This window comes from Uranotaenia lowii, chromosome 1 (genome assembly GCF_029784155.1).
Source record: "Uranotaenia lowii strain MFRU-FL chromosome 1, ASM2978415v1, whole genome shotgun sequence".
NCBI classification, from domain to species: Eukaryota; Metazoa; Arthropoda; class Insecta; order Diptera; family Culicidae; genus Uranotaenia; species Uranotaenia lowii.
The window spans coordinates 139,604,205-139,676,293 of record NC_073691.1 but is presented as its reverse complement, the minus strand read 5'-3'; the positions used below and the strand labels follow the sequence as shown (position 1 = coordinate 139,676,293).

The window sequence follows — 72,089 nt, the reverse complement described above, 5'->3', positions numbered from 1 at the left end:
CAGCATCATGACTGGCTGGCGGTTCGCCGAAAAGGGAACACCTTTGTACGAACTGCGCTATCCCTTGGAGAGCCTTGAAGATAGATTTTTTGGCTACACGAAAACTTTTCTACCAAAAGCAATAATTTTTTGAAATGACGTACCTATTAAAAATACAGTTAACAACGTCCATAAATTTATCTATAAGTGCTGCGTTTTGTCAGTGCTATCAGGTCTCTATTTGTTTTGCATTTGGTCTTTTACCATCAATAAAGTGCCTGGGTTTGTTGATCGACAACCTATCAACAGATATCAGGCCGTCTCCATTCTTTTAGGTCTATAGGGGAAACATTTTTAATATTTTGGCCTATTAGGCAATGAGTTTTTGAGGGTAAAAGTTCAAGACTAAAAACCCTCTTTAAATAAATGTACTACAACAACAACAACAACAACAGGCAAAGAGTTCTGAACAGGGAGGTGGCAATCTAGTTCTTCTTTCGAACAAGAATCTTTTTCTTTTTTCCTATCCATCGGGAGAGACGTTTATGGTGTTTTCCCCTCAAAGCAGTACGAAGTCTCAAAAGTCAAAATTTCAACCAATGAGGAATCAGAATGATTGATGTGTTAGTGTGCTATCAACCATACTTCTCTAGCATTTGACATTTAGTTCGGGTCCTTGACAGCAAAATGTCAGGTTTGTTATGGGCCCACAAAATCGTGGGCCCGTAATTTTGATGGTTGTCAAATTCAATGACAAAGGATAAGGATGCCATCTCCCTGGTTCTGAACGTTCAAAAACGCAATTCACTGCGATCATGAACTTCCGTTGTGAGCAATACTCCTTATTTAGAAAACTACAAATCAGACTCTACTCCAATTATGAACTTCCTTAGAAATTGAATTAACGATATAATATTTTATGCCGGACTGGCATTAACAATCTCAACTGGCACTGTCCTCCTAGCGCAACTGCATTGCATATTTCTGAAAGAAAATATACCGGAAAATGGCAGACGGCCATTGCAGTATGTTTTTGGCGATCAATGGTGACAGAAGAACTACGACAATAAACTTGTGATTGCTAACCGGCTCCATGCCCCAAGCGACTCGAAGCCCGACCTCTTATCTTCGAGGTTTGCCAACTTTCCCGTCGTGTGCCTGATCGAAAGCAGCTTATCCTAGACTCGCGCCTGTCACGGCACACGCGCGGGACATAACGCAACGACTCGGATGATTCGCGACGAAGACGTCTTCCTACTCCGACTCGAATGACTCACCCGGCGTCGAGAGCCATTCTACCCGTGAGTATCGTGAATAACCCTTTCCCATCACTTTTCACTGCGTCAAGTCTTATCCCCGCAGCTTCCGTCGTTGAGAACCACTCTACTCAGATATTCCCCGAAGGTGGAGCATCCTACACACGAACGCGGCGCACCCACGGCAGAAGGTGTTGCCTTATCTTTATAGCTTCAAACCGTGGAGCGCACTACGCACACTTCTCGACAGCCCCCCGTCGATGAGCAATACCTTCATAGGTTTAAGCTTATCAGCTCGCCTTATTGCCCGGAATGCGTAGATACGGAAAAATCGGCAGAACATGCTATCTTTGTCTGACCCATGATCATTTCAAGGCGTCAACAATATCGAAATTTGAACGCTGAAAATATTGTGAGTGAAATGTGTCGCGACGAACACTCGTCGCGTGCTATAGTCGACGAAATCTCGCAAATCATGCGAGATCTAGTAAGAATCAGGAAAGATGATGAACGGAGAGAGCGAGATAGTCAACCAAATTTGACAAGCTACCGGAAGGTCTTGGGGATCGTATGACACTACAATTCAAAAGCAACGCGATCTTAGGGCGTGGTATAACCCTAATCTGGACTCATACGTGTGGTGGGACTTAAAAGGTCTCACGTACTCAGCTACGATCTTTCCTGCAGCAAAGGGAAGCGGAGATACCATTCGGGGTGGTCGTGACGGGATTCTAGCTTGGTAGTTTCTCAAACGGCCATGCCTTGGTGGTAAGAAATCCTGCGGGAGTGGATGCTGTGACGGGCGCGAGTTACTATGAAAGCGTTACCTAACCGGCACACGTCTCGGGGTCATCCGTACCAGTCTGAAGTTGGCGATAGAGGAAAAGGAGAAGGAGAAAAGGAGTAAGAGGATATAGGAGAAAGACCAAAATTGAGAAAGAGGAAAAGGGTGAGATGTATAAGTGCATGAGCACAGCCTACCCCTTGATGTAGTATCATAGGGTTAAACCATGGGGCCCATCTGGCACACGAAGCCCAAGGTAGTTTTAGTGGTACGAACCCACTGGGCAACCCTAGGGTTTTCGGCCCTCGACTTTTTCTGCCCATCGTGTGCCAGATCGAGAGCAGCTTGTCTTGGACTCGTGCCTGTCACGGCACACATTCGGGACTTTGAACGCTTCGACTCCGATGTTTCCCAACGGTGACGACATCCTACACCGACTCGAAAGGCTCGCCCGGCAACGAGACCCTCTCTACCTGTGGATATCCCCCGACAGTGGACTACCCCCTTCCTGCGAGGGTCTTTATGAGGAAAGTATAGTCTTATCCCCGCAGTTTCCCCATTAGGATGCGGCACTACTCCCCCAGGCGTTGGGATTTCCTAAACACGTTCGCGGCGCACCCCTGACCTCCGCTACGTAGAAGATGATGCCTTATCTTTGTAGCTTCGATCAAGGCATCGGACGCATACTACTCAGATGCTCCCCGTCGATGGAGTCATCCTACACCGTTCGTGGACTACCGTTGGTTTCACCCAGCTAACATGAAATCGTAATAGAAATGATAATCCAAATCGAATATTAAGACATTTTTAATAAGCATCGTAAATACGTTGGTATTGAGTGATTTTCCATAATTCATTTACGACAAGCTTTGCTCAAAAAAGTTGAATCGGATAGTAGTTTAGTCAACTCGTAAATATGTCTCCAAAAAGTTGAGAATATGCTAATTCAAAATTTACGATTTGAGTGAACTGATCAACGATAAATGGGCGGTCTTTCATTTGACACTCTTTCAGGTCTCCTCTTTTGACCGGTTCGTGAAAAGAGAATCTCACCCATAGAGCTATAGCGTGGATCATATCAGTTGATGAGTTGGCATCGTGGTAAGATATCGGACAGCAAACTCGGAGGACTGGAGTTCAAATCTCCGTCGGTGAAACTTTTTTTTCGTTTATTTTGCTTTTTGCGGGAAAATCGAATCGTTGGAATCTTGTCATTGTAGATATATCGCCTCCACTTTTCTAGCTATATGCTATTTTGGTAAGTTTAATACAACCTTTTCATCTGGTATATATGTTTGAATAATTCTGTTGTTCCTGTGTTATACCTTCATAAATGTTTGCTGGGCAGCTCCTATGCAGGGCAGTCATGATCCGGGTGAACCCATCGCTGACCGTGGCCATTGCCAGAGATGCCATTCTCTACCGAGAAAAACGGAGAACGGAGAAAAAAAACACCCCCGTGCGATAGTTGCAAATCACCCGGGTGAGATTTTTCGATCCTCTCCACACATTATTCGCACCCCGGTTTCGAAAGCCACACACACCTAAGTTCAATAGCTCCGGCGTGCGAGGATTTGTCACTGTAGAGCACCCCGGTGAAAATACAGAACCGACTAGTTGAAGCCACCAAAAAGCAAAGACAAAAACAAACACGACGGTGTGCATAATAATAGCATCAACAAACGATGAATGTTTCGGGCGAGTGGTTCAGCTTCGTATGTGTTGGTAAACGTAACAAGCCAAGCCAGCTGCCGGCGCTGTCGCTCTCCTTGGTGAAAACATTTTTTCACTGTAGTGTGTGTTAGCTCTGTCGTGTTGATTTACAGATTCTCTACAGAGGTTTGGCTAAAAATCTCTGCGGTGCGTTTCAGAGAATCTCTACCGAGAATCGAAAACCGAGCACATCGGTGATTCTCGTTAGAGAAATTGCAAGCCTGGCCATTGCCAGTCTCTTGTACACGTAGTCGACATGACTTGTAAAGCTGAGTCTGTAATCTATCATCATCCCTAGGTACTTAATTGCGCGTTTGGACACGATGTTGCACGGGCTAACGGCAATGGTGCCCGTTTGAGATGAGATCAGGTTGGTAATCAGCACCATCTCGGTTTTGTGGTGGCCTAGAAGCAGGTACTGGGAGTTCATTCAGCTTTCCACTACCTGGATAGCTACTGTGGCAAGTAGCTAGCTCTACCTCCACTGTTGAGGAGCCTCTTGCCAAGAGGACTATAACATCATCCGCAAATCCTACGAGTTCAGCTCCCGATGGGAGGCTCGTTCGTAGGAGCTCATCGTAAGTGATGTTCCACAGGACCAGGCCGAGTATTTATTGACCCCTGTGGAACACCCGCCGAAACAAGAGGTTTCGTAATCCCTCGCCCTCACCGGTCATGTACTGCAGTTGGCGATTGTGGAAGTAACTTTCCATAAGCATATACAGATATGCCGGGATCCTCATTTGGATGAGCGACGACGCAATCGCTGTCCAACTGGCACTTTTGAAGGCGTTCTTCACATCCAGGGTGACCACCGCACAAAAGTGGAGCCCTCTCCTCTTTGTTCACCTAGCGTTGTCCACTACCTCGATGACCGAGCGGATGGCATCTACGGTACTGCGTCCTCTACGGGCACCAAATTGTTTTTCCTAGAGTCCACCCTCACTTTTAGTGTATCTCTGAAGTCGGTTCTGAATCACCTTCTCCAAGACCTTTCCGGCTGTGTCCAGTAGACAGATCGGCCGATATGCCGATGGGTCTCCAGGAGGCTTACCCGGTTTTGGCAGAAGGACGAGTTTCTGCCGCTTCCACGTGTCAGAGAACACCCTTTCCGTCATGTATAGTTGCAGCGATGTCCGAAACATTTCGGGGAACTCCCTGATCGCGGCTTTCACTGCGACGTTCAGAATGCCGTCCGGTCCGGGGGCCTTCCTTGGTTGGAGAGACTTGGCGCCTAAAGCCTAAAAAGAGTAATCTTGTACAAACCCTTCGCGACCTACTATCTAAACTTACCGATTTTACTTTACGTTCAGTCGCATGATGGTTTTACTTCGTTATTCTCGAACTTTGCCAGCAGAAATTCCATTGAAAACGCTTTAAAGGGGCTCAAAACACTATGTAGGGGGCGTCAGGCAGGTTGAATGCCTCTATCAAGAAAAAATAGATCAGCAGTTTATTCACATTATTGCTTTTTATCATTTGAAACATTAAAATCTACGTTCCAATTACAATCTTACAGTCGCATGGCATCCCTTAGTATATTTTATGAAAAGAACTTGTGGTATCGTAAATTTCCCCAAAATTTCAGCAGTGACGTATGCTTAACATCAGTTTCTACCATTTTCAATTTAGTTATATGAAAATTTTGCAAGTGGAACCGAAGCATATCTAAAAAAATAAATATGCGCATGCAGAAATCGGCTATTTTGACTACTTCTATTATAAAATCATTTCACAAAAATTGTAAGAGACTTCAACAGAAAAATTGCTCTAAAGCATATAAAACAACTGTCTGCTCATTGGCATATGATTTTCAGGCTCCTTTTTATTGGGATATGGAAGAAAATGAGTATTGTCCTTAGTTTGCACATTGAGCCCGCCTCTCCTTTATGATTACAGTATTTTTTGTTAAATCAACTTTCCACGAATTTCACAAAAGTCTCTAAAACATTTTCTTATCGGAAAGCAATAAGATGAATCAAGTGGCTGATTACATCATAAACAGGCTAGTCACATTCGCCCGTTGAATGCGACTCCCTTTAAAGAGTTGATAAAACCCATACACGGCCACGGATGCAGCTCGATTCCATGCATCCGAGATGACGTGAAGCAAATTTTTAATCAAGTATCGTTTGTATGCATTCGCCAGCCCGAGAACCATCCGGGGTTGGACGGATGGATGAATGTTTTCCCAGCTTCCACACAACCGACACAACTAGGCAGGCATATTCACTCGACTCACTCACTCGCTAGGACGACATCTAGGATCTGAATGTTGGTCCTATATGCGGAAAACCCAACGAAGTCCGGTGGGAAAAACAAAACTTCCCCACGAGAAGGAAACTGTTGGGGTTGTGAATGAGTCCGGGCTAGTACTACTGGTTTCAAGCCATTGCTTTGCCTGGTCAGACCAGCTTCCGGGTGGGGGAGCAAAATGTAGGGAAAATTAGACACAACCACGTGTTTTGAAAAGCATGTACAGAAAAGCTGACATTGCATCACAAACGAAAACTCCTCCATTCACAGTAAAGAGGAAAAAAAGAGTTGATGGTTGAATCCATGGGGCATTCTAAAATGGGGAACGGGCATGCAAAGACGATTCCCTTCGGGGCGGTAAAACAGGAAGGAATCCAGAGAGAGACAGACAGAAAGCTAGAGGGAATTGAGAAAAAAAACTATAAAATGCAATCCGAACGATGCGGAAATAGAACTGCACCACTGCACTGGACTGGACTTTGGATGGATGGTTTGATGTGTAATGGTCATGAATACAGATCGGTTTTAATTTGTAGGCTTCGGTTGGTTTTATGTTTGCTTTTTTCTGGACATTTTGAACGACGACAAGGATCTAGAACGGCTTCGATTGAAATAAAACGTTCAATAGAAAACTGGCTGTATAGGCTTCCTACTAGTTTGCTGTTTCACTTGTGGTTGATTAATGATTCGAGTAATTTAAATTGGCAGTCCTTCATTTAGATCAGCATTCCTCTATCCCTTTGAATATTTTGAATGTTCTGCAAATTTGGATCCTTTAATGAAAACCGTGTACGTACATAATACGTGTACATGCAAACGAAATGTATAAAAAAAACTATCACAAGGTTGACATTCAATTACAACATCCTGTATTTAGTCAATAGTTTCTGGATTCTGGATTCCGAACTTGGATTTTCACATTTTCTGGAAACTAGGTATGAAATCCTGATCCCATGAACTAAGCCTTTTCATTATCCCCTATACTCAGCCCAAGTCCTGGACATTGGTCAAATGCTGATCATATACTTTGATCCAAGCCCCTGTTTGCGTATTCCGATAAATATCCTAAATCCTGTTCCTGAATCCAGGATCCCGAAACTAGATAGCGATCACACCGATGCTGATTGCCTCTCCAGATCCTGGACTTTTTTGTACTTGTAAAAACGAATGCACACATATTCCCAGCAAACATGAAATCGTATCAGAAATGATAACTTAAGTCGTTTACAATGGCGTAGAGAATCGCAGTTCCATCTGCATTGTGAAATGATCGTATAAAATGCAGTCTGAAGTCAGTTTCAATCGAATATGATAGAAAGTCCGCCATTTTTGTAAAATTTAAAATGATTGCTTAAAATCAGATAAAAATTGAGTAATATTGACCAATGGAAGAACTGGAAAATATTGTCGCTGGCAACGATTTGAAGGCTATGAGAGCTAAATCTGGCACTCGTTTGCATTCTTCCTATAGATACGAATAAGTTGTCGGATAACGCTTAATTCGTGTAGTTTTTGTCTCTTTAGAAAAAAATATATATACATGTACGTATATTGCTGTCACTTTGGAAGGTTAATACTGTTTTTTCAACTTTCATACGATTATTCTATAATGTATATATGTTGAGATTTTTCTCATCGTAGCAATCGATGGGACGAATGACAATATACACATAATTAATAAACAATTAGTAAAGTAACCAATGAGATGGTTTTTGTATGAAGGACAGTGAGATGAAGTAAAAAAAAGTATTCAAAGTTTAACCTCCCAGCAGAACAAGTCTCTCCTTTCCACTGCTAAAAGTGCTCCCCACAACAATATAGAACGTATATCAAAACTGTTGAAACTTACGCTTACCTAACGACAGCAACCGATTTCTGCTGCCACGTGTCGAACCAAAACATAGTTTGTTTTGGTTCCTCTTGCTATGTCCAATTCACAATCGAGAACAATAGATTATAGATTGCTGATAATGATAAACGCGGTACAAATGTTTACATCGTCACACGGTTTGGCGAGACTACTCAAATTCGTGGTAACACAAGAGTGTTGCCAGATATTCTGGGTAAGAGTATCAAAGTCCTCATTAAGAAATGAGTACTTTTCCGGTTAGGGAATATGAGAAGTAGAGATCGACAATAGCAATCGCTAATGAATTGTGTAGTTATGTAATGACTAAATAGAGTCTATTTAATAGACTGACAAAACATGAATAAAGGTAACCCTATTCCAACAAAGCGTTTTCAACAGGTTATGGGCCCAGATACGTCTGGATTGGAAAATTATGAGTTGGTAAGAGGGGTACTCTCAAGCAAATCAGACTTGCGGTTAGCAAATTCTGCAGCAGCCAGCGCAGAGAGACAAACCAGCCCTGAAAAGAGCCAGAGGACCACCGGAGAGACCCAACTAGCAGCCAGAGGATTGCCAGCGCAGAAACCAGCGAGCAAGATGTCCCAGGCCAGCCAGAAGATTCCACCAGAGGTCGAGTCTGGGGAGGTTCGTGGACCGAGAGGGTTACTCTTGATGTCGTCACGAGCCACGCTGCGGTTAGCAAGCGTGAGCTCACTGACGAAGGCCGGAAGGAGAGGATTACTCTCGTGATTTAGCTATGCGCTGAGGTCAGCATAAAGGAGCTGATCCTAGCCAAATGACCACGAGCGCAGAGGGTAGCCAGCACAAAGGCCACGAGATGCTCCTGGCCAGCCAGAAGGTACAATTGGAGATCTTGACAGGAAAGCTGGGTTCCGAGAGGGTTACTCTCGATGCCGACACTAGCCGCGCTGTGGTTAGCAGCATGGTTTTATTTCCGACGGCCGGGTGGAGGACTCTCGGGAACTGCAACCGAGATTGGTCAGGTACTATTGCTCCAGATGGAGGATTAGCCCGTATTGGAGATTGGAAGAAGCTGTTTGCCAAAAGGGTTACTCTTTTGATTTGGAACCACGCAACGATCAGTACGCGTGAGCTCATCCAAGCCCATAGTACGACTTTTCTGTGGCTTTGGAGGAGATAATTTGGGCGACGATTAGTTGCCAGATACTTCGGCACTGCATTGGATCCAGATGGGTCGCATGCAGCAGAACGTTGCCCTCCGGTTTTATGGAGTGCTCGAAGCGTTGAAGCAACGAAGCGAAAAGACATGAAGCTGCAAATCGAGAGAATTATTCTCGTGCTTTGTAGCTGCGCTACGGTTAGCATGCGCAAGCTTGTATTCGATGTTTGAAAGCTGTTCCGGGTGCTGCGGATGAGTTGGTAAAGGCGACGGTTAGTTGCCAGCGATGCCAGCCATTCCTTGATTTCCAAGGTATTACGGGCGAGTGCCCCTCACGAACCCTCCCCACTGCTAATTCTTGAAGCCATCGAGTGATGCTGTTAGCTACAAGAAGTTGATTTCTGGGGTTACCAGAAAGCAACATACGAGAAATTCTGTTCGGTCGCGTGTCAAGGTTATCAGCCACCGGAATCAACGAGTCATCGATTCCGATGCCAGTCAGCGTATGGTGCGAGACGAGAACGACTACGAGAGTAGCGATGACGAAGGTGACGATGATGACCAAGATTCCGTCAATCACAAACCGGCCCAGAGACGCAGAAAGCGAACAGGAGAAGCTACTGAACGCTACGTGGCTAACGTAGCCGCTGATGATGAGGAAGAGCAACTTCGAATCGTCAACAAGCTTAAGGCCAGGGGGACTGCTTTTTCCGGAAGACCACCGCAGCCATTGCAGAAAACGAGGCTCGGGCTGGACAAAGTGAGGTTATCATTGGGCAGCCGTTCAACGATTTGATCGGTTGTTTGCAGTTTTTTCGATGCCGAACATCAGTGCTGCGGTTAGCGTACTGTTAAGCAGTACTGGATGAGAGAGAGAGATTTGGGAAGCGGTTAACTTAACCTAGGTTACGGGAAACCTATTCTGTTTCTGACATGAATGTTCGATGGACGCAGCTAAACGATGGTGAGGTTATCACCGAGCAGCCGTTCAACGATTCGATCGGTTGTTTTCAGTCATCTTCGAGATTGGACATCAGTGCTGCGGTGCACCAGGCCAGCAAATACCAGGCCAGCCTGTCGGATAGGCATTGGTCAGGCTTGAAGCGTGTTTTGCGATACCTTCGACGTATGATATGGCGTTGGCGCAGAAATCTGGAGTACCTGGAAGAGGCGCGGACCCATCAGCGGATGAAGCATCTGGACATGAAGTGTTTGCTGGGTAGGATCTCAGTGAAACTTCATGTTTCTTTGAAGAGGTCTAGTTTACTTAACTCTAAGGCGTACATCTTTCAAGGATAGGATGGCTAGAATCTTGCAAATGCTACAACCACCGACCCATAAGAAGTTTACCATACATGCCGGGGTTGGAATTCGATCTCATGACCTCTGGCTTGGAAGACTTGAACGCTTTCCTCTAGGCCACGTTCGGCGGCAAGTTATTCATAGAGGGATTAACCCAAAGTTTACTCCCTCATCCTGCACTTTGATTCAGATCCATGGCCTTATACCACTCCAGGACACTTTTAGAATAATGAGTTTAACTTGAGGATAGTTTCTAGTTTTAAGTTTAAAATATTTTTGACATTAAAGGATGTTCTCCTACATTAAAATACTTGATTGTGCTCAGCAAATTGAAGTCTAATTAATAAAATTTGAGTATCGACTTAACTATAAGGCTCTGAACAGTTCACTATTAAACTGAGCACCTAATTCAATACAAAAGTGTAATATAAATGTAATGATGAATTGGTTCAAATAAAGACATATTAAAAAAACACTCTTTCTTTGGTACTAAGATTATTTAGGCGGCATCCATAAATTACGTAACGCAAAAAATGCACTTTTGTGACCCCCTCCCCCCCGTATGTCACAAATCGTCACGCTTGGACACACCCCCCTATGAAAATTACGTAACGCTGATAATTATACTCCCCCCCCGCACATTTTCATGTTTTTGAATAATGGTTTTCGATGGTAAGAAAATATTTTAATATAAAATTTATTGACGTTCTTCGAAACGGAATTAATATCTATCCAAATCGCTTCTTAGTACTCATTGATGATAACTATCTGATAAAATAAAATGATTGCCTTATTACTAGTTGGTCTGTGCTTGTTAACTGTAATCTACCTTGTTTAATTTATTATTAAAAAACAAAATAAATTAAACAATTATGTGAAATATACCCCACAAAGTAATATTAATTGAGAAAAAATAGTAAAATTTCCGTCTTAAAGTTGAATAGAGTTCTTGGGGGTAAATGTACATATCTAATTTTCGGTTTTCTAGCGATTATTTCTTGGATATTCAATACACAGTTTAAGGAGTCTATCTAAGAATCATTAAAAAGGGAAGGTTACAAAGCAGTTTAATCATGTTGAAGCTCACAAATTTTAAGCTGATTCTGGTGGGCTTATCATTCTGCAAAAATTGCATGACATCATAATAGCTGCGATGAAAATAAAATTTTTAAGGAAAAATCGTTACGTAACGATGAGCATATCTCCCCCCCTCCCCTATGTCACAATTCGTAACGCTCAAGCTTACTCCCTCCCCCCCTAGGAGCGTTACGTAATTAATGGATGCTCCCTTAGTTATGTCAACCGAAATTATAAGTACTTTGTGTTACTTTTATATTCGCTATTCATTTTTGAAAGTTCACTTATAGGAATTAATTTTGTGTTTTACTTTCAAAATCCTTGGTTAGTCAATATAGATTTTTTAAACATTCATGGAAGTAAAAATGAAACATGGGATTGAAGTTACGAATGGAAAACAGCTACATCATCCGTTCCTCACATAAGCTTAATAATAATTTCATATCAATTGAAAACTGATTGAAATTCAGGGATTCTAGTACAAATGCAATAGGAATATTCGCAACCAACAACTTTTTCAGATTCGCTGCTCACCGAGGGGTGCATCAAATAGAATGGCGCGCTTCTTCTGCAGCAACCGTACTCACTATACTTGTTGTATTCATTCACCCTTTGATTGCGTTCCATTGTGAGGATGCGAGACCAAAGGGAATCCGGAATGTGCTTTGCTGCCAAGGCAGATTCGAAAAATAGTGAGTTTTCGCTCTTGAAGCTGGTGCAGTTCAATATGAGACCGACTATTTTGTGATTTTCGTGAAAAATGGAAAAATTAATAGTTCTAGGAACCATTTTTTTATCTATGATGTGGTTTGGTATAATATTTGTTTATTGATTCAACAAATTGTACAGCTTTAAATTTTTTTGAACCTTTAACTAGGTTCAAGAGCATTTTTTTTCGTGTTCCAAGTTGTTCTAATACCCAATCGCAGTTGTACTGCCTCGAAGAGGTTCGCTTGTTACCGATGATGGCGTTATACACCTGCCATCTTGATGTAGGTACCTAAGAGCTGGAAGAAGAATCTCCGTTACTGCATAAGGAAGGATCCGTAAAGAATTGCATCAATGTGGCAACGAGACGGTGGGGTGGCAGGAAATGTGGTCCGTAATCGGTTCTCTTACTATACTACTAGAACTACTGCCACTACTTTTCAACCCAAATCTGAAGCGAAATTTTATGTCCCGACCACAATCTGACGTGATGGGTGAGCTTGAATAGTTCATGCAGTACTGCAGTGCCGAGACGCTGCGCTTACACCGAGAAATATTGTGCGGATGCTTTGTCCATTTAGTTTTTTTTTTACTTCGGTATAATAAAAAACTGCAAAAGGGTGTTCGCATCAAAATGTGGTCATCTTAAATTCGCAGTATTTTTCTAATCATTCCATGAAAAACCTGAACATCCTTTATTTTGTAGGTTTATGTTTTTGCCTTTCTAACAGAAAGGTTTGGTTATCGGTCGATTTGAGAGATCATTAATTATGGGTCTTAGACATACCTTTATAGGTACCTATCGACTCAGCTCGACGAGTTCTGTTGATGTCCGTGGATTTGTATGTGCCATTTTAAAAATGTCAAGAACGTTTTTGCGAAACTGGGCTGCACAATTAAAATGATTTTAGTCTCAAAAGAATGCATTTTTTTTTCTACACAACCCTTTCAAAAACGGGAAAAAAAAATAGTTGAAACCGTTTTCTTTACGAAATACATATCATACTTATTATGGCATAAAAAAAAGTTGCTAGTGGCGCCTCGAAGCAGCAGCACCAGCAATCATTTATAAATTAGAGATAATCAAAATAAAAAAATAAAATTTATAGACTCGGGAATCGAACCAAAAACCTTCAGATCCCAAGACGCAAACGCTATCCAATAAACCATCAGCACGCTTGACAAAGAGTGGCTCAAACTCAAATACGTAAAAGGCATTACTAAGACGCATCGTGGTCTGGGCAGTTTCTCAGTCTGCTGGGGCAAATACGGCAACAGTGTTTATATCTTACACTTCTTGCTTTTCAATGCAGCAAATGGCGGATGGGCGTTTCCTTCAGAGTCCGCCATGCCTATTAGACACTATAATTTCATATATGAAATTATAGTGTCTATAGCCATGCCGGGTGTCAACAAAATGCAGAGCCGTACAGAAAACTGCGGGGGGTGGGGGAATTTATATGAAGATTTTATGACCTTCGTTTTTTTACCCGTGTTGAAGAATGAATTTATGTTTTTTTTTCATTTCTACATACTCATACATAATTAAGATTCAATTTCAGATGCAGAATTCAGATTCAGATTTCAAATTCAGAATACAGGTTTAGGAAACAGAATTCAGGATTCAGAATTCAGATTCAAAATTCAGATTCAGAACTCATATTCAGATTCAGAATTCAGATTTAGAATTCAGATTCAGAATTCAGATTAAGAACTAGATTCATAATTCAGATTCAGAATTCAGAATTCAGATTCAGAATTCAGATTCAGAATTCAGATTCAGAATTCAGATTCAGAATTCAGATTCAGAATTCAGATTCAGAATTCAGATTCAGAATTCAGATTCAGAATTCAGATTCAGAATTCAGATTCAGAATTCAGATTCAGAATCCAGATTCAGAATTCAGATTCAGAATTCAGATTCAGAATTCAGATTCAGAATTCAGATTCAGAATTCAGATTCAGAATTCAGATTCAGAATTCAGATTCAGAATTCAGATTCAGAATTCAGATTCAGAATTCAGATTCAGAATTCAGATTCAGAATTCAGATTCAGAATTCAGATTCAGAATTCAGATTCAGAATTCAGATTCAGAATTCAGATTCAGAATTCAGATTCAGAATTCAGATTCAGAATTCAGATTCAGAATTCAGATTCAGAATTCAGATTCAGAATTCAGATTCAGAATTCAGATTCAGAATTCAGATTCAGAATTCAGATTCAGAATTCAGATTCAGAATTCAGATTCAGAATTCAGATTCAGAATTCAGATTCAGAATTCAGATTCAGAATTCAGATTCAGAATTCAGATTCAGAATTCAGATTCAGAATTCAGATTCAGAATTCAGATTCAGAATTCAGATTCAGAATTCAGATTCAGAATTCAGATTCAGAATTCAGATTCAGAATTCAGATTCAGAATTCAGATTCAGAATTCAGATTCAGAATTCAGATTCAGAATTCAGATTCAGAATTCAGATTCAGAATTCAGATTCAGAATTCAGATTCAGAATTCAGATTCAGAATTCAGATTCAGAATTCAGATTCAGAATTCAGATTCAGAATTCAGATTCAGAATTCAGATTCAGAATTCAGATTCAGAATTCAGATTCAGAATTCAGATTCAGAATTCAGATTCAGAATTCAGATTCAGAATTCAGATTCAGAATTCAGATTCAGAATTCAGATTCAGAATTCAGATTCAGAATTCAGATTCAGAATTCAGATTCAGAATTCAGATTCAGAATTCAGATTCAGAATTCAGATTCAGAATTCAGATTCAGAATTCAGATTCAGAATTCAGATTCAGAATTCAGATTCAGAATTCAGATTCAGAATTCAGATTCAGAATTCAGATTCAGAATTCAGATTCAGAATTCAGATTCAGAATTCAGATTCAGAATTCAGATTCAGAATTCAGATTCAGAATTCAGATTCAGAATTCAGATTCAGAATTCAGATTCAGAATTCAGATTCAGAATTCAGATTCAGAATTCAGATTCAAAATTCAGATTCAGAATTCAGATTCAGAATTCAGATTCAGAATTCAGATTCAGAATTCAGATTCAGAATTCAGATTCAGAATTCAGATTCAGAATTCAGATTCAGAATTCAGATTCAGAATTCAGATTCAGAATTCAGATTCTGAATTCAGATTCAGAATTTAGATTCAGATTCAGAATTCAGATTCAGAATTCAAATTCAGAATTCACAATCAGAATTAAGATTTAGAATTCAGATTTTTGTAAATTTATTTTCAGCATATCGATGAAAATTTAGATTCTTGAAGAAAGAATATCGGAATTGAAAATTTATAATGATTGATGTTGCGGGGTAAAGTATGGTGTGCGTTTATAAGTTTTCCTTGCAAAAATGTTCTTTTGCTCTTTTCTCTTCATTTTTCTATCCATCTTTATCAGATTCAGAATTCAGATTCAGAATCCAGAATTAGAATTCAGATTCAGATTTAGAATCCAGATTCCAGATTCAGATACAGAATTCAGATACAGAATACAGGTTTAGAATTTAGATTCAGAATTAAAATAAAGAATTCAAAATTCAAAATTTTGAATTGAGAATTCAGAATCCAGAATTCTGAATTCTGAATTCTAAATTCTTAATGCTAAAATCTTAATTCTGAATTTGAATTCAGAATTCAGATTCATAATTCAAATTCTGAGTTCAGATTCAGAATTCAGATTGAGAATTCAGATTTAGAATTCTGATTAAGAATTCGGATTAAAGATCAACCTGGAATTTGAAATTGGAAATTATATTCAAATATTAGACTAAGTGCTGTAACTCAAAATTCAAACTTTAGAATCAGAATAAGATTTCAGATTTAGTTTTCAGAATGAGATTAATCATTTAATAGTCATATTACTTTCCCCTGCTTTTGTGAGAATTTTTCTTTTATGCATGGTTGAGCTCTAAAAAAGGTATCATGCTAGGCCACGTGTCACGGCTATCCATCAATATTGTAGTTGGTTTTACTTATTCAGTAAAAAAAGCATAAAAAAACAGTAAGATTCGAACCGTGACCAGCATCGTGAAAGTTCTGGTTGCTACCACGGCACCATTTCAGCGTGTTATAAGACTTGGAAATTCAACTGTTTAAATACCATTCTTTCCATACATAAAATGAACTCCTTACATACCAGTTCGCTTTTCGCCAAAAAACGTACTATGCATCATTTTTGCCTTTCTAACAGAAAGGTTTGGTTATCGGTCGATTTGAGAGATCATTAATTATGGGTCTTAGACATACCTTTATAGGTACCTATCGACTCAGCTCGACGAGTTCTGTTGATGTCCGTGGATTTGTATGTGCCATTTTAAAAATGTCAAGGACGTTTTTGCGAAACTGGGCTGCACAATTAAAATGATTTTAGTCTCAAAAGAATGCATTTTTTTTTCTACACAACCCTTTCAAAAACGGGAAAAAAACAAAATAGTTGAAACCGTTTTCTTTACGAAATACATATCATACTTATTATGGCATAAAAAAAAGTTGCTAGTGGCGCCTCGAAGCAGCAGCACCAGCAATCATTTATAAATTAGAGATAATCAAAATAAAAAAATAAAATTTATAGACTCGGGAATCGAACCAAAAACCTTCAGATCCCAAGACGCAAACGCTATCCAATAAACCATCAGCACGCTTGACAAAGAGTAGCTCAAACTCAAATACGTAAAAGGCATTACTAAGACGCATCGTGGTCTGGGCAGTTTCTCAGTCTGCTGGGGCAAATACGGCAACAGTGTTTATATCTTACACTTCTTGCTTTTCAATGCAGCAAATGGCGGATGGGCGTTTCCTTCAGAGTCCGCCATGCCTATTAGACACTATAATTTCATATATGAAATTATAGTGTCTATAGCCATGCCGGGTGTCAACAAAATGCAGAGCCGTACAGAAAACTGCGGGGGGTGGGGGAATTTATATGAAGATTTTATGACCTTCGTTTTTTTACCCGTGTTGAAGAATGAAATTATGTTTTTTTTTCATTTCTACATACTCATACATAATTAAGATTCAATTTCAGATGCAGAATTCAGATTCAGATTTCAAATTCAGAATACAGGTTTAGGAAACAGAATTCAGGATTCAGAATTCAGATTCAAAATTCAGATTCAGAACTCATATTCAGATTCAGAATTCAGATTTAGAATTCAGATTCAGAATTCAGATTAAGAACTAGATTCAGAATTCAGATTCAGAATTCAGAATTCAGATTCAGAATTCAGATTCAGAATTCAGATTCAGAATTCAGATTCAGAATTCAGATTCAGAATTCAGATTCAGAATTCAGATTCAGAATTCAGATTCAGAATTCAGATTCAGAATTCAGATTCAGAATTCAGATTCAGAATCCAGATTCAGAATTCAGATTCAGAATTCAGATTCAGAATTCAGATTCAGAATTCAGATTCAGAATTCAGATTCAGAATTCAGATTCAGAATTCAGATTCAGAATTCAGATTCAGAATTCAGATTCAGAATTCAGATTCAGAATTCAGATTCAGAATTCAGATTCAGAATTCAGATTCAGAATTCAGATTCAGAATTCAGATTCAGAATTCAGATTCAGAATTCAGATTCAGAATTCAGATTCAGAATTCAGATTCAGAATTCAGATTCAGAATTCAGATTCAGAATTCAGATTCAGAATTCAGATTCAGAATTCAGATTCAGAATTCAGATTCAGAATTCAGATTCAGAATTCAGATTCAGAATTCAGATTCAGAATTCAGATTCAGAATTCAGATTCAGAATTCAGATTCAGAATTCAGATTCAGAATTCAGATTCAGAATTCAGATTCAGAATTCAGATTCAGAATTCAGATTCAGAATTCAGATTCAGAATTCAGATTCAGAATTCAGATTCAGAATTCAGATTCAGAATTCAGATTCAGAATTCAGATTCAGAATTCAGATTCAGAATTCAGATTCAGAATTCAGATTCAGAATTCAGATTCAGAATTCAGATTCAGAATTCAGATTCAGAATTCAGATTCAGAATTCAGATTCAGAATTCAGATTCAGAATTCAGATTCAGAATTCAGATTCAGAATTCAGATTCAGAATTCAGATTCAGAATTCAGATTCAGAATTCAGATTCAGAATTCAGATTCAGAATTCAGATTCAGAATTCAGATTCAGAATTCAGATTCAGAATTCAGATTCAGAATTCAGATTCAGAATTCAGATTCAGAATTCAGATTCAGAATTCAGATTCAGAATTCAGATTCAGAATTCAGATTCAGAATTCAGATTCAGAATTCAGATTCAGAATTCAGATTCAGAATTCAGATTCAGAATTCAGATTCAGAATTCAGATTCAGAATTCAGATTCAGAATTCAGATTCAGAATTCAGATTCAGAATTCAGATTCAGAATTCAGATTCAGAATTCAGATTCAGAATTCAGATTCAGAATTCAGATTCAGAATTCAGATTCAGAATTCAGATTCAGAATTCAGATTCAGAATTCAGATTCAGAATTCAGATTCAGAATTCAGATTCAGAATTCAGATTCAGAATTCAGATTCAGAATTCAGATTCAGAATTCAGATTCAGAATTCAGATTCAGAATTCAGATTCAGAATTCAGATTCAGAATTCAGATTCAGAATTCAGATTCAGAATTCAGATTCAGAATTCAGATTCAGAATTCAGATTCAGAATTCAGATTCAGAATTCAGATTCAAAATTCAGATTCAGAATTCAGATTCAGAATTCAGATTCAGAATTCAGATTCAGAATTCAGATTCAGAATTCAGATTCAGAATTCAGATTCTGAATTCAGATTCAGAATTTAGATTCAGATTCAGAATTCAGATTCAGAATTCAAATTCAGAATTCACAATCAGAATTAAGATTTAGAATTCAGATTTTTGTAAATTTATTTTCAGCATATCGATGAAAATTTAGATTCTTGAAGAAAGAATATCGGAATTGAAAATTTATAATGATTGATGTTGCGGGGTAAAGTATGGTGTGCGTTTATAAGTTTTCCTTGCAAAAATGTTCTTTTGCTCTTTTCTCTTCATTTTTCTATCCATCTTTATCAGATTCAGAATTCAGATTCAGAATCCAGAATTAGAATTCAGATTCAGATTTAGAATCCAGATTCCAGATTCAGATACAGAATTCAGATACAGAATACAGGTTTAGAATTTAGATTCAGAATTAAAATAAAGAATTCAAAATTCAAAATTTTGAATTGAGCAGGGTTGGCATAATTCAACGGTCAACGGTAAAATGGTCCTTCAAACTCATTTGACTGTTCCTTAACGATCATTCAATTCGTTTGCCAGTCATTCATTCCCCAGTCATTTGAAGCTAAAATAATAACCTAGTCAAGCAATCGCATTTCAACGACCGATGACGAAAAAGAAACGCATTTATTATTATTGTTACTCCTGCCAGCAAGCCGAAGACGACCGAAGACGAAAAAGAAACGCATTTATTATTATTGTTGCTCCTGCCAGCAAGCCCGTTTTCAGTTTTTTATTGCTATTGTTGCTCTCTGCCAGCAAGTCGTTCAATTAGTTGTACCTGCCGGCTGCAGCCGATCGAGGATGTGTAGGAGCTTCGCCAGTTGCATGACGGAGAAATGTTGATTGTTGTCGTGCTTTATCCGTCATGCGAGTAGTGAGGCTCCGTCATTTGAGTAAAGTGCCGGTCGTTTGATGAAAAAAAAACTAGTCGGGTCAAGCGTGACGGGCGAAATTTGCCAACCCTGGAATTGAGAATTCAGAATCCAGAATTCTGAATTCTGAATTCTAAATTCTTAATGCTAAAATCTTAATTCTGAATTTGAATTCAGAATTCAGATTCATAATTCAAATTCTGAGTTCAGATTCAGAATTCAGATTGAGAATTCAGATTTAGAATTCTGATTAAGAATTCGGATTAAAGATCAACCTGGAATTTGAAATTGGAAATTATATTCAAATATTAGACTAAGTGCTGTAACTCAAAATTCAAACTTTAGAATCAGAATAAGATTTCAGATTTAGTTTTCAGAATGAGATTAATCATTTAATAGTCATATTACTTTCCCCTGCTTTTGTGAGAATTTTTCTTTTATGCATGGTTGAGCTCTAAAAAAGGTATCATGCTAGGCCACGTGTCACGGCTATCCATCAATATTGTAGTTGGTTTTACTTATTCAATAAAAAAAGCATTAAAAAACAGTAAGATTCGAACCGTGACCAGCATCGTGAAAGTTCTGGTTGCTACCACGGCACCATTTCAGCGTGTTATAAGACTTGGAAATTCAACTGTTTAAATACCATTCTTTCCATACATAAAATGAACTCCTTACATACCAGTTCGCTTTTCGCCAAAAAACGTACTATGCATCATTTTTGCCTTTCTAACAGAAAGGTTTTTGGTTATCGGTCGATTTGAGAGATCATTAATTATGGGTCTTAGACATACCTTTATAGGTACCTATCGACTCAGCTCGACGAGTTCTGTTGATGTCCGTGGATTTGTATGTGCCATTTTAAAAATGTCAAGAACGTTTTTGCGAAACTGGGCTGCACAATTAAAATGATTTTAGTCTCAAAAGAATGCATTTTTTTTTCTACACAACCCTTTCAAAAACGGGAAAAAAACAAAATAGTTGAAACCGTTTTCTTTACGAAATACATATTATACTTATTATGGCATAAAAAAAAATTGCTAGTGGCGCCTCGAAGCAGCAGCACCAGCAATCATTTATAAATTAGAGATAATCAAAATAAAAAAATAAAATTTATTGACTCGGGAATCGAACCAAAAACCTTCAGATCCCAAGACGCAAACGCTATCCAATAAACCATCAGCACGCTTGACAAAGAGTAGCTCAAACTCAAATACTTAAAAGGCATTACTAAGACGCATCGTGGTCTGGGCAGTTTCTCAGTCTGCTGGGGCAAATACGGCAACAGTGTTTATATCTTACACTTCTTGCTTTTCAATGCAGCAAATGGCGGATGGGCGTTTCCTTCAGAGTCCGCCATGCCTATTAGACACTATAATTTCATATATGAAATTATAGTGTCTATAGCCATGCCGGGTGTCAACAAAATGCAGAGCCGTACAGAAAACTGCGTTGGGGGAGGGGGGAATTTATATGAAGATTTTATGACCTTCGTTTTTTTTACCCGTGTTGAAGAATGAATTTATGTTTTTTTTTTCATTTCTACATACTCATACATAATTAAGATTCAATTTCAGATGCAGAATTCAGATTCAGATTTCAAATTCAGAATACAGGTTTAGGAAACAGAATTCAGGATTCAGAATTCAGATTCAAAATTCAGATTCAGAACTCATATTCAGATTCAGAATTCAGATTTAGAATTCAGATTCAGAATTCAGATTAAGAACTAGATTCAGAATTCAGATTCAGAATTCAGAATTCAGATTCAGAATTCAGATTCAGAATTCAGATTCAGAATTCAGATTCAGAATTCAGATTCAGAATTCAGATTCAGAATTCAGATTCAGAATTCAGATTCAGAATTCAGATTCAGAATTCAGATTCAGAATTCAGATTCAGAATTCAGATTCAGAATTCAGATTCAGAATCCAGATTCAGAATTCAGATTCAGAATTCAGATTCAGAATTCAGATTCAGAATTCAGATTCAGAATTCAGATTCAGAATTCAGATTCAGAATTCAGATTCAGAATTCAGATTCAGAATTCAGATTCAGAATTCAGATTCAGAATTCAGATTCAGAATTCAGATTCAGAATTCAGATTCAAAATTCAGATTCAGAATTCAGATTCAGAATTCAGATTCAGAATTCAGATTCAGAATTCAGATTCAGAATTCAGATTCAGAATTCAGATTCAGAATTCAGATTCAGAATTCAGATTCAGAATTCAGATTCAGAATTCAGATTCAGAATTCAGATTCAGAATTCAGATTCAGAATTCAGATTCAGAATTCAGATTCAGAATTCAGATTCAGAATTCAGATTCAGAATTCAGATTCAGAATTCAGATTCAGAATTCAGATTCAGAATTCAGATTCAGAATTCAGATTCAGAATTCAGATTCAGAATTCAGATTCAGAATTCAGATTCAGAATTCAGATTCAGAATTCAGATTCAGAATTCAGATTCAGAATTCAGATTCAGAATTCAGATTCAGAATTCAGATTCAGAATTCAGATTCAGAATTCAGATTCAGAATTCAGATTCAGAATTCAGATTCAGAATTCAGATTCAGAATTCAGATTCAGAATTCAGATTCAGAATTCAGATTCGGAATTCAGATTCAGAATTCAGATTCAGAATTCAGATTCAGAATTCAGATTCAGAATTCAGATTCAGATTCAGAATTCAGATTCAGAATTCAGATTCAGAATTCAGATTCAGAATTCAGATTCAGAATTCAGATTCAGAATTCAGATTCAAAATTCAGATTCAGAATTCAGATTCAGAATTCAGATTCAGAATTCAGATTCAGAATTCAGATTCAGAATTCAGATTCAGAATTCAGATTCAGAATTCAGATTCAGAATTCAGATTCAGAATTCAGATTCAGAATTCAGATTCAGAATTCAGATTCAGAATTCAGATTCAGAATTCAGATTCAGAATTCAGATTCAGAATTCAGATTCAGAATTCAGATTCAGAATTCAGATTCAGAATTCAGATTCAGAATTCAGATTCAGAATTCAGATTCAGAATTCAGATTCTGAATTCAGATTCAGAATTTAGATTCAGATTCAGAATTCAGATTCAGAATTCAAATTCAGAATTCACAATCAGAATTAAGATTTAGAATTCAGATTTTTGTAAATTTATTTTCAGCATATCGGTGAAAATTTAGATTCTTGAAGAAAGAATATCGGAATTGAAAATTTATAATGATTGATGTTGCGGGGTAAAGTATGGTGTGCGTTTATAAGTTTTCCTTGCAAAAATGTTCTTTTGCTCTTTTCTCTTCATTTTTCTATCCATCTTTATCAGATTCAGAATTCAGATTCAGAATCCAGAATTAGAATTCAGATTCAGATTTAGAATCCAGATTCCAGATTCAGATACAGAATTCAGATACAGAATACAGGTTTAGAATTTAGATTCAGAATTAAAATAAAGAATTCAAAATTCAAAATTTTGAATTGAGAATTCAGAATCCAGAATTCTGAATTCTGAATTCTAAATTCTTAATGCTAAAATCTTAATTCTGAATTTGAATTCAGAATTCAGATTCATAATTCAAATTCTGAGTTCAGATTCAGAATTCAGATTGAGAATTCAGATTTAGAATTCTGATTAAGAATTCGGATTAAAGATCAACCTGGAATTTGAAATTGGAAATTATATTCAAATATTAGACTAAGTGCTGTAACTCAAAATTCAAACTTTAGAATCAGAATAAGATTTCAGATTTAGTTTTCAGAATGAGATTAATCATTTAATAGTCATATTACTTTCCCCTGCTTTTGTGAGAATTTTTCTTTTATGCATGGTTGAGCTCTAAAAAAGGTATCATGCTAGGCCACGTGTCACGGCTATCCATCAATATTGTAGTTGGTTTTACTTATTCAGTAAAAAAAGCATAAAAAAACAGTAAGATTCGAACCGTGACCAGCATCGTGAAAGTTCTGGTTGCTACCACGGCACCATTTCAGCGTGTTATAAGACTTGGAAATTCAACTGTTTAAATACCATTCTTTCCATACATAAAATGAACTCCTTACATACCAGTTCGCTTTTCGCCAAAAAACGTACTATGCATAATTTTTTTATATTGAGATCGGAATTTTTCTTGTTTGAATATCTGAAATCATACTTATATGATGCAGAGGGAAGGAATCTATCATGTGTATTCTATATTATTTTATATATTTCCAAATATAACTTACACTCTGTTAGAAAGGCTCCAATCCACTGTTAAGTGTATTAAATCGGGTTTTTATCCAAGATTTCATCATTTACCTGAGAAATTAAAAAAAACCTTTTAAAGGAAGAAATAAATTCAATCTACTTAAGATGGTATAAAGCCTATCCATTTAGAGATTTATAGCATAAAAGATCTTTTCACACTCGGCAAGGAATGATAGCATAGTTTAATTTCTTAAGCTAAGACTCGCTTATAGTGTAAGATCCCAGAGTACAAAAACGTAGTCTTGCAAATGAGGGACAGTTACCTACATATAAGATGGAAGGGATCTTCCACATCTGATTTACAACTACCACACACTGGAGATTCAGCACGCTGAATGTTGTACATGTGATGTGATAGTTGAGTTTACAATGACCGAAGAGTGCTCAGAATAACTCGATATGATTGGAGATGGTTTTTCTAAAAATAGTTTAGTTTGGCGACAAGTTTCCAACACTTCATGCTGGTTAGAGGACCAAGTTTGAATTTGGTTTCTAAACCAACATGGCGATATTGGGACAGCCGGCTCTGGTCTGCAAAATTCCTTATCCGATCCAGCTCTGGAGAGTTCGTCGGCGCACTCGTTGCCAAAAATTCCCTTATGTCCTGGTACTCATAGAAGGTTTAATACTTTGCCTTCAGCAAGTTCTTCGATTGCTTCGGGCATGAAATTACCAGTTTTGATCTAGTACTGCAAGCACTATGTGATTTGATAGCTGCTTGGCTATCTGAACAGAAATAAATTGTTCTGAACATAATTTTCGTTTGCAGTGCAATTTGCACTCCATACATAATGGCATGTAGCTCAGCCTTACATACAACTTACATAATCTACATAGAGGTTGAACACATTCTATGTTCAACTCGCGACAGTGAATTCCTGCGCCTGCACGGCCGTTTGATAGTGAACCGTCAGTATAGAATACAATATGAGAGGACAATTGGTCCTCTACGAAACCTGATAACCATTCTTGAAGAGAAGGAAATTTGTCTTTAAAGCCCATGTAGGAATACTACTCGAGAGTGTTGAATCGTTTGGCTGTAAATTAAACTCGTTTAATCTAACTGATTCAGGCCACACATTTGTATGACTCGATAATCTTTCAATATTTCCTAACAGCCAGTGACCAACTGCCTGTAGACGAAAAGCACATGAGAAGGCTTCCTGTTTTAGGAACAAGTGTAGAGGTTTTATAGAAAACAGAGCTTATAGTGCTGCAGTATGTAGGAGTTGTTGTGAACGATCTGGACATCCCTAGGAAACACATTCTTTAAAGGTGATTTAGTTTTGTCCGAACTGTTGCCACTTCTTCTAACTGCCACCACACTAGACACTCATAAGTCAGAATTGGTTTTATGTTTTGGTTTGGCTGGCGAACGGTAGACAACGTGCAACTCGAGACCCCATACACCCAACCTTCGGGTAGTGGTCATATCACCCCTTGTCTCAACATTCCGATTCTCTACCTGCAGCTAGCAACTTTAGCGGAGCTCGGGTACCCAACACCAGTGGATGCTTTGGTCACATGCAGACTGAAAGAGGGGGCTCCGTATGCGTCTGTTCTCCAGGTCAGGAGTGGCATGCGGAGTGCAACAACGTCCTGGTGGTGTTCGACATGTTCGGCAAAGACCCACGCGACGAAAAGGGACTAGCGATTGGAAACTTGGAACTTCGAACTGCCGATCTCTTAATTTTATGGGCAGTACCCATGTGCTCTCCAAAGAATTGAAGAGCCGCAATTTCGACATCGTAGCGTTGCAGGAGGTATGCTGGAAGGGCTCCACGGTACGAACGTACCCAGATGGTCGTGCCATCTACCAGAGCTGCGGCAACAAACACGAGCTTGGAACAGATTTTATAGTGATGGGAAAGATGCAAAAGCGCGTGATCGGGTGGTGGCCGATCAACTCACGAATGTGCTGGTTGAGAATCAAGGGCTGGTTTTTCAACATCAGCATCATCAACATGCACAGCCCTCACCTCGGAAGTACCGGTGACGACAAAGACGAATTCTCCGCGCAGCTGGAGCGTGAAAACGACCGCTGCCCAAAACCCAAACAACAATCGAGGATTTTAAAGCTCAGGTCGGCCAGGAGGAGGAATTCAAACAAGCAATTGAAAGGTTCAGTGCGCACCAGCTAACCAACGAAAACGGCCTCAGACTTATTGATTTCACCGCTTCCAAACGAATGGCCGTACGTAGTACTTTTTCCAGCACCGCCTCCCACACAAGTACACCTGGAGATCACCGTACCAAACGCAATCACAGATCGACCACGTTTTGATAGACAGCCGGCACTTCTCGGACATCATCGACGTCAGATCCTGTCGAGGCGCCAACATCGAAACATCGAGTCAGACCATTATCTGATTATGGTGAAGATACGCTCAAAACTCTCCGTAGTGAACAACATACGAAACCGGCGCCCTACTCGGTTAAATATCGCACGACTAAGGCAACCTGAGGTCGCAGCAGACTACGCGCAAGCGATCGAAGCAGCGCTGCCGGCAGAGGACGAGCTTGACGAAGCCCTTCTCGAGGACTGTCGGGATACCATCAAGACAGCCATCAATAGTGCTGCGGAGAACATCATCGGTCATGTGGAGCGAACTCGAGGAAACGACTGTTTCGACGAGGAGTGTAGGTGGGTGATGGACGAAAAGAATGCAAAGTAGTGAAAGAGGCACCCGTCAAAATGTGGAAAAACACCGACAGCGGAAGAGGCAGCGAGTCAAAGTTTTCCAGGAGATAAAGCGCCGCCTGGAGGAGGAGGAGCTCGAGAAGCTGGAGCCTGGAGCAACTGAATCGTTCCCAAGAAACACGAAAGTTCTCAAAGCATCCCGCAAAGCTATTCGTGCCGCAAGCCGAAATGTGCCGGAATAAGAGCGGAGGCATCCTGACGGTCAATCGTGAGGTGATCAAAAGAGGAGCCACTCCCAAAGATGAGTGAAGTTAAGGAAGCCATTCGTCAGCTGAATAGCAACAAATCGACTAGGAAGGATGGCATCGCGAAAGCTGCCTACACCGGTTGATGGTCCGGATCTGAGACATAGAACGGCTACCGGAGGAGTGGAAGGAGAGGGTCATATACCCAATCTACAAGAAGGGCGACAAATTGGACTGTGAGAACTACCTTGCGATCACCGTCCTAAATGCCGCCTACAAAGTGCTGTTCCGAATCCTACTCCGTCGCCTAACGCCACAAGCAAACAGATTCGTAAAAATTCATCAGGCTTCATGAAGGGACGATCAACGACGGACCAGATCATATCATTACGACAAATCCTCCAAAAATACCGTGAATACCAAGTCTCTACGCACCATCTATTCATAAACTTCAAAGCCGCATACGACACGATCGACCATGATGAGCTATGGAAAATTATGAATGAGGACGGTTTTCCGGGAAGCTGACCAGACTGATCAAGGCGACGATGGATGGAACGCAGTGCTGTGTGCGGATTTCGGGTGAACTGTCGAGTTCATTCAAATCGCGCAGGGGGCTTCGACTAGGCGATGGTCTATCCTTTATGATGTTCAACGTGGCATTAGAAGGTGTAATTCGACGAGCGGTGGGTGAAAGGTGGGGCACGATTTTCAACAGATCCAATCAACTTATCTGCTTTGCTGATGACATCGATATAGTCGGCAGATCATCTGCGGCGGTGGAGGGGATCTATCGCAAACTTAAACGCGAAGCAGAAAGGATTTGGTTGATGATTAATACGTCCAAGACGAAGTACATGCTGGCCTGCGGATCCGAGACCAATCGAACCTGCTTGTTCAGTAATAACAAGGTCACGATCGATGGTGACAAGTTAGAGATAGTCGAAGACTTTATCTGTCTCGGCTCACTGGTGACCGCAGACAATGACACCAGCTGTAAAATCCAGCGGCGAATGATCAGCGAAGTCAGACTCCACAAGCAACTGCGGTCGAGAAGACTTAGCCCTCGCACGAAGTGTAGCCTACGGGCATGAGACATGGATATTGCTCGAAGAGGATCTGCGTACACAGTATTCGAGCGACGAGTTTTAACAACCATCTATGGCGGCGTGCAGGGAGAACGGAGAGTATAGGCGAAGGATGAACCACAAGCTCGCGCGACTCTACGGCGAACCTAGTATCCAGAAGGTGGTTAAAAAAGTTTTGATGAAAGAAATTTACTGAAACCAATGATCAATGTAATAAAAAACAACCTAAAATAAACGTTGCCCGAAGACTGCGAAGAAAAATAGCAAAATCTGATTTTCTATTGCCCATCCAGCTTAGGGTGTCCGTCTTACCCGACTTTACCCTACATTTTATAGGTATTTGAAATGCAATATTGGCCAATTGAAAAACTTCTTAGGAAAAACAAATCAACATTTAAATTTAAACATATTGATTCGTTATTTTTATTTCAACAGTTTCCCGTCGCACGACATGATTTGATGCACATAATTTACTCGGTCCTTGGCAACCGTTTTCCAATTCTTGGATGATGACTCATGGTAATGATCATGACTCATATCTTATCAGTATACGATTGGAAATATCTGTATTTTAGTAACTAATAAGTAAATATATAATTTCAAGATATAATTGAAACTTTTATTCAGCAATGAAGAAAAAAAAAAGATACTATAAATAAAAATCGTTTATTTAATTTTTATGCTGAGACATGGTTTCGAACTTGATATAGTTAAGATTTTTCAAAAAACTTCTCCAAAAACATGCAAAAAAAACTATTTTTGATGAATATGCGGTAAATTCGTTCACCCATAGTGAAGAACCATGTATATAACACCAATTTTCGTTTGGTTCTATAAAAGCTGTTATTTTTTACCTTAAGCATACAAAAAAGTATATTTTAGATGAATCTCGGTGAATCCGTGCTCCCGTGGAAAATTGTTCCACTTATAGACAAAGTTAGCCTTAAAACCTACAATATCAGGCATCATTTATAAATAAATATGAAACACTTCAGAGCGGTGGGTGCTAGAAAATATCTACTACAACAAAATTGAAGTGAAACCGTGCACCCACGGTCAATATCCGTAACCATTTAACATGACGGATAATGTGTTTTAATTTTATTTAAAATATTCATCGCAATCATCAACTATGCCAAGATGAGGTGGTTCCGGGCACCCATGGTTAGTTTTTTCCCCTTTTTAAATCGTATATTTTATTGAAAAAGTAACGAAACAACTGTCAAAAAAAAAGTTTAAAATATTATGTTTTAAAAAATCTCCATTTCCAGTCATTTTGACTGGTCACGGTCCGAACAGGTATGTTCAATTTGCGCAATCTAGTGTTAAGCTGTGTTTGACTTTTTTGACGAGACTTTTGGTTGCTTGGGTTGGTATTCCACTAACAACATTCAGATTGTGCCCAAGGTTAAGAACCATCCCAACACACCCCAGAACTTACCGTCAAACGGGGCATCATGCAACAGCGGGGTTGGATGCAATATTTAGATAACACCACGCTGATTCAATTTTTAATTTAATGTAATGAGATAAAGATATCTTTTAATGATTACAACATTATAATGACATAATTTCTAGCATCTTGAGATAGTTTTTCGAAGTTTTTGATTTTCATATAAAATTAAAAAAAATCGAACAATAAATGTACAATTTTTAACATTTTTCGATGCTGTAAAAAACTAGCCAGTATGAAGGATTGGCTTGATAATATCACCTACAAACTTTATACTGGTTTCCTCATCCTATACCAACACTTTTGATGTAAAAATAGTTCTCGAAAAATCACTCAATTTTTTTAAATAAATATTTTTATAATTCAGTTTCCAGTGTGGGGTAAAATGCAACAAAATACAAATCAAAGAAACACCTTGTAAATCTCATATCCAAATGCTGCAATATGATTGTTTTGCATCACGCGTTTGTCAACACTTAAATTTCTATCATCCAAACATTTTTTTTAATGATTTCGGCTTTTTCAATTTTTAGTACTATTGTTTTACCCCTAAATGTATGCAGCACCCTAATTTTCAGAAAAAATGTGAAAATAAGTTTTCACAAAACAAAAAATCACTGCAAATGGTGTGTTCATGCGTAATGATCTTGAATTCATCGAAAATTTATCAAAACCTATACATTTTCATACGTTTTCATAAGATTTCTTATCAAAAACATAGTTTGTTGCAAGTTACCCCATTTTCTGAGGAGGATGAAAATCGCATGTTTTTAGAAAATTAAAAATAACTGAAGAAACCAATAATTTTTCTGACTACGCCAATTTGATGTCCCATCAACCTTGAAACTTTTGATGCATAAAAGGTATGATTAACTATGAACATAAAGATTTAAGAAGCCAATGAAATTGAAAATTGTTGCATGTTGCCCCAGTTGACGGTACTTTTTACTGTTTCTTAATGTTGTTATAAATTATCAAATTTAAAAAAAAAAAAGTAAAATAAATTAATGATGTTTTTCATTTCAGTAAAAACAAAATTTTATTAAAAAAATCGTTCGATTTTCGCACATGATCCAGAATCAAACAGTGCCAAAATCAAGCAATATTGCATTAATGCTTGTATCTGAATATCACAACATTATTTAGCATTCATTGAATCCTGAGAAATCTTTGCTTGAATGAGTTGCTTATACCGTACCAGCCGGAACAAACGTTTATCAAACATTTATCTTCATTAAAATTGAAAACCCGGAATCTCCGCATTGGGCCTGGGCATATAAATAATTTTGAATATCATTGTTTCATCCTGCGGGAGACTTTTCTCCGTGCATGAAGCATCTCTGAATGCACCTTTTCCGGTTCTAGTATCAGAAGAAAATTCGATGGTTGCATTCTTCGCATGACGGTAGCAACCAAATACGGCATCAACATATCGGTCGGCTATGATGATGAATTCGACCGAGACGATAGCGCACAGATTGCCGGAAAAGCGGGACGAAATTGCTTATATTCCGGTCGATACGAAAACGCAAGAAGGTTGGTAGGTACCTGTGCTGTACACACTTCCTACACTTGTTGGGCCAAGAGGCTGATGGCCAGGGCGTATCTGAGGCAATACCTGCCTCAGCTGCCTGGCTGCAACCGAATAAGGAATTGAATTGGCTTTGTAGCACTGCTGACTAGTTTGACTCGCAATTCGAATGCATTTTTCTCCTTCGTCTGCAGCTGACCGAATCCTTGTTTTTTTCTACTCTTCATTCTGCTGTATAACCTAGCAGTAGCACTCCGGATATGGCGTGGCTGTATGTGGGTACGTACGTTTGTATTTATGTATGTTTCTACCGAATGTATGATGGTGCAGCATAGCCGAGTTTGTTGGCTTTCCGAGAACCTGTCAAATTATGCACAATTTGTGTGCAAGCTCGTTCGACCAAACGTGCGGTTTGCCGACTAGGGGCAGAGAATAAGTGCAATTATGGCTGCATGGTTCCTTTTGATTTGCTTATCTCTTCTCCTGCTGGAGCTGCAGTTCTTTCGAATCGAATTATGGTTCCTGAAGAATGATGGCCATTGTTGAGCTACCTACTATAGAATTTATTTCACACTTTGGGATGGTACCTAGTTGGTTGGTGCACCAGGAAACTTTTTTCTCTCTCTCTCATTTTCTGTGAACTTCCGTTCAGTCCTTTTAAACTTTTATCACTCTGGGTTTAGGTGACCCAGAACCAGAGTTGCAAGTTTTCAGATAATCATTTGAAATTGACACTCACCGTAATGAGTATCAATTCAGCAGCACAATGAATTTCGTTGTGACGCTCAAAGCTGTCGATGTCAAACGAAATTCGCTGAACATTACATCTACACTCTTAGCCGCTACAACCCAAAACCAAGTTGAAATGCCGCAAAATCGGATGAAACTGGCTCCCGACGAAAATAAGTTCGGAGGGGTTTTCCCAAACTTGAGAATAAATGTCATTCTCACAACTTAATTTTGGGGTGTTGTCATCGGTAGGGTTTTTTTTGTTGTTGCTTGAGCCAACCAATCTTATCGAAAGGGCATACGATTTTTTTGGGAATAAAAATTTGCTACTTTTGTTCATTTTTATTTGAATAAAATTTGCATCTTCAAAAATATAATTCTTTCAATTCGTTTTATGTAGGCTGCAATTAACAACTCTTCGTAATTCTCGAGTTTTCTATCACTTAGAACTTATAAGCTATAGTTTATCACTTAGCCTGTGGGATGCTGCCGGAAGAAAAGCTTCATCATGTGAAAAGCAAGAATGACATCCGAGAACCATCGGAACGGATTAAAAATTTGGTATGCTAACTTTATATGGGGGGCATGTTTCCCTGCTCATCAGCTTATTTACTAACTTAGCCTCTCGATGCGGTTGACCGGGCACTCGTTCATACTAAGTTCGTTTGCCTGGAAAACAGAAGAGAAATCTGGTTAGAAAAAACGATAACAAAATCAACTATGAACAAATGTTTAACCTTTGGAGCTACATAAACCCTACGCGCATAAATAGTAATATCCTTCCGTGCCGGATCCAGATCCGGATCCTCAATATTTTCATCCTCCGTCCATACTAGTTTCAATATGAATTTCCATCAGCTCGTACTCTTTTTGGGTGATCGTAGCCTGGTAATGAATTTTTAACCATCCGGAGGCATATCCGGATGTCATTCCGCTTGAAATCGAAAGTGTCTGTTGACGACATTGTCATTTCGGAGTTCTCTTTTCCTGAAAAAGTAAAGAAATAAATGTAACCAGGCACTAAAAAGCATATTTAAATCGTTCTTACCACTTCATTTAACAAAAAAAAGCGATGCGATCCTCTCGATACCAAGAAAGTAAACAAAAAATATTTTGGGGCAGACAGTTCAAGCAGTGAACTTTTTTTTGGGGTGTTGACTGCAACCCAAAATTAAGAACGTCAGCTGAACTTTGTTTTGATGCCCTGGCGTTCTTAATTTTGGGTTGTTTTGTTTCTGAGTGTAGAAAAAAAAATAACAAAGCCAGAATCCCATTAGAGAAATCTTCAGCTATTTTCCCTACTTTTTCCTCTACTTTGTTTTTGCGAGAATTTAATTAGTAACGAATCTATGGAATATTTTAATCTAATATATAAAGATGAGTTGGACTATATATGTTTGTTTGTATGCACCTTATACAAATCCACACCGCTGAACCGATCAGTTTGAAATTTGGTACAGAGATGTAGTTGAACCAAGGTAAGGTTTTAGTAATAGTTATGAGCCCCTCCTACCTAAGAAAAGGGACCCTCCCATACAACTTACGTTTTTATTCCCACGAACCAAAAGTCATGGCCCCATTTTTTTCAACCGATTTTTTTCCTTTGGCGGGGTTATTTTCAGTGACTGTGAAAATTTTTTACCATCACCATGGGCCGGGCATTAGAAACGACCGTCCAGGAGTTCACGTGTACTGGAAAGCAAATCAAAGCTTGCTCAGCATTAAAAATTTGAAAGGAAAAATTTTGGCGGGTGTTTTTTGTACATGCTACTGCTGATAGCACGTGGTATTGGTACGAGATTTTTGGATGCAATAATGAGTTTACATTTTGGATTGATACAACAAGCCTGTTAATTACTTACTTATTGACTAGGACTTGCAGTGGTTTTCAAAGTGCTGGGGGACTTTCTTTTGATTACCTCTCCGACACCTTACCAAAAGGCTAAATTGTCGGATGAAAACTAGTCAAGGTGTGGCGCTATAAATCAATTTTAATTCGCTGCTAGATTCTACGGCAGAAAATGCTCATTATGCCTCGATAATATGGTGCTCTATATGCCTCTAGTTAACAAATTTAAGTAAAAACGTGTTTTAAAATTGATAAAAGTGAAAAATCAAAAATTTTTTGATGGTAAAAATTGAGAAACAATGTGTACATCATGTTGCAGTGCGTACATTATAGATCAAGGTTATTTTAAGATCATAAGAGCTTATTTCGTGGTGCTCAAAAATTATAATATTTTCGTAACTTGAGAACCAAGCTAGTTTTTTTAAATATCTCTGTAAAGATGATAAGGAGATTCCTTTTTTTGGGAAAAATTAATACTATAGGAAGTACGAAACAAATCCTCATGAAAATTTATTTAAGAAAAAACGCACTTTCGTAGAAAAGCGTAGTTCTCATTATGCCTCGGGTGCTCGTTATGCCCTCATCTCCCCTATCTAAAAAATTTAACATTGAATTTAACAAGCATAGAAACTTTGAAATAAAACTCAAATAAAACCTTTTTCATAACACTATAATAGTATCTTCGGTCAAGATGATTCGTTTTCGAAAACTTCCATCTTAACCGATAAGATCGGTTAAAATCATTTCTTTTTCGAAATAAGTGGATCTTTCAACATTTAAGAACAAGTACTCATAAAACAGTGTGAAATTAAAAAGCGATAAAGGCAAACATACAACTCAAAACATGAAAAATGAGTTTTTAACATGATTCAACAAGATTCGGAAGTCTATTAAGAAAGTTTTCAGTAAATAAAACTTGAATATACCATAGTACAGGGAACCATCTTGAAAAGAAAGAGATTTTTTTAAGGGGGGGATGGGAAAAATAATTAACAATTTTACCATTGAAAATCAAAAAAATTAGACGAAATGAAACAAATAAACGCTGTGAAAACGATGAACACAGTTAATAACCGCAATAAAAACTTTAAAAGAACTAACAAATTTCTTATAATGATGAATATAAATCTTCCAAAGTTTTGAAATTCAAACGTCTCATTTTGATTCCTATTTTATGTGAACCCGAGCAAGGCCGGGTGAAATCTGCTAGTGTTTCATATAACGTGATAAGCTTTTCACACTAGCGGTACGCCAAGTTGAACGACTCCAAACGCTTCGATATAAAAAAAAAATACGAAAGCGCTTTAATGATTGGAGTTTGTTCAAACTTTTTAATAATGAAAGTATTAAAGCTCGTGGGACCTATGTTTTAAAAAAGTGTCTATGTACACAACACACTACCTTATGAATTTGTTAAACAGCACTTTAGTTTTTTTAAATTATTTGCAAATACGGCGCTTTGGTACTAAACAATTTATAACATAATTTCATCGTCAAAAAAACTTAAATGAAAAAATTATAATATATAGCCGTTAGCGCTATGTTGGATTTCAAAGATTAAAAGCAAAAACATAATATGGGATAAAACGCCATATTTCAAATTAATTTTCTGGCTATGTGAAATCAATAAAATATGCTTGGTTAGCTAAACATAGAATACATTAAATGAAAAATCGGTATTTGATTTAACTCTCAAGGGCTGAGATTTAAAGAAAAAGAAACGTCAAAACTCAGGTTTTTTTAATTTTTATTTTTGCTTTTTCTCGGCTGTTGACATACAAAAAAATAACATATGTTGAACTGAATTATGATCACAATCATTAAATCTCATAAGGTCTCTTCTTTAGAGCATGTTGTGTACGAGTGTAGGATATCTCAATTTGGAAATATTAATGAAGATCATGTATTCTAAAAAATATGCATCTATACATTCGGAATGAAAACCTACTTTTTTATATCAACTAAATGAAAAAATTAATGATAGTAGCCGTGATGTCCGTGCTAACCTGTCCTTTGTTTCAACTTCTTTCAATTCTCTTTTCAAACGATCTGTTTTCAAACATCCTTGGTCCTAGACATCCCTCCTCTTTTCCATAGTACTCATGGGTGGTGTAGTTTTCTGCAGAATACTTTGACAGGAATAGTCACTGAGAGACTGTAAAAGATTCGGAACAACCGTAGAGAAAACCAATTTTCGAGACATTCCCGATTTAACAAAGACTACTTCAAAATAATCTTCTAGGCTGTAAACGATCAATTTACTGTCTAAACTAGCCCTTTTGAAAAAATTAAACAATGTTTTTTTCCAAGATTTTCACGAATTTTTTTAAAGGGCTTTTTTGAAAGTACACAAAAATCGTTTAAAAAATCCAGTCATGATTATTGAAGAACAATTCATTTCTGATCCATGTGTCTAACAAGCTCATAAGATCATAATCAAGAAATTAGTAGTAAGGAAGCTTAACAAAAGAAGCGATTATACAATTACTCCAAATGGTACTACAAAATGTTTGATCTATCTCAATATTCAATGGCACATTATTATTTCTGTCATATTCTTTTTTTCAATTTAGAATTCTTTAAATCTTCTAGAAGCGCTTTTGATAGAATAAGTGAATTTATCGGACATTAGATAGACTGTGGTACGAATTATATCTTACTTTTTGGTACAACGATCATGTTTTTTACTTCAGCAATTTCCTTTAGGGAATTTCAAACATCAAGCGAGTCGAGATAATATGTGAAAAAAATTGTGAGTCGGCGCAAATAAAACCGGCTTTCGTTCTCTTGAAAAAAAAATCTTCAAAATGCATAAAAAATCATTAAAATGTATTTTTTTTAAATTTAAATTAACAAGTTTAACCATTAGGATAAAAGCTTTAAACCGCTACTTTTATTTGAAAGGTAAAATTTTGATATTTCTTTATAACATTTTATTTGGTTGATAAATGATTTTCACAAGTAGTCGATTCCAGCCGGTTGCATAAGCTGGGATGCCATGCGTTTTAGTTGGAATAGTGAGGAGAATATAAATTCTTTTTTCAATTAATTGTAAATTCATAACAAGTTAGGATATGAAGGTATGTTAATGCTTTTAATTAAGCGAAGATTTTAAAAGAAAGCATTGAACAGTGCTTATCATCAAAGATCAAAATGGCGACCAGTTGTTGTTCACATTTTTCAAAACACAAACAAAAAGTTAACCTACCACAATCTGTCTCAGGAAATACTCTATTCAAGACAAGAACCGTTTGTGATCCTTACGATGAGATTATCTAACATCACACTGAGATTGAAAAAGGGAAAATCTCACTCTTAAAAATCTCAATCTCATGAGATTTTGCAACCTTGCTCTCAGGAGAAATTTGACCATGTGTAGGAGCTTCGCCAGTTCCATGACGGAGAAATGTTTCATTTGACGTGCTTTATCCATCATGCGAGTAGTGAGGCTCCGTCAATTGAGTACGGTACCGGTCTTTTGATGAAACAAAACTAGTCGGGTCAAGCGCAAGGGGTTGAAGAATCTATGGTACTATCAATAAATTATAGTTTGGCACAAAATGCAGAGTTTTCAGCATTATCCTTGTTAAAATTGATTCTAAATCGGCAGTATGACAACAGTAGATGCGTTTGGTAATCAACTTTTTACCTTATTTTGAGTCTGTTATGGGGTGAAGTGTTTAATTTCGGGAACCACACTGACGTTCTGGTACCAAAAATTTGGTACGGTGCGTTTGTATGCGATTTGACAGCTGTTTCAGTTCTCTGGTCAAGCGTGACGGGCGAAATTCTTTTACCCTGCCTATATGGCCTTCAAAATGATACGTATATACTGGTTTCGCTTCATTGTATACGATATGTTTATTTGCACGTATATTTGTGTTGCAAATTGGAAATACCCACCAATTGGTTGTCTGGGTTGACACAATACATGATAGTTTGATTGTAAGTTAGGGAGCAATGCAACCTTGCATACAAGTATTTGAGTCCAAAACAAACATTGTGTAAAAGCTTGTATGCAAGATTGAAATTTAAATAAAACGATTACATACATTTTGAATTTGAAAATAATTGTTCACACCTTCATGTAAACGCACCGGTAAAATAATTGAAAACTTAATTCATACCGTTCGTGTTATTTTATCAATGTTGAACTCAACATGCCAACAAATTGCTTATAATCTCTAGTAATTAGGTAACGGCGAAACGAATGGATCCAAAATTTATCTACATGTCAGCTGAGAACCGCCAAGGTAAGGTCTTCCTTACAACAGCTTTTCGCTGAAAGTATGCCATTTCAATGTTATCAGGTACTGCTGGATCCACTGATAGTTTCACTTCCAACCAATCTTACCAAGGACCAGTCACACTTATCAGCATTTTTCGAAAACATAGATAACGGTTTCTTATTCACCTGTTGTTTGACTTAAAAACCTTCAACCATTGCCCCAAAAGCCGTTGGAAACTGCTCCAAGCAAATGTTGGAACCATAGAAAATAAGTTTCAGTCGGTATGATTTGAATAGCGATAAGATTTCAATCCCAGAGGTGAGGTAAATGATGCGAAATGAGAACATCCCGTCTCCCTATCAGGAAACCAACCTGGACATCAATTCGGTAGTTTTGATTCAGATTTTGCCTTCATTACATCATGGTTTGGAGACGTTCGTCTGATATTCCGTTTCCTTCCGTTTGGCACCGATTTCAGGCCAAATCCGGAACTAGCGATCGACAGGCATGGTACGTTGTTCAAGATCTACCGGAGGAACTTTTCGAGGCGGCCGTCCAAAATATGACCGGTCCATTTTCCCGGGATGAACTGATGAATCGAACATTGGGCTTTGAACAGGACACACTGGCGATGAACACGATCATCAGCCAGTGGCGCGAGATGGTTAGCCAAAGGTTGTCCCTAGTGTGCTTCGAAGAAGGTTCCAGCAAAATTGTCGGTCTAAATATCGTGGCAGTTTCCGGCAAAGCCAATGCCGCTGATGAGAAAGTGAGTTACTTTTAATTTGACTAGTAAGTCATCGAATGAATCCGACGACAGTTTTCAGTTCCCCAGTGCCATATTTCAAACAATCTTCGACGCCATCGGGTACATCTGTAAATCGGCGAACGTTTTCGACAAATACGGAGTCAACGAGTACCTTAGGCGGCATCCATAAATTACGTAACGCAAAAAATGCACTTTTTTGACCCCCTCCCCCCCATATGTCACACATCGTAACGCTTAGACGTACCCCCCTATGAAAATTACGTAACGCTGATACTAACCCCCCCCCCTCCTCCATCTTCTCATGTTTTTAAATACTGATTTTCGAAGATTAAAAAAAATTTTAACATAAAATTTTTTAAAGGTTCTTCAAAACTATACAAATCGCTTCTTAGTACTCATTGATGATAACTCTCTGATAAAATTAATTGATTGTCTTTTTACGAGTTGCTCTGTGCTTGTTCACTGATGGTCTATCTTGTTTTCATTTTGTTCATGGAACATAACTTTTTATATAAAATATACTCCACTTAGTAATATTCGTCGGAGTAATCAATATTTCATTCTATAAATCAATTGAGAAAAAATAGTAAAATTTCCGTCTTGAGGTTGAATTCAGTTTTTGGGGGTAAATGCACCCAATATTCGATTGTCCAACAAATATTTCACGTATATTCAATACACATTTTAAGGAGTCTATCTCAGAATATTTAAATAGAAAGGATCACAAACCACCTTCAACCATTTTCAAGCTTACTAATTTTAAGCTGATTTTGGTTTGCTTATCATGTGCAAAATTTGCATGACATCAATAAAGCTATTAGTTGCGATTAAGTAAACTGAAATTTTAAAGGAAAAAATCGTTACGTAACGATGAGCATACCTCCCCCCCTCCCCTATGTCACAATTCGTAACGCTGGAGCTTACTCCCTCCCCCCCCTAGGAGCGTTACGTAATTTATGGATGCCCCCTTAGCTCGATGGGACTTTCCGTAGAGCCGGAATACCGAGGTCGAGGAATTGCAACCGAGATTCTCAGGGCACGGGTTCCACTTTGTCGAGCTGTAGGCCTCCGACTGACGTCAACCTGTTTTACCGGACCAGCTTCTCAGCATGCGGCTCGGAAGGCAGGCTTCGTCGAAGACTTCTCTGTACAATATGGAGCCCTCGTGGAAGTTGACAGACGGTTTGTGTTTCCGGGAATCGAACAGGAACGGTGCAGTTATATGAGTTTGAGCATCAATTAAGATAGTGTCGAGATTCCCATAAACCTCACAAATTTATTGGCACTAGATATAAAAATAACGGTAGATGTCAGAACACGTCAATAAATCATGCATTGGAAATCAAAAACAGACATCTTTTGTTTTAAGAAAGGGAAAAAAACATGGTCTTTTAAAGAAAGAACATAATGATTAATTCAGCGGATATAATTCGTTTGTTTGAAAGGGAAAAATACAGTTAGATATTAACGAACTCAAACTCTTTCCAGAACCAGAGCAATCTAAGGCAAAAGATTCAAGGTGTTGAAAACAGGCGTCAAGTGACGTGACTCGCCAAGTGTCACCTAGTTGGCTTCAGGCTGAAGGTGCTTCACTCGAGAAACGTGAGCCCGAATGAGTTCCGGGAATAAATCCAAACCCACCTGAGCTGACATTTTTTGCCTGGAGCAATACTACAAAAGTCAGAAATAATAGGTGAAATGAAGCGAGCTATGTCACGTAACTCGCAGAATCAGTTAAATTTTGTATATAGTCCCAAAAAACTGTTCGCAAAAGTTCAGCTCAACCAACCTTGATTTATCGGTGCTTGAAGCGCTCAAAGATTGTCAAAAATCACCTGAAGGGAGAGGTTCGGGAGCAATTGAAGAAATTGATCTTTTTTTATGTCAAATGTGTTGAAAATTCATAAAAAGTTGAGATTTGGTGTTATCACTGTTATCTCGATAGAAACATGTTGATCCAAAATCGGATAACGAGGGCCACCTTAACTTGAATGTAATTCTAAAAGTGTTTAAAAGGACAAATCTTGTTGCACATGGTCAGATTATGTTGCATCGTCAGATTATATCACACGGTCAGGTTATTTTGCATGTTGGGATTCTGTTGCATTGTCCGATTGTGATGCCTGGTCACTGGTCAGATTATGTCGCATGGTCGGATTATGTTGCATGGGTAGATTATGTCACATGATCGTATTATCTCACATGGTCAAATTATGTTACATGTTGAAATTAACGAAAATCATCCATTATCCATCAGCTTAAATAGTGTACACTTACACTGGGGTGTGTAAATTTAGACAGAAATTTATGCACCTAAAGTAGGCTCACCAGAATAAAATATTGAAAAGCTGTAATTTGGCAGGAAAAGCTAGAGAAAAGTAGCACATCTTTTGATAAAAAGTAGGACAAACAGTGTGACGCCTGACTCAGATCAATCTGATAAAGAAAAGAATTTTCCTATGGACACCTTCACAGAAGATATTGACAACTTCCATTTTGCTGACTTTGAATTGCTCGGTTTCATAAGATGCTAATGAACAGGCAATAGGTCGCAGCCTATTTAATCATGTGAGCTCTCCTTATTTTGACAGAATTTACGCCTAGGGACATTTTTTTTTCTCACTCTTTAAATGTTATTTACAGTAAAATCGCATTCCCTCTTTTTGGGAGAGTATGACATGATTCACAAGACTTGTTCCGAGGAAAAGAAGCATGCATATAGTTACATGATTGTTTCGTGTACTTTTTTTTTTTATTATTTAAGTTGTTAAAGCATAAATAAAATATGCCATGAGATAGCCAAATCGAACAGCTGCATAAAGTTATGTCGGTGGCCTCAGCCAAAGTTGATTCGTTTGAAAAAAAGCCGTGAAAACGTTCGATCCCAACAAGCTGCACGATTGAAAATGCCCAAACATAATCCAAAATGTGATTTTAACAAGAAAAAAATTCAGTTAAATCCAATTTTAGTGACTCTGAATGTCTGGTAAACCTAATTTTTGTAATGGATAGAAAATCTAATGAAGATAATTTCATCAGAAATACAATCAATAACTTTTTTTTTAAATAATATTTCTGAAACCGGACAGAAAATCTATCAGTGTTGCGAGTTTCTTTTCGTGGAAAAAAGAATGCTCTGTTTAGGGCGCTAAAACTATTTTCTCGCTGTTCCTACACAGTATATTTTTGCCTCGATTTCCAGCAAAAACAAATGCTGGGAAAGTCCAGCAATCCAAATTTTTGCTGCAAACCAGCAAACATTCCCCTTCTTGCTGATTTTTCCAGCACTTGACCTTCATTGCTGAATAACCAGCAATCGATCTGTCAAACTCGAATTTGTTTTTGTTTTTGCTAGTTATTTTCCATTGCGCGCGAAAAATTTGTGTTTGTTTCTCGTGTGGAGACATCGAATTTAATTTCCTTCTATATTCCAGCGATGAAATATTTAAACCAGAGTTGCAAGTTTTCAGATAATCATTTGAAATTGATACTCACCGTAATGAGTATCAATTCAACAGCACAATGAATTTCGTTGTGACGCTCAAAGCTGTCGATGTCAAACGAAATTCGCTGAACATCACATCTAGAAAAAAAAAATCACAAATCCAGAATCCCGTTAGAGAAATTTTCAGCAATATTCCCGACTTTTTCTCCTACTATTTTTTGACGACAATTTAATTAGAAAGAATCTATGGAATATTTTAATGTATCATTGACCAGAACTAATATGTAAGTTTTATGAAAATGGATAATTGAAAAAACTCAAGTTTGCTCTTTTTTTTTATTGACATAAAACACGATTGTACGACGCTATGATGTATGTAGTTTCGGTCGTGTAAGAGTCTGAGACGAATTTATAGGGATATAAATATCTGCCATGAATCATTGTTGCAAATGCTTATCTCAAAAATACATCATCTTTAGGCGTAACAGAAGTTAAAGAAGTTCGCTATATACTGACTGAAGATGGCGACATGAGTTCGGTTCTCAATCCTTTGTGTAGTTATTTTTTCCTTTAGTACTTTCGAACGGATGTTTGTACATTAAAGGGTGTCCACGATGTACTTGCCACACTATAAAATTACTCTAACTTTTTAACCGTTGGGTAGAATTTAATGAAAATTTGGGTGGATTTAGTTCATAGTGCATTGTTTACATCCTGCCATTTTAAAGTCCTGGGATCAAAATTCGCGGGAATGGAGTCGAAAGAACAGCTCCTGTGTGATAAAATCTTGCGAATTCATCATGATAACAACACGCAGAAAAATTTATTTTAGAAGCAATAAGATTTCGAACGAAAATAATAAAATTTTTGGTTGGGAAAAAGCACAAATATATTTCTGGTCACACTGACTAAAAATATCGATTTTAATTAAACTTATCGTTTGATTCAAAATAAAATACATCCTTTTTGAAAATGATTCATGATTCTTATCAAAATAAAATTTTTTTTGGGTAAAACACATAAAAATGTCATGATTCGAAAGTATATACAAATGTGGATCATAATAACAGCAATCCTAAGGTTTAAAGAAATTCAGTTTTCCAATGGAAATAAAATGCTTTCTAATTTATGTTTATTGATGGAATTATCGGTTTTACTAATATAATTTATATTTATTTATTTTTTAAATCAATATGCCGACAATGACTACAGCTTTGATTTGTTGCCTCTTTCAGCCAGCTTGCGGCCCTCAGATATCTACAGCAACAGTGCGTCCGGGACGTACTACCGGAATCTTTCGTTGGCTCTCGGGTCGTAGCATCTGAAAAATGGAAAAAAAAATGTTGGAATAGTTCAGTAGAAACTTTGTTCTAACGGACGGGTTTGGGCAGTTTTCTGACTATTTGAAAACTTCGACACTTACCATGATAACTGCTGGCCGATGGATATATTTATTTCGTATAATAACCATATACCCAGTCAACATACCGTTCGGTGCCGTAGAATGGCTAGTCTGTGAGCTCCTTACTGGTGTTGTCCAGTACATCTCCTTTAGCCGGAAGCAGGAACTGGTTCGGCCAACAACGATATGCTTCCGCCTTTTTTTTTTCTGCCGATGAGGTTTTTGGCGGCAATGACAAACCTGGGGGCGCAAAGAAAATCGTTTTTTTTAATGAGAACACGAATTACCAAAACTACAAACCATTTACCTGAAATTCTGCTTCCATTTTTTTTCCTGCTGAGAAAGTTTCCGTCACACCGGGATCAATATCGATCTGCAGAATCGAGTTATCTTTTTTCCCAGCTTCAGGCAACAGTTGCAGCGGTACCTCTTCCAAATCCTCCCAAACGGTGTTGCTGTTGATAATGGCATGTTTACCGAACCCGGATCATCTCCATCGGCTTCCAAGGATGGCACTGGGTGTATAACGGAAGTCAGCAGCAGTCGATGGTTTCCTGAACCAATGAAAGGCCTCAAGATCTGCCATGTTCTGAAATGAAATAAAATAAACGCTGATAAGTAGAAGGTAGAGATTTCCAAGGGTAGAAATACTTACCTTCCAAATTATTCCAGCCGGTTTCTACTGCTGCTGATAGCCTCCTAAATGACAGTTTTTGCCATGGATATTCGTTTTTTGTTAGATTTTTTTTTCTTTTTTTCCCATATTTCAACCTATCGTTTGCAAACTACACACTTATTGAAAATAACCAGGTTTTCGATTAAAAACGAACTAAATTTTGATTTCAAGTAATAAATAACGAGTGTGTATAAATAATAAAATTTTGTAATTATTTTTCATCGATTTTTTCATTGAAAAAGCTGAAAAATATGCATTGAAAGGACAAAATAAAATAACAAAACGTTTTGTTGAACTGACTCCCCATCTTTTTTCTGCGTGAAGGATCTCTCGTATCGTTTAATCGCTAAAACGTTGGAAATAGCGAATTCCACGGTGTCACGAGTGATTAATCGGTTCGAGGAACGATTGACCACCGATCGAAAGCCCAGAAGTGAAGGAAAAAGTATTCCGTACAACACCAAAAACCACAACCCCGTAGTTAGGGCCTTCAACCGAAACCCGAACGCCTACGTTCGGGATGTGGCTAAGAAACTGCACCTAAGCCGAAGTTTTGTCCAGAAGGCCAAAACTAAGGCTGGGCTTCGAATGTTCAAGGTACAAAAGGCCCCTAATCGCGACGAGAAGCAGAACAAATCCGCCAAAATTCGTTCCAGGATGCCTCAACATGCTGACGAAAGTTGAATGCTGCATCACGGACGTCGAAACGTATGTGAAGGCCGACTTCAAACAGATCCCCGGCAACTTGTTTTCCACCAAGGATAAGTTCAGCGTTCCGCAGCATGTCCGCACTGAGAAGATGTTCAAATTTGCGAATAAATTCCTAGTTTGGCAAGCCATCTGCACGTATGGGAAGCGGAATGCACCTTTCGTGACCCAGGACACGATGAAATGGCGTGGCGATAGAGTGGCTCTCGACGCCGGGTGAGCCATTCGAGTCGGAGTAGGATGACGTCTTCGTCGGGAATCATCCGAGTCGTTGCGTTAAGTCCCGCGCGTGTGCCGTGACAGGCGCGAGTCTAGGATAAGCTGCTCTCGATCTGGCACACGACGGGCAAGGTGGCAAACTTCGAACCCTGAAGATAAGAGGTCGGGCTTCGAGTCGTTAGAGGAGAGGTCAAACCTTAAACCTTCGGGCGGAGAGGTTTGTGTGGTCGAGTCTTTATGATAAGAGGTCGGGTCCCGAGTCGTAAGAGGAGGGATCAGGCCCCTTACCAGCATGAGGAGGAGTACAAGTGGTCACCTCGAGTCATAGCGAGAAGAGGTCAGATTTCAAGTCGTTAGAGGAGAGATCGAGCCTTGAATCGTGCAGAGGAGAGGTAAACCTCGAGTCGATGCGAGGAGGGGTCGGATCTCAAGTCGTTAGAGGAGAGATCAGGCCTCAAGTCGCGAAGAGGAGAGGTTTGTGTGGGAATCTCGAGTCATTGCGAGGAGATGTCGGTTCTCAAGTCGTTAGAGGAGAGTTCAGGCGTCGAGTCGTAAAGAGGAGAGGTTTTGCTTAAAGTGGTCTCGTTAATGAGTATTGCCTTGGAGCGCATTAGCGCGACCTCCCACTATTGAAGCATAGTGTACTAAACAGTTCGAGGTGGGAACCAGGTCTGCGGCCCCAGGTGGACTTTATGGCGTAGGGGTACTTAGTATCATGAGTCGTCCAATTGCACCCATGGACCCAGAGTAGCATACTGGGGGGACTCGGTCGCTCGCCGTGCCTTGGAATGCAATCCGTAAAAAGGATTTACCACCTGGGTGATCAACTAAAAAAAAAAAGATACGATGAACGGACAGGTGTACATGATAGAGTGCCTCCAGAAGCGGCTGCTTTCTCTCCTGAAGGCCCACAACGTCCCAAAAATCTTCTGGCCGTATTTGACCTCATGCTACTCTAAGGACGTGCTGAAGTGGTATGCGGACAATAAGGTCAATTTCGTGCCAAAAATCTTCAACCCTCCTAACACTCAGGAGCTTCGTCCCATCGAGAAGTACTGAAGTAGTGAGGACAGTCGAGGAACTGAAGTAAGTATGGGTTTACTTGCAAAAAACGATTGATTCACAGGCTGTTCAGAATCTTATGGGCGGGGTTAAGGAAAAGGTGCGGGCATTTGCGTATGGACTGTAAACAAAACACAAGTTAAATGGTAAAATGAAGTTGAATAGTAATTTTTCAATCCCTGAAAGTTTGGTGGCAATCGGATGAAAACTTGAATTTAACGAATAATTTTTGTGTGTGGCAATTTCATCGTGAATACGCTTCACACGGATGAACTGATAAACACTAGACCTAGAGCAAATCTGATCGCAATAGGAATGACAGGAGAGTTTCCAATACAAGAAGGGGTCACATCGAATATAGATGGCTTCGTAATAGCCAAAGTCAAAGGGGTCTTCTTTTGTAGCTTCCACGCTCCACCAAGGTGAACTTGGAAGTAATTTAGCGCTACATTGGATAAGGTCGAGGATACGTTATAATGCGTGGGACCAGGGATGGGATAGTACCCTTACGAACGCCAAAGGAGAGAGTCTAGTTGAAGCTCTTGCAAGACTGACTGTGGACCTGGAAAACTAGGATACTAGGATCTACCATAGAGAGGGACGTGAATCCATCACAGATATCACATTTGGTAGTCCAAGATGAATAAGTAACTGCAGAGTGAATGAGGCTTACCCTCAAAGCGATCACTATGCGTGACTTTGAGCTTCGGTGTGAGTCAGGCAGAAAAGAGACATGGGTAGGTATACGAAGCTGGAAGATAACACAATTTGACTGGAATGTTTTTTGAAAGGTATTGAAGTTGGAGCGAAACCTATCCAGCTTGCAGGACAGGATAGTCATAACAAAAAAAAAAATAGAAACAGTGGTGCATCACCTGAAATGTGCCCCAACAAACTTAGGTCACTAGCTGGCCTCTTGCACCGTATAGGATATGAGCAAACATATTATAATCAACATTGGTAACTCTCAGCATGCTTCATATACTTCAGCAAAGACATGTATATCAGCACCACCTCCTGGAGAAAGTTCTTACTAGAAGGAATTTTCAAGCATTGAGGTACTGAGAAAACTCTGAACATTCTTTACATCAACCGTGGGTTCGCGTCTTAACTACAAAAGTTCGTGTTTGAACTTGCATTTCTATGACCACGCAGAAAATTTTGTGTATGTTTTATTTTTAACATAGGAATTTCAGCCTACTCCAACTTTTCTTCGTGTAGCAAAGTATGTTGCTATGGTTCTCAATTTGTGTTGTTTTCTGCCGAATGGAAAAAAGGTTCCGACTGACGGAGTATGATAATAAATATACAATTTGAGACTCTAATGTCATTTGTATTGGAACAATCATTGATGGAAATTTCACTTTTTGGACAATACTGAATATTTCATAAAAGAAATCATAAGAAGGCAACAACTTTCTAAGTAAATTGATCTTAAAATCTACTCTACAGTATGATTTGAGATTTATTGATGACCACATCATATTATTGTTATTATTATTATTATTATTATTATTATTATCTGGAGCACGTTTGGTAAATGGAAATCAGCATTTCTCTAAAAATGAATAAATTGGTAAAGAAACAAATTCTTCGTGTAGATTTAGCTCTTTTTAATACTTTTCATTTAGGCACATCTGATTTTTTGAAAACTCCAAAACATGTTGAACCGATAAATCAAAATCATATTTTGAGTATAAAATTTTTTAACGACGTCAACTTACTTATCATGAAAGATATTATGAAAAAGAATAGTAGATATACTTGTGTTGTATTTAGTATAATTGTCAGATCGGGACACAAAGTTTTGGTGATAATGAGCTTAACAGTTTTCGCCAGAAGCTTTCGAAATTTAGTCTAAGGCAACTTAGGTCTTCTCGATAGCATTTATTCATGTTCGTAAGAGCTTTCCTCACACGGAGGCGCGTTTCATGTGTCCTTCAAGTTTCTGGAGAGTGAGGAATATTCCTACTATTATTATATTTGATATGAGTGAGAAGTAGTTGACATCAGTTGACAGATAGTATACAGATGCAGTGAAGGCCGCGATTATGGAATTTCCTGAAATGTTCCGATCGTCACTGCAAATTTGTATCTAAGAAAGAATGTTTCCAGAGGTGTAGAAACAGCAGAAGCTGGTTCTGCTTCCCAAACAAGAAAGCCATTGAAGCATACAGGCCAATATGCCTACTGGATACAGTTGGAAAGGTTCTGGAAAAGGTGATCTGGAATCGTAAGTCCAATAAACCAAGTAAAAAAGATAAATTACGGTGATTGATCTCTTCATAAAGTATGTGCAACTTTCTGTGTGCATACTTGCCCATTTCCCTCCTGGTGATCGTTATGCCTTCATTGTACCTACAAAGTGATTGGGTAAAGTAACCAAAACTTTTCAATTCCTTCAAATAAGCTCTACAAGCTGAAATTGAATTCATAACTTTCTTAACAAATTACGCTACAAGTCAATGACGTTACGCTCTAGTAAAGATGCGACAAAGCATAACTTTATTAAGCGAAATAAAGTGTACCCATTCTTTACAATTCAAAACTGTCCACACCTGGCAGTTGTGCTGCACCTTTTCCAATAATTTATAGGAGGACCTTCTCACTTGTTGGAACTTTATAAGACGAAAACAATCCCGCACTTAACTCCGCGTAAAGTACAGCTTCTTCATCTACGACGCCACACTCGAAAACATAAACACTAATTAAGTGTGTCTCTTTTCGCATTCTTTGCACTACGTTACGCTTGGAAGGAACCAAATTCCGGAAACAGTTTAGTGATTTATGTGCGCTCCCGGTAAAGTTTCTCTAGGAGAACATTTCCATTCCGTACCCACTGAACGGAGCCGTCGCAAATGGGAGGTTAAAAACTCTGTGCCTCGCTTTTCTATGAAATTCCAGAGAATGTAACAGTTACACGCAGTTTAATTTTCCTACCTTCTCAGCCCCAAACTGATGATACTCGGCTATTCAAGGAATCCAACTCGGCGGTGATTTTGCCCAACAGAAGAGGTCCTGATGGCAAACATCAGATTCAGAACGAACCAGGACCAGGAGTTGTTTGGTGCATGTTTTAATTGGCACCCATTAAGACACTCATATTATGACGAATTGCTTTCCGGTTTCCTGTTGGTCCCTTCCGCTTTTGCCATAGTGCATATCCTGGCTGCACCATCAAAGCCAAAAGCGGGCATCGAAGTCTAGTGTTTGATAGATGTGTAGCACATATCGAAATGACAAATGCAAAACACCCGTTTCCGGTTGCATATGGAGGTCGCATCGGGCGGATGACATTACCCCTTATTTGGGATTGCAAAATAGTTTCCTATGCTACTGATACTGTGTCCTGAGCTTCGAACAAGAAAAAAACATGCTACAACATAAAGTATTGTAGGGCATTTAATCCTTACTGTTTGTTATGTCGTTTATCATATGAGACGATTGAATCCATTTTAATTTATGTTTAATTCAAATATTGTTGAATTGGCTAAATAGTAGCAGTTAAAACTATTTAAGTGCATGAACAAAATATACATACAAAATGCAAATATAAAACCTAAGATACAAGTTCAAAATATTGTACATGGTTTCTTGCATTAAATAAATAATGATAGGTATTAAAAACAATATATTTATATTGCATTTTAATGAGGCCTAGAAAGTTGTTTAAAAGAAAAAATATTTCAACGGACTCATTTATCATGCTGTAGAATGTAAATAATAATGGTTCTTCGTTTTTTTAATAATCAGCAAATTAAGAACTAACTATAGACTGTTCCGATAATTATAAATTCACTATAAATACCGTCATTAAAAAAATTCGTGCAATTTTTAACCAAATTTGGCTGCGTACTGTTGTTTACATCCAAGTGAAGTAAGTGTTGTCATTTTTTTTTTTTTCGTTTTTCGAGATGAAATCTACAAAAGCGTGGCCTTACTCCCGAGCGAAGAAAACGGATTGTGCATAGACGGGGCACTGTGAAGTGGTCTTTCAATCAGAAAACTAGCTAAGGAAGATGGTGTGAGTGTCGGAGCAGTTCAAACCACGTTTAGAAAGTATGGACCAACAGTGTATTTTAACAGATTTCCCGAGACGCGGTAGGAAACCTGATCCAGCTGACCCTACAATGGACAAAAAATCTGGGATTTCTATAAAAGGCATCCTTCGACATAAGTAAGGAACCTGGCTAAGGAGCTATGTACATCGACTAACGTTATGCGAGCCAAAGAGATAATTGGACTTCAGACCTATCGGAAGCAAAAGCAGGCTAAAAGAAGTACCAAACAAGCTGAATCCGTGAAATCTAGGGCTCAGAAACTCTACAACATACTTTTCGGGTTGTGTTATAATGAATGTGAAAAACCTACATTAAACTCGACTATAAATCTTTGTATGGACCACAATTTTCTACCTCACCAAAGGGGAAGGGTGTTCTTGGATCAGTGAAAGTTTTGTTTACACTGAAAGGTTTAAAAAAAAGTTATGGTATGGAAAACCATAATTGAATGCGGTTAAATGTTTCGTCTGATACAATGAATGATAAAATTTTCTTGCAAGAATGTTAACTAAAACGGTTGCTACCATCAATCAAGCAGCCTAACAATCCTACAATCTTATGGCATGATCTCGATTAGTGCCTGTTGGGGTGCGGAATGGGTCAATGCCTGGTTTCTTAGTTGTCTGGTCATCGCTTGCAGGTCGGTGTCAGGTCACCTCAGACCAAACTTCGTGATCGTCAACGGGATACCAAATGTCGTTTTTCAGACTTGCAGACGCCCTTTTGGTTCGTGGTTTAGGGAACAGATAAAGAAAAATCGCGGATTACACTAACTGTACATATATTAGGATATAGGCTTAAAAATACAATTTGTTCTTATAAACATTAGCAAGCAAGTTCACGAGCGATCGCATCAACCGGGAGTGGATGCTCAACTGGTCGGTGATGGCGAAATCAATTGTGTGCAGGTCTCCAGATTGGATTCGGATGTTGCAATGTTTTTTAGACGATGGACCACTCTCTTATGAGTTGTTATCCCAGACTTGGGATAACAGCTGACGCTGACGCTGACGCTCAACGAGCCTGAAGTTTGTATGGAATTTTGAGACATTTTGTTCGGGAGAAACATGAACAACCAGTTTTCATCAATAACCCTTAAAAAAGTTAGCCCATTTTTGAAGTCTAATTACTTGTTTATCTTAATTCGAATCGAATTTCAGTCTACGGATGGAATATTTGGCCTAGTTTGGGCTTCAAGAAAACCCGTTTTCAAAAGAAGCCAAAATTATTGATGAATAACTGGTTTTTCATGTTTCTTCCGATCAAAATGTTTCAATATGCCATACAAACTTCAGGCCCAAATTTGGCATGAGATCTTGAACTAGACCTAGGATCAATTTTACCGGTTTTGAATTTTCTATACAAATTAGGGACAGTCTAGTGTTCCATTATGTCTAAGCACGATATGATACAACCCTGCTCATTCCGGATGACGTTTGAAACGCTGTGTATCTTGAGCTCATATTTTCATAAGTTCCACAATTGGTGTACTTTTCCCAATATTTCGTTGAGTCAGTTGTCGAAAATGGCAGAAGTAAGCATTGCAGCGGTCTGAAATTCGATTCGGTTTAATGGAGAAGAATGCAGCTACGTGGACAAAAAGCCTGGAAAAACCGGATCCGGTGGACAAAACTTTGGACCGGAAAGACATGCGTTCTAAAGGCAAGGCTCAGTTCAGGATGTGGCCAAAAACACGAACCCCCTCTAATCACTGTCCGTCGTATCAAGGTAAAGGGTGATACGGTCAAAATTTGGTCAAGGGAAAACGCGTGTATATCGGTGAAATCGTTTAATTAAAAATCAAATTAAATTTATTTTTCAAGATTAATTAGAATAAAATTCAGGAAAAATATTCAGTTAGGCTTCCGCTTTTCCAAATCCGAATTAGCGGGCCTTACGCTTAACCCCTGCCATCAGGTTTTGCACAGCCACCTTGTCCACCTACTTCCCCAGCAAACATTTATGAGGGTATAACACAGGAACAACAGAATTATTCAAACAAATATACCGGATGAAAAGATTGTATTAAACTTACCAAAATAGCATATACCTACAAAATTGGAGGCGATATATCTACAATGACAAGATTCCAACGATTCGATTTTCTCACAAAAAAACTCCAGTCCTCCGAGTTGGCTGTCCGATATCTTACCACGATGCCAACTCATTAACTGATATGATCCACGCTATAGCTCTATGGGTGAGATTCTCTTTTTATGAGAGGAGACCGGAAAGAGTGTTAATTGAAGGACCGCCCATTTATCGTAAATCAGTTCACTCAAATCGTAAATGTTGAATTAGCATATTCTCAACGTTTTGGAGACATATTTACGAATTGACTAAACTCCTATCCGATTCAACTTTTTTTAGGCAAAGCTTGTCGTAAATGAATGATGGATAATCACTCAATACCAACGTGTTTGCGATGGTTATTAAAAATGTCTTTATATTCGATTTGGATTATCATTTCTATTACGATTTCATGTTAGCTGGGTCGCCGCAGAAAGCCAGTTTGCCTTGAACTGCTGCTCGTCCTTAACAGTTTGTTTTGGTCTTCTTTAGGTTCCGCTTGACAATAGCCCAGTATTTCTCAATTGGGCGGAGCTCTGGCGTGTTGGAAGCGTTCTTGTCCTTGGGAACCACCTGCACGTTGTTGGCGGCGTACCACTCCATGGCCTTTTTACCGTAATGGCATGATGCCAAAACCGGCCAAAACAGTACGGAACAACCGTGTTTCTTCAGAAAAGGCAGCAGACGTTTATTCAAACACTCTTTCACGTAAATTTCTTGGTTGACAGTCCTGAAAGCTATGAAAATGCAGCTTTTCAAGCCACAGGTACAGATGGCTTGCCAAACCAGATATTTCTTCGCGAACTTTGACAGTTTCATGTGCTTGAAAATATCTGCTACCTTTCCCCTCTCTTTTGCCGTAGAAAACTCCTGTCCCGGAAGCTGCTTGTAGTCGGCTTTGACGTAGGTTTCGTCGTCCATTACCATGCAGTCAAACTTCGTCAGTATCGTCGTGTACAGCCTCCGGGATCGCGCTTTGGCCGTCGTATTTTGTTTATCATCGCGATTCGGAGTCACTACCTTCTTGTAAGTGGATAGTCCGGCTCGTTTTTTGGCTCGATGCACAGTTGTAGACGATACACCCAGCTTATTTGCGACATCTCGGAGAGAGAGGTTAGGGTTCCGCTTGAAACTACCGGCAACTCTCTTTGTCGTCTCAGCGGCTTCCGGTTTTCGATTTCCCCTCGATCCAGACTTCCTGGCTGTCGACAAACGTTCTTCAAACACTTTAATTACATTTGTAACAGTTGAGTTGGCAAGTGTTAGCAATTTTTCCAGCTTTGCGTGCGATTAGCTGGGATTTTCGCGATGCGAGAGCAAAGTTTTGATACGCTGCTCTGGCATTTTGACAACTGAAGAGTGAATTTCAAAATCAAAATAGGAACAACATGCTACTCTCACACACACACACACACACACACACACACACACACACACACACACACACACACACACACACACACACACACACACACACACACACACACACACACGCACACACACACACACACACACACACACACACACACACACACACACACCCACACACACACACACACACACACACACACACACACACACACACACACACACACACACACACACACACACACACACACACACACACACACACACACACACACACACACACACACACACACACACACACACACACACACACACACACACACACACACACACACACACACACACACACACACACACACACACACACACACACACACACACACACACACACACACACACACACACACACACACACACACACACACACACACACACACACACACACACACACACACACACACACACACACACACACACACACACACACACACACACACACACACACACACACACACACACACACACACACACACACACACACACACACACACACACACACACACACACACACACACACACACACACACACACACACACACACACACACACACACACACACACACACACACACACACACACACACACACACGCTCTGCGACGTAGTTCCACCTCCCCGTGGTGCAGAGTGGAAACGTGTCTGCAAGTCCGGCGTATTGTAGATGTACGGCCAAGAGAACTACACCAAACCCACTAGAGGCCGTCGACGGGTCCCGCCAAACCCGCGCGGAAGAAGTGGTGCACCCGGGTACTTAGGTACCAGTACTTGGGTGTGAGCGTGATGGTCCAACACGCTGTCGGGGGGTCATGACCCTGATATGCGGATGCGACCGGAGGGAGAGCGATCGCCAACTTGTTTTGCGCTTCGGTGGGTATAGACCCGTCTCGCAAAATGAGTAGATGCGCAAAGTGGTGGCCAATGGTGGGCCGATCACTTAGGGACGTGTTTACACGTCAGTGTCTGAGAGGCACATTTTGCCGGAGGTGTCAGGGTTCGACACGCGTTTCGGGAATTGTTGCACCCGAACCGCGAGTGTGACCTGATGAGGGCGTTCTATAGCTCGATCTGCGCTTCGGGTGGTCAAGCGCCCGACTTGAAGATCGGGTAGTTGCGCTGAGTGGTGACTTAAGTCAACACTATTTGTGAGTTCGGAGGAGTCTGAGTCCTACACGTGGCCTAGGGGGCTTACCCCTCCTACCCGCGTGTTTGAACAGAGAAAGTGCCGTCGACAACTCGCTTTGTGTTTCTGGATCTTGGACTGGATTCACAAAGTTAGTAGTTGCGCTACGTGGGGACCTCATTCACACGATGAGATGTCGGGTCCTAACTCGTCAGAGGAGTCGAGTTGTGTTAGAATGAGGCTATGCTATCAGAGGGTTCGGAAACGAGTATTGCCTTGGAGCGCACTAGCGCGAAATGACCTCCCACTATTGAAGCAAAGTGTGTCAAACAGTTCGAGGTGGGAACAAAGGTCAGTGGCCCCAGGTGGACTTTATGGCGTAGGGGGTACAGTGTTCCTTAGCATTGTATCATGAGTCGTCCAATTGCACCCATGGACCCAGAGTAGCAAACTGGGGGGACGCGGTGGCTCGCCGTGCCTTGGAATGCAATCCGTAAAATGGATTTACCACCTGGGTTAACAACTAATAAAAAAAAAAACACACACACACACACACACACACACACACACACACACACACACACACACACACACACACACACACACACACACACACACACACACACACACACACACACACACACACACACACACACACACACACACACACACACACACACACACACACACACACACACACACACACACACACACACACACACACACACACACACACACACACACACACACACACACACACACACACACCTTCAAAATGAGGGGTGTTCAAGTTTTTTAAATGCAAAATTGAAAAAAATACGTCAAGTTGATATTGACCAAATTTTGACCGTATCACCCTTTTGGATTGGGTCTAAAGACATAATAGAAGCAGAGGAAGCCGAGACGACGAAACTTATTGCAGGATTGGATATTAAACGCTACCGGGTGACCACTTTTTCACTGTACGGGATGGTCTATAAGGTGACGAGACGGAGATGTTAATGTTTAACCGAAATATTCTGTGAAAATGCAATAGTTTTGAAAGCCATTAGTGATTTCTGACAAAACGATATTGCTCTTTATGATCAAGACTGCCTGAATCGTCGCCATGATGGTTCAGTACAAATCCAACGAAGTCCTTATCGTACCGAAGGTGATGAATCCGTCAAATTGTCCTCAAGCGAGAACGATTAAAAGTGCTTTGGCTCTTATTTATGTTATTGATAACTGCCAAAATATGTTTACATCCAATTGAGAGGTGACGATAATGTCGATAATAGGCAGAGAGACTCGTTAAATTTTAAGACCGCTTACGACCCCATAATCGCAAAATGGACACAGACACTGATAAACAAATGTTAACGCAAAACAAAACAAACTTTTCAAAATCTAAAAAAATGTTTAGACGATGGCCAGTCAATTTTAAGTCGAAATTAAAAATTTAGATTTAAAGTTTAATGTTAAAAGTAGAAGGTTAAATAATATTAGAGTATCCGCTTAGGAAGAGCAAATGCCAAAGTACCTCGAAACGTGTGTGTGAGATATAAGAGAAAGAATCATGACAAATGTTTAATAAAGTCAACCAATGCAGCTGGCACCACTATTTGCCAGTATTTTTAGACCTGTCATGATTGATATCTTTCTCGCTCGAATCCTCTCCCTCCCGCCAATGGGCATTCGCCACACGCCCGTCGTTCGTCAGTCCTCTCGTGTGTTGTGCGCCAGAACGGTTGTGCGCTTTCGCCGCACCGCGAGAAACCGAAAAGACGCCGATCGATTAAAGCAATTCCGGGTCGACGTGCCGGTGCTCCGGAACGAGCCCCACATTTTGGCGACCGTGACAGGACAGGGAAACCACAGTAATGATTTCCCTAATCCTGGAAGTAAAAAAAAAATGAAAGTGAGTGTAGGACGCCAACAACGCATTTCTTCGAAATGGCGGAAAGCAAAAGAAGAAAAACTGTGCATGTGACGAGACAGTCCGGATGAAATTTGATAAATTCACAGTTTTGTCTAAGTTCAGCGGATACTGACTTAGGCTTGGACCACCGGCGGATACCGGGATATAAATTTCCATAGTTCGGCGGATACCGACTATGGATCGAAAACCGGCGGATACCGGTATAAAAATTTTCATAGTTCGGCGGATACCGGCTATGAATTGGGAAAAAAAAACCGGCGGATACCGGTATATAAATTTCCATAGGTCGGCGGATACCGAATATGGATCGAAAACCGGCGGATACCGGTATACAAATTCTTATAGTTCGGCGGATACCGGCTATGGATTGTAGAAAAATCCGGCGGATACCGGTAAGTGAATCCAAAAAGTTTGGCGAATAGCGACTGCGAAAAAATCGGCGAATACCGGAGGATGAGTTTTGAAAGTTCGGCGGATACCGACTTTTGGAAGAAACAAATAGTTCGGCGAATACCGGCTATGGATTGGGAAAAAAAATCGATGAATACCGATGAATGAAACAAAAAAGTTCGGCGGATACCGACTGCAAAAAGAATCGGCGGATACCGGCATGCTTGTCCAACACCTCGCAAACAGAACAGAGCAGAGAACGAATTACACTTTTATCATTTCGGTTCCCGAGTGCACTGCTCAGCCGATCAACGTTCACTTATCTTTTTGCCGAGTGCGCCCGAATGCGGTTGCTCTGACGGTCGGGTGGACGTCGCTCGCTCTACAGAAAAGAGAAGGAGCTGGCTAGAAAATTGTGCTCTAGCGACGCTGCTGAGTAGCTCAGTGTATCAAGCCAGAAAGATTTCAATGCAGGAATGTTTTCTTCAGAAAAGCCGTTATGCAGAGCGGAACAGAGCATCAGTCGAAGAGGTCCAATGTAGGTTTAGGTATGAACTATTTTTGTAGGTAGCCGGGTAGGGCACTTCCTGGCAAGTTATTTAAAAAACATGGGGAAAACCGGGTCAATAATCTGAAATTTTCCATTCCAAAAACTGAGCAATATCCGTCAAAATCTGAGGAAATTCCAGACATTTATCTAGTGAAGAAAAACGACTTACATTTTTTTGTCGCAACACATCAGCAGTGTTAAATTTTAAACTTAAATTTAACACTGCTGATGTGTTGCGACAATACGAAGGAAAGTTTTGGTTTGATTTTTTATGAAACAAACTTTCACAAATCCAATTTTCAACAAACAATTTTAAACTGAATTCGATTTTCTTGTTTCATTTTCCAAATAATCAGGGCAAAATCCAAGTAGTTTTTTCACAATATCCGGGCATCCGCTAATTGCTGTATACTTAGGTTTATGTACTTTAAAATCGTACGTGGGTAGCATTAATTTACAAAAGCAGCGATTCGCAAAGTAACATTTACTAAAATTATCCAAAAATCTTTGTCTATTAAACAATCCGTAATTATGCAGGGATCTGGGACAAATTTTAATAATAAAATGCAAAACTTTCACAACTCGTAAAAATTTAGGATTTATCTTCCTTTACCGCTACGTTTTTGATATTTTTCGACCGAAGAAAGCTTTCGTAGCTAATCATTGATCCTGGTGCAGAACATCAATCTAGAGGAACTCGCTCAGGAATGACCAGATAGGTGTTTTATAAAATTTAAAGTCGAGAGATTCAAAAATAGCGCGATAATAACAATAACTTTTAGAAAAGCATTTTTCAAGTATTTTTTTTTAATTTAACCGTATCTCCTTGGGTAAAGATTGTAGAACTTTGACATGTTAAACAAAGTTGTGTATTTTATTGAGATAAATAACTTTGTAGAAAAAACTTAAGCTCTAAAATGCTTAACAAGAAAGTTATGATTTATATCACGCTATCGGTGGACCTCTTAACTTTATTTTTCATATCAAAATATGCGCTATATTATACAGAGCAATGTTGTCGAAGACACCAGCATTCTATCTTGACTACCATTGGCGTTATTAATTTAGTTCCGTTAGATTTATGTTCTGCATTGTAAATTCCGACGCACTTCGAAACATCGATCCAGACGCAACCGATGAAGACAAACCGAGTTTTCTGTTAAGCGTCTCTTTCGCCCGAGTGCCAACGAATTTATCTGCACTGAGAACGCACTTCATCAGTTTGCTTGCTTCTCTGGCCCTCACTTGGGTGGACGCTTGGTCGCTCTGGAGGTAACTGAGCATTTTTTACAGATTCTCCGTTTGGGAAGAGCACAGCGAAAAAAATACACGCTCTTACTCTGAACGGGCTAATCTGAGGAGCGATGCCAAGCATGGATACCGGTAGATGAGTTTCGAAAATTCGGCGAAACAAAAAAGATTACTTGTTTCTGTTGTTCGGAAAATATACAATTTGAATAGGATCATTCCGGGATGCCAGTTGGATCGAGAAAAGTGCAATATGCTACTTATCGGAAACTAATTATGATCCTAAAGCTTTCCGGCGGATACCGGATGATTCGTTGTACAGATCAAGGTCGGTTGACACCGACTAAGACCTAAATTTACTCCGGGGTATGCTGGAAGAAAGATTGAGTCCTAGTTTTACAATTAACGATTTTGAGTATGAACTTGTTGTTGTTGTAGTTGTTGAAAATGCATATTTTGAAATTTGATGCAAACGACTGTTAGCCCAGAACATTCCGGCAGAAAACGGATTTCAGATTTCACGATGATCTTTGTTTATGTTCAACTGATAGTTATTAAAAATTGGAAACTATGGAGGATTCTTGGTATTCCGTTAAGCTGAAACTTATCATCCTCGATCTCCTACAAAAAAAACGAATGAAGAACGAAATAAATATTTATCGTGATTTTAAACTATTTTTTATCATTGAGCTTTTTGATTGGATAGCGATTGAATTGGAAAGATCAGAGTGAAATGTTGAAATAAATATCCATCATTTTAATAATTGAGCATTGTGGTTGGAGCCTTACCTTTGAAATAGATTTTCATTTGAATTTATTTTGATTTGATTCCACCTGCAACAATCTGGAACATGTGTGTTTAATTTGAGCCAGCCTGAAGATTATGAAATGTGGTTCTGAGGCCTAAGATGCTGAGAAAAAGTGTGTGAAGTCTCAATTTGGAAAAAAAAAACTATGAACTAAACCAACTTCCATACAACTTGGTCTGGTCTGGTAAAAATGTGGGTTTCAATCACCTTTACTCATGTCATAAGAAGAGCAGAAGAGTTGGCAAATAAAAGAAGACAAATGAGAAGTTGTCTAATATTTATTTTTCGTTTAACTGAAACCGACTATTTCGATTACCGCTGAATCAGGTGGAAATAAAGAAATGCACAATTTGTTTTGCACCTGATAGTATAGTTGCGGATAAGTATAGTTGGAAAAATTCCATTGATTTATATAAATGGATTCTGTTTTGGTAAAATCATTTGATCGTAGAAATTTCGGTCAATTGAGGCTGCATACAGTTGTGTAGTGGTATTTATGGATGATCTTAGAAGCGATGATCAAATAGATAGTTGCAGAAACCGAGAAGCCATATCGTGTAAAAAGCTAAGACAATTTCAAACTTGAATGATTGGAAGTTGATGATGAAATTTTTAATTAAAAGCCTTTATAATCGAGTTTTTTTCACGAATTGGTGAATATTTTGAGAGTTACGGATTATGAGGCCACTAGATATCGTAAAATATTTTGAACATTTCATTTAATTAATGAAGAACTTGTAAGCACCAACATAAAAATTCAAAAGAAAAAATCAACAAATATGACGTTAAATGGAGTTTAAGTCTGCATGGTGGAATCGGAATCTCAAAACTGGGTCTGTGGTTTGCATCTGACGACGAAGGCCTGCATTTGAAATTGCATCAACTCCGAGATTGATATGACTTTAGTTTGTGATAGAAATCTCACATTCAATTAAGAAACTTGAGTTCAATTTTCATTTATAAAGGCCAAAAACAGCTATTAGAGAATGAAATCTAGACCCTAGATTGAATATGAGACTTGGTTAAAACATTGAAGCTGTAAGGAAAAAAACTGAAATGTGTCTGATATTGGAATTATGAACTTTCTTCTCCAATGTAAATGGAAAGTAACCATATACTTATTTAAAACTATCTGTGAAAGAAAAATCGATAGCTATTTGGTTTCTGAATATATTTTGTGAATCTGAAGATGAAAATTTCCCGAACAAATTTTATTATTTCGAAATGTGTTTGTTTAAATAGCTCAATTTCAATTTCGTAGAGAAAAGTCACTCGATTGACAGAAGGCAAACAAATAGAGTATTATTTTATGAACAGTTTTGCACAAGTTCGCCACCAATGTGCTTTTTGTTATCATAGTGTTCGTTTATGCGCTCAGTTTAGCACCAGTAGTGCTCAAAATTTGAACTGAAAGCCGGTGATACATTGAATAAAAGGAGGAATAAGAGAAAGAGAGAGATACAAGAAAGTCATAAAGAACAGAAGATACACAAGGTAATATAATATATGTTGTTACATCGCCTTGCTTTAATATATGTAGTCTTTCTGATTTTTACGATCACGTTTTTCAACGGATAGCATTGGACATAAAAAAATAATTATTCTGGTTGTTTTTTTTCTACAGAGAAGAGGGAAGATGTGAGATATAAGAGAAAGAATCATGACAAATGTTCAGTGTTCGGCATCGCTAACTGAAAAATTAGCGCCGCTAATTAAACCGCTATTTCATACAAAATTAGCGATCGCTAATTAAATACGCTAAATGTGCCAAAAAACTTATCGCTTTAAGCTTACACCCAAAATTCAGCCTCTGTGCCAATGGCGTGTAGTCAATTACATAGCATCATTGGTACAAGAAGATAACGCGACCGGTGCTGATTCGATTTGCTCCCACCGGCATTAATCTCCCAAGTTAACTGAATTGCGTATGTCTGAAAGAAACAAAATAAAAACGCTTTCACGTCCCTCCCTATCGCATCACAAGACGAAGAAGGATGGAAATAAATACCGGCCAACACCAGGCAGCCAGCGAACCGAGCACTGTGCGTGTGAATGTAGCAAAAGCAACAACAAAAACATCCTTCTAATTCAATCCCGGCAAACAACCACGGCCGAGCTGTGCGTGTGTATGTAGCAAAAGCAACAAGAATATATTTCTTCAATTCACCGGCAAACAAGCACCGGCCAAGCTGCCCGGCTTTAGCAGCTGTGTATATGTAGCGTGTGTATGTAATAGCAGGCAGTAAGCAAAGCACAGTTCTCATTCAATGGGTTTCCCGTTTCCTCCACTCCCGTTCCCTTTCCCGTTTCCTTCGCAAGACAAATGAATACCTTGAAAGGAGGCCAAACGCCGGGAAGCCACTGTCGTGCGTTTCTTTTGTGATTGATCGGTGGCAGAATGCCTATGACAAATATCCCTCTTCCTGCATGAAGCTCAAATAGTACACTGGTTAAGATGTCGGTCTGGTAAGACCATTTAGTTAGTGATTTGAGTTCGATTCTCCCTACGGGCGCTGTGGTTTATATTTTTATTTTCTTGTTTCTGGGATGAATTATCCAATAGGAACGAAATCCCATAAAATGTTTTTCTTGTTTTGCTTGAATGTAGTGGTCATGCATCATTTTAGTTGGGAGCCGAGTCCTTATGCCAGTTACGGTTTTTCAAAGATATCATCTTCGGCACAGTGCACATTTCAGCGCATTATCGGCACAGAGATGTGCTAAATAGACATTGGATTTTTGCAACCTCTTCTATGGGTGTAAAGCGTTAATCGCTAATCGCTAACTGTTGATCAACATTAAGGCCGGCACTGTACCAAATTCTTCTTTAGTCACCCCTCCCTTTGATTGTTACGACTTCTCAAAGGGAAAATAGATAAAGTATCAGTTATTTAATTAAAAATTAGATAAATTTATCGAATTTTCATAAAATTATATGGGCAACACCAAAACTCTCAAAGATAGGAATTTTTACAAATCTTTGTGTTCTTCAAATAAGAACAACCGAATTTTCGAACAATTATAAGAGCAAAAGAACATAATGTGGAAGATGGGAGCTATATCTCTTTTTTTGAAATTAAAATTTTATTAAATAATTTATTCGATTTACCGGTTTTGTACAAAGTAGACAGTGTGCAATTTCGATGATTTTGTTGTTTTTGCAATTATTTTATACTATCCTCATTTAGAATCTTTTACCTGTTTTCCCTTTGCAGGAGCATTGTCAAACGTGAACATTTATACAATTTCTATTTCAACTTAAAAAAAAGGCAACAATGGCGATTTTATCTAATTTTCATATGAACTGATTTGTTAAATCTCTAAAAACTTGTATTGTGAAAATATATATCTCTTGAAAATAAATGCTGATGGAGAAATGTTAAAAATAGTTTTATATTGTTTGACACCTGCGATCTTCAATTAGCGGAACCAAAAAATAGCGGAACTTTTTAATTCCCCAATACCATCAAAACTTAGCGGCAAAATTGAACCGCTAACGAAAAGTTAGCGGACTAACTAGCGAATAGCGGATTAGCGCTTTTGTGCCGAACACTGCAAATGTTTAATAAAGTCAACCAATGCAGCTGGCACCACTATTTGCCAGCATTGTTAGACCTGTCATGATTGATATCTTTCTAGCTCGAATCCTCTCCCTCCCGCCAATGGGCATTCGCCACACGCCCGTCGTTCGTCAGTCCTCTCGTGTGTTGTGCGCCAGAACGGTTGTGCGCTTTCGCCGCACCGCGAGAAACCGAAAAGACGCCGATCGAATAAAGCAATTCCGGGTCGACGTGCCGGTGCTCCGGAACGAGCCCCACAGTGTGGACAACTGGTAAATCTGTTTTATCATTATTGAAACTCACCGAAAAATTTCGATTATTTTGAAGAACTTAGTTTGTTATCATCACGTTCGATAAAACCGGGGTTTGATTTTTTTTTTTGCTAAGTTTTAATTTTTTAGAAGTTATTTGAGAGGCCATGATACCCAATATTACAAAATATACAAGGAATAAATAATTTATGGAGTTGGTGCGTTTTTCGTACTTTTTTAACTAAATCCAGAACTATCGGTCATAATTTTGTGAAGGATCAATATTTGGAGGAAATAAGAATACTTAGATTGGATTTCTTTCTGATTAATCCAATTTCGATCGTTTCCATGCTATCTTTTAGAATTATTCCTGGCTTATGATGATCAGTGTTTTAATCAACCGTTTTAACAGATGATACTTAGGGATAATTTTCACCGCATTGAACCTGTCATTGGTTTGCGGAAATACCGGAAACGAGCTGTCCAAAGTTTTCTCATTAACACTAAGTTTAACCCTTGAGTGAATGTTTCTCAAGTTTAAAATGATCGGCTGTGGGTTTTATCATTGGGCAGGAAAGAAACTCATCTGGAGGTGAACAAAAAAAAATGGAACTCCACTCTTCGCTGCCGATGTAGACCATTTTCGGGACGCTAAACCGCTTATCTCCCGAAAAGGGTGTTAATGCTTGGCATCCTAACCACAGGCTGAAAAAAAATTGAAAGGTTTCCCAAAAATTCGTCAAAGGATCGACCAACAAATAAGGATAAGAAACCCTTCTTAATCTTGGCAGCAGCCAAACGTTTAGGTCACCACACAACCGATTCTTGTCGCTTTCGGATCGTTTTTTCTTTAGCCTTTTTTGTGGGGAGAAAAAAAAACTCACTTTGATGGACGAAGAAAGCCTTCCAGCTGTAACCATTCAAGGAGAACAGAACAGACAAAAAAAATCATCACATTTGCAGCTCAGCCCGAAAATCGCTTTTACCGCAACAATTTTTTTCCCACCGCGCGCCGTTGCGGTTTCAATTTTTCGGTGCGTTAATCCCTAGAGGCGTCTCGAACCCGAACTGGAGAACTTATGTTTGGCAGAAGAAAAGAGCATCGAATTGAATTGCGCATTCTTTCCTGTTTTTTTTTTTGTTATTCTCACGATTCCCTGGATGGGTTGCTTTCCTCTGAATTGTGACCAATTGCACATCAAGTTTGATGCCCACTGTCAAACTACAACAAAAAATAACCATAAGCGTACGCCGAAAGTGCATTCCCGAGATGTTTCCTACAAACTGATTGGCAGTAAGGAAAGGCGTTGTTTATCTGTTGAATATTTAAGGAACTTTTTTGAAAGAGATCATGCAGGAGTAAAACTTATGTAAAACTAAACTAATAAAACTAAGTAGCTAATGTGGTAAATTCCTGGCAAAAAAATTAGAGCTGCTTGTTAGACTAAACGGGGCAAGCTCAATTGGTAAGTCATTTAGAGTAAACATCGAATACAGTTTTTTCAAAAACTGTCCGCTTACTGCAACTTCGAAATGACGTCGCGAGCAAGGAGAGGAGAAAATTGATAAAATACGTCCTTGTCTCACTCCAGTAGTTACCGGGATTGGATCGGGCAAGACACCGTTCGTGCAAGACCTTACACGAAAATGCCTCGTAAATACTCTGCTTTGATGAGATGGACTAGCTTCTCAGGGACTCCTCGCCTTCTAAGAGCAGCCCAAACGTTTTCGTGGTTCAGTCGGTCGAATGCATTTTCGAAATCCACGAACACCAGCAGAAGAGAGTCCTGAAACTCGTTAATTCGTAGCGTAGCGTTTTTTCAGCAGAAGTGAGTCCTGAAATTAGTTGATTCGTAGCGTAGCGTTGTTTATTGTTTAAAAAAATCAACGGATCACGTGTTGAACGACTACAATTTATGATTACACTATAACTAACATATTAAAATTAATATGTATCATCATTAAACAACACAATACTTGATACACTTGAAATTTTCTTCGGACCACGTTCAGACGTCGAAGTCGAAATGTTCGGAAATGCGAATAAAAGTTTTTAGAACTCCCGCAGTTAGCCCCGTAATTGTTCAGGCGAATGGGAACATAGAGCTGCAGGTTCTGGTTTTGTAATCCTCGGGGTCGTACGCTAGTATGGCTTCCAAAAGCTCAAGGCAGTCGATTCTTGATGTGAGAAGATCCGCGATAACGAGTAGCATTTCAGCGAATTTGAAGCGTATCTAAGCCTAAAGGTCAAAATTTGGTCAAGGAAAAACGCGTGTAAATCGATGAAATCGTTTATTTAAAAAATCAAATTAAATTTCTTTTCTAAGTTTAATTAGTATCAAATTCAGGAAAAATATTCAGTTAGGCTTCCGGTTTTCCAAATTCGAATCGCCGGGCCTACCGTTTAATCCCTGCCATCAGATTTTGTTCAGCCACCTTGTCCATCTTCTTCGCCGCAGAAAGCCAGTTTGCCTTGGGAACCACCTGCACGTTATTGGCGGCGTACCACTCCATGGCCTTTTAACCGTAATGGCAAGATTCCAAATCCGGTCAAAATAGTTCGGAACAACCGTGTTTCTTCAGGAAAGGCAGCAGACGTTTATTCAAACACTCTTTCACGTTAATTTCTTGGTTGATAGTCCCGGAAGCTATGAAAATGCTGCTTTTCAAGCCACAGGTACAGATGGCTTGCCAAACCAGATATTTCTTCGCGAACTTTGACAGTTTCATGTGCTTGAAAATATCTGCTACCTTTCCCCTTCTTTTTGTCGTATAAAACTCCTGTCCCAGAAGCTGCTTGTAGTCAGCTTTGACGTAGGTTTCGTCGTTCATTACCACGCAGTCAAACTTCTTCAGCATCGTCGTGTACAGCCTCCGGGATCGCGCTTTGGCCGTCGTATTTTGTTTATCATCGCGATTTGGAGTCACTACCTTCTTGTAAGTCGATAGCCCGGATCTTTTTTTGGTTCGATGCACGGTTGTAGACGATACACACAGCTTATTTGCGGCATCTCGGAGAGAGAGGTTAGGGTTTCGCTTGAAACTACCGGCAAATCTCTGTGTCATCTCAGCGGCTTCTGGTTTTCGATTTACCCCCTATCCAGACTACCTGACTGTCGACAAACGTTCCCCAAACACTTTAATTACATTTGTAACGGTTGATTTGGCAACTTTTAGTGATTTTGCCAGCTTTGCGTGCGAGTTGCTCGGACTTTCGCGATGCGCGAGGAAAATTTTGATACGCTGCTCTTCTTCCTTGGACGGCATTTTGACAACTGAAGAGTGAATTCCAAAATCAAAATAGGAGCAACATTCTACACACACACACATCTTCAAAATGACGTGTGTTCAGGTTTTTTAAATGCAAAATTGAAAGAAATACGTCGAGTTGATATTGACCAAATTTTGACCGTATCACCCTTTATGAGACGGCAGCGGTTTTCATAGATTGGTAAACGAAACGGATCTTGCCAGTTCAGTTGTCATAGAGCGTACCGCAAGAAGCGTCGCTGGACAGCCTCGATTTTTTCAGCTCCGTTCTGGTAGAAAGGGCACTAAAAAGCTGAAGCGTACTCGAGAATAGAACGAACTAAGCAGCAATAAAGACTTTTCAGGCAATATACGTCTTTGAAGTCTTTGGCCATACGAAACAAGAATCCAAGGCTCCAGATCGTCGATGTGGTCCACCCGGATGATGGTTTCATCTTCGAGGATGTATTCTGTAAAAAGACGGTGCCGCTCACGGGAAAACGATATTACCGAGCATTTACTGCGGCTCAAGGGCAAGTAATTATTGTCGCACCAGTGAGCAAAAACGGTGACTTGCTGTTGCAGGTAGCTGATGTTGTTCAGGTTCTTCCGAGGAGCGAGAGTTATCGGTCCCAAATGACTTCCTTGGGGCACTCCTGAAAAGGCAACGAACTGCCCAGAAAAGGATTCACCAGTACAAACGGATAACTTTCCAATAAGTAGCCCCGGAACCAATTCAATAGGAAACCACAAAAGCCTAAACGTTCGAGCTTTGCGATTGAAATATCGTGGTTCACCTTATCGAACGCCGCAGAGAGATCTGTGTAAATGGCGTCAGTTTGAGTTTTTTTTGGCAATGCTGTCCTGCACAAACGATGTAAAACTCAGTAGGTTTGTAGTCGTGGATCGTTTAGGCATCAACCCGTGCTGACTGTTAGAGAGGTGATGCTTGCTTAAGGAGAAAATTGAATACCAAACAACCAGTTCAAACAGTTTGGCGATCGCGCATAGAGCGGAGATACAGATACACTATACAGATCAACGTTATGCCACGCCAGTTAACACACTCTGCGAGTTCTCCTTTTTTCGAGAGTATCCCAGATGTCAGCGAAAAGACGATGCAACATTTGTGCTGATAGGGCTGGGTTGACTTTCAGCAGGAATGCAATCGATTCCAGATGCTATATTGGATTTCATGTAGAGGGCGAGAGATGTCACACAGTAAGCGGATATCTCCAATGGCAGCATCTCTTTCTTCGTCTTCGTCAAAGGAGTTTGTCTAGGCTCTCTTGGCTCGTCTACAAGCTTTTTTAACTGCCTTTTCCAGCGAAGCGTCTGCTGCTTTGGCTGACCCGATATATGCCTGCTCAATTCCGACTTTCGCCTTCCCAGACAACCAGGAGTCGTATTTTATTTTACAGATTATATCGTATAGAATGTTATTTTAACTCATTTTCGTATACCTGCACCTACAATGTGCGGTCCATACATAATCTTTATCGTATTTATATGCATTGCATGATTTTATTACGACAAGAAGGGATACTCGTATTTATGTACATATATGAACTCGACTTTTGTGTACGACAATTCGCAAAAAATCCGTGAAACGACCGATATACGATTAACAGCCGTGATTGAAAGATTTTGTCGTGCTATGCATAAAATAATTCAAAATTAAAATTTTTTGTAACATGAAATACGATTTATATTATCATAACAACCAGGTGTAAGATCTTAGCAGAAAGTACACTTTTTATATCAAACAAGATTGCTTAAATGAGACATTATATTTTAATAAAAAAAAATAAAAAATGTCGGAGGAATGGTACCTACAGTCGATTAGTTCAGCGATAGAAAAGAACTAAGGTTTATTACCAAAGTTCTTCCCAGAGTGTTCATATTGAGCGCAGCGGCGAAACATTTTTACCCGAAATCCAGGCCGATGCTCTATCTAATATCGTACCTGTCGATGTAAATAAAAATTCACAGGAAAATTCCGATAAAGATCAGGAAGCCTCTGAAAACTGTAAGATACTGTTGTTATACTGCCGTTCTAAGCAAGATTGTCCCATGTGGAAAAACGTGCGAACGAGAAAAACGAGAAATATCAGCTATATTTCCAATTTTTCTCTCAAACTAAAAATTCATCGACAGTTTTTTCGTAGTGAACAGTTCAAGTTAATCATTTTACAATGTTTTCTGCCAAAAAATTACATTTCCTACAAAAAAAAACAGCAATAAGAGCCAAAAATGCTCCGTGTGACACTTTTGCGTAGAATCAGAACGCATGCCGATGCTAGTTCTACGAAAAACTGTCAAACCGCTACAATTTTTCTATCATTTTAAAAGCTTGCGTAGTTTTGTTTTCCAAAAACTCAAGTTAAACCATAATTTGAGAAATACGTTCCTTTTTGTTTATAAAAATGTATAGTTGAGTATGAATCTTGTAAGTAGTGCCTACCGAAAAGTGTTTAGTGAAAATTTCTATGAATAAAACGCTCAAGGCTTCTCGCTCATCCTCTGCCCTCTATTTTAGTGTTCTTTTCAGTGAATAACATTAAATTCAACAGTTTGAACTCATCTTAAGACAATTTTTTGATAAAATTTGCATTTTTCATAGAATTTTCTCTAGTGTGACATTCTTGCGTAGAACTATCAACATAGAGACAACACCCTTGATGAAAATTTCGTATAAGTTCAGAACAAAGTATACTTGTTTGTGTTTTTATGCGAAAGTTAACACTAAAATAGACCGTTTTCAGCAAAATAGTGAAAATGGCCCAAAAGTCACATGGGACATTCTTGCTTAGAACGGCAGTATACACCTATATGGTTAAATTACAGTCTTAATTTTTTAGCTGGTAGCACAAGACTAGTTGAAAAAATTCGAAACTGATCTACCGAATTCCATATAACCCACGCTGCTTAGAACTCCCTTGTAGGAATTCTGAACTCTGACTTTCATCTAAATCTTCCGAGCGATTCCCGCACCATTTTGAGGACGCCCAGAAATCTGAGCATAATCAGTATGGGGGATGGTGAAAAGTATTCGCATCAGGGTGTTGAGAGCTGCCTGCGCAAAGCATTGACTTCAACTAATAAGCCCTCATCAATTTCGCTCAACATCAACGTAGACGGTCTGCCAATCCATAAGAGCAGTTCAGCAGCAGAATTTGACAGCAAAAACTCCATTTTTTAAATTATCTTATTTTTATTCAACTGACGGAAAATAAGAGCACGCAGAAGACGACCAAATATGTCGTCAAACTTTCCATATTGTTGTAAAAGTCTTGTATAAAGATATTCCCAATCGCATATCGAGCGAAGACCTACAAGATTACAACCTCAATCATCTATGTATATGATGATGAAAATTGTCATAGTATATTCCAAAAAGAATCAGGGCAGTCGTAAATGATTCGCATGAAAAATCGTGCAAATCGTTATTCAATACAATCCAAATCAAGAATTCCCTTACTACATCCAACTGCACTGCTTTATAATTCGAGAGTGCTATCGCTGGATATGCTAAATATCTTTGAACTATGCCAGTACATATACAAAGTTTTAAACAATCTTATCAAACATCAACTAGATTTTTCCCTTACATCTGAATCTCATAGTCATAATACTAGAAGTTCGGCACACATAAATCTGTTAACAAGAAGACTACGAACCACTTTTGCCCAAAAAAGTGTTGTGAATAGAGGAGTTAGCATGTTCAACTCACTTCCAAGTGAACTAAAATGTTTACACAGTTTTTTGAGTTTTAAAAAAGAAGTGAAATTATTCTTAAACCTTAATCAAAACAATTACCCGTTTAACGAAAATCAGCACAGTAGAGTCCTCCCGCTCTTACGAAACCACACTGTACATAGATAGTATGGCTAGTGGAGGGGTGTGATTTTACTATGCTTCTACAACCAAATACCAAAATCTATACTGCACGGACCTCCCAAGAAACAGTTTGCCACAAAAGTAACGCGTGACAAGCGCGGTAAACCTTGTCATAACCATGGGCTCTTGGGAGGAGAGGACAGGAAATGGTCTTCACAACCGTGTGCAACCTGGCGTGGGAAATTAAAGTATCACCCCAAATCCATCCTTTACCCTTCCTTTTCCAAATATTTATCCTAATCCCCATTCCCTATTCCTTCCTTCTCTTTCCCCTAGAGGCAGTTAAGAGAGTTTTAAACTTAAGTAGTATTTAAGGAAAAGCAAACACACACTGCACTAAAAATAGTATCACCGTTTAAAGACCGTCAACAGTTTTTCAAACTTCTTCGGTCGTAATAAAGTCGAATAAAGTAAAAAAAAAAAAAAAAAATTTGTTTGCTAATGTACCCATATGGCCTCCAAAATGATACGTATATCTACATATACTGGATTTACTGCATTATATACGATATGTTTACACGTATATTTGCACGTATATTTGTGTTGCAAATTCTTAATACACATCAAATGTTGTCTGGTTTGCGCAGGCCAGCGATGATTGAAAGATGTGCCTGATGGGTGTCAGCAGATATGGCATAAAACGCTTCAAAAAAGTAGCTGGTATACCGCCCGGGCCTATAGAAGGTGATCTTTTGAGTTTAGCTGTCACTTTCAGGATAGCTGCATTGTCGACTAGAATACCATTCAGTTGCTCCAAAGGAATTTTCCCAGTTCTGATTCTATTCGCCGATGACTTGGAACTCCATTATCGACTAGCTCCTATAATGGTCTAGTCACAGAGAGTATGACCAAGGTTTCTGTTTATACTCCGTACAATTTAGGGGCCGTTCACTAATTACGTAAGCACATAGGGGGGGGGGGGGGGGTGGGGAGGTTTCACATTTGCTTACGATTTCTTACTAGGGGGGTAGGGGGGGTTTCCAAAAATCTTACGTAAGAAATGTTACATTGATAATTCGTTACACCCATACGAAACCATATTACTCAGATTTTTTTCACTACCTATTTGTTGGTTATTTTTGATGTTATTTTATTTATCTTTCATTGTCTTTGAATTAATAAAAAAATTCCAGAAATTTTGAGATAACCAATTCAAACTAACATGTCATCAAAAACACTAAATCACGTTATTAAAAAAGATCGTCGCTTTACTCTTTTCATCAATAACAATCTTTTAAATTGAGAAACATATAGAAACAAAAAGGAAAGTGGCGCGTTGTGACACCACGATTTGTATCCATAATGTTTCGAAAATGGCATCATCAAGAGAAAATCTTTGAAGATCAATATGAGGCGCTTTAGATAATGAATTTCTTGACAGTTTTTTCAGTGATAGACAATAGCAACTCTAAATTTTACAAACAATTTACCAAAAAAAAAGTCTCAAACTTTATCGCTTACTGCTGAAATCAGTCTGAGCTTTGAGGTTAGTCAACGTAATAGTCGTTAACCGTTTTGCACCAA

At 38.9% G+C, this 72,089-nt stretch overlaps 1 protein-coding gene and 1 long non-coding RNA gene across 2 annotated transcripts; one reads left to right on the top strand and one right to left on the bottom strand.

The window, feature by feature from the left end:
- Window positions 1–38,150: 38,150 nt before the first annotated feature.
- On the top strand, window positions 38,151–39,741 carry LOC129756362 (uncharacterized). The gene is made up of 3 exons (XM_055753221.1): window positions 38,151–38,465; window positions 38,527–38,654; window positions 39,471–39,741. The coding sequence occupies exons 1-3, from the start codon at window positions 38,151–38,153 to the stop codon at window positions 39,739–39,741; spliced, it is 714 nt and encodes a 237-aa protein (XP_055609196.1).
- A 3,732-nt stretch (window positions 39,742–43,473) lies between these two features.
- Window positions 43,474–44,116, bottom strand: LOC129744076 (uncharacterized). The gene is made up of 3 exons (XR_008736803.1): window positions 44,001–44,116; window positions 43,653–43,934; window positions 43,474–43,585 (listed from the first exon to the last, which is right to left on the bottom strand). It is a non-coding gene; the product is annotated as an uncharacterized LOC129744076 (long non-coding RNA).
- Between the last annotated feature and the right edge of the window lie 27,973 nt (window positions 44,117–72,089).

Bases quoted from the DNA above. Each gene is read 5' to 3' on its own strand.
- LOC129756362 (XM_055753221.1), top strand. From the start codon at position 38,151: ATGGTTTGGAGACGTTCGTCTGATATTCCGTTTCCTTCCGTTTGGCAC. The intron at 38,466-38,526 runs GTTTCCGGCAAA...TTGACTAGTAAG, and splicing joins TCGGTCTAAATATCGTGGCA to TCATCGAATGAATCCGACGA. The intron at 38,655-39,470 runs GCGGCATCCATA...ATGCCCCCTTAG, and splicing joins GGAGTCAACGAGTACCTTAG to CTCGATGGGACTTTCCGTAG.